Source organism: Nelumbo lutea, chromosome 8 (assembly GCF_056320005.1).
Source record: "Nelumbo lutea isolate HS-2025 chromosome 8, American lotus-T2T, whole genome shotgun sequence".
In the NCBI taxonomy this organism is placed as follows: Eukaryota; Viridiplantae; Streptophyta; class Magnoliopsida; order Proteales; family Nelumbonaceae; genus Nelumbo; species Nelumbo lutea.
In genome coordinates, this window is record NC_142691.1 from 25,276,296 (window position 1) to 25,348,384 (window position 72,089).

At 39.3% G+C, this 72,089-nt stretch overlaps 2 protein-coding genes and 1 pseudogene across 3 annotated transcripts; 2 read left to right on the top strand and 1 right to left on the bottom strand.

The window, feature by feature from the left end:
* Positions 1 to 10,884: 10,884 nt before the first annotated feature.
* On the top strand, positions 10,885 to 46,010 carry LOC148843468 (FAD/NAD(P)-binding oxidoreductase family protein). 2 transcript variants are annotated; one of them, XM_088957695.1, is made up of 10 exons: positions 10,885 to 11,151; positions 13,433 to 13,547; positions 16,922 to 17,018; positions 21,675 to 21,818; positions 34,321 to 34,379; positions 37,200 to 37,267; positions 37,357 to 37,408; positions 38,815 to 38,982; positions 39,197 to 39,799; positions 45,539 to 46,010. In XM_088957695.1, the coding sequence occupies exons 1-10, from the start codon at positions 11,144 to 11,146 to the stop codon at positions 45,752 to 45,754; spliced, it is 1,530 nt and encodes a 509-aa protein (XP_088813821.1). In that variant the 5' UTR covers positions 10,885 to 11,143; the 3' UTR covers positions 45,755 to 46,010. The 2 variants fall into 2 exon arrangements, with proteins under 2 accessions (XP_088813821.1, XP_088813822.1); XM_088957696.1 differs by having other exon boundaries at positions 10,886 to 11,151; positions 16,922 to 17,022.
* A 179-nt stretch (positions 46,011 to 46,189) lies between these two features.
* LOC148843469 (cytochrome P450 714C2-like) lies at positions 46,190 to 54,692 on the bottom strand. Its single transcript, XM_088957693.1, has 5 exons — positions 54,276 to 54,692; positions 52,487 to 52,713; positions 47,726 to 47,973; positions 46,822 to 47,185; positions 46,190 to 46,668 (listed from the first exon to the last, which is right to left on the bottom strand). Exons 1-5 carry the CDS (start codon positions 54,562 to 54,564, stop codon positions 46,243 to 46,245), a joined length of 1,554 nt encoding a protein of 517 aa, XP_088813819.1. The 5' UTR covers positions 54,565 to 54,692; the 3' UTR covers positions 46,190 to 46,242.
* Positions 54,693 to 62,365: 7,673 nt separating this feature from the next.
* LOC148843470 (protein ENDOPLASMIC RETICULUM-ARRESTED PEN3-like) overlaps positions 62,366 to 72,089 on the top strand; it is a 16,090-nt pseudogene continuing 6,366 nt past the window's right edge.

Sequence of the window (72,089 nt, forward strand, 5' to 3'; positions counted from 1 at the left end):
GTGAAACTCAGAATCAATGACTTCGAAATGAAGCGGATCCTAGTGGACTCGGGTAGCTTGGCAGATATCCTCTTTAAGAAGACCTTTGATAAGCTACAGTTACAATGGAGCGACCTGAAGCCAGCAGACACACCCTTAGTAGGGTTTAGCGGAGAAGAGGTCAAGCCCCTTGGTCGAGTCACAATATCAGTGGAGGTAGGCATGTGGCCGAATGTCGTACAATTCAAGCACACTTTTCTGGTGGTCGCGACTCCATCCCCTACAACGCATATATAGGTCGGCCTATCACACACGTTCTACATGCGATAGTGTCCACCTATTACTTAGTGATGAAGTTCCCAATTGATTATGGTGTGGGGGTCATGCGAGGTGACCTGCTCGAATCCCGTAAATGCTACATGGCTGCCCTGAAATGAAAGGCAAAGCTGGCGGAGGATGTCGAGCTCGAACAACTAGTGGAGCATACAGAGGAGCGAGATGCCCCAACAGAAGAAACATTCCACATACCGGTTTCTGAACCGAGCTAACCAAAACTCTTCAGATCGGTGCCTTGATCAACGAACTGCTCCAAACTTAACTTGTAATTTTCTTACTCAAAAATCTAGATATCTTTGCTTGGTTCGCGGTGGAGATGCTTGGAATCGACCCTAAAATAATAACTCACAAACTTAATGTGGATCCTTTAGTCAGGCCAGTAAGATAAAGAAAATGCAACCTTGCCATAGAGCGGTGGAGGGCAGTTGATGAGGAGGTCAGGAAGCTCCTCGCTGCAGACTTCATTACGGAAGTCCATTACCCAAGCTGGGTTGCCAACCTGGTGCTGGTAAAGAGGGCCAATGGAAAGTGGTGCATGTGCGTCGACTACACCGACCTGAACAAAGCTTTCTTGAAAGATTGCTTCCCACTGCCCAAAATTGACTGCCTAGTAGACGCAACCTCGGAGCACAAGTTGCTGAGTTTTCTAGATGCCTACTCCAGCTACAACTAGATTGTGATGGACCCGACTGACCAGGAGAAGACCGCGTTTGTAATCAAACTCGGGCTATACTATTATAAAGTTATGCTCTTTGGTTTGAAAAACGTTGGGGTAACGTTCCAACGACTTGTAAATAATGTTTTTGAGCCATTGATCGGCAATAAAGTGGAGTGTTATGTTGATGACATGGTCATGAAGACTCAATATTTGAACTCTTTATTAAATGATTTAAATCATGTTTTTCAACTTTTAAGAAAATATAATATGAAATTAAACCCGAACAAGTGCATCTTTGGGATCAGGTCGGGTAAATTCCTAGGTTATATAGTGAACCGATATGGCATCGAAGCCAACCTGGAAAAAATTAAAGTTATTTTAGATATGAGATAACCCCGAAAAATAAAGGAAGTCTAAAGGCTAACTGGTCGGGTAGCTGCCCAAGGCCGATTCAGTCTAAATCAGCGGGTCGATGCCTGCCTTTCTTCAAGGCAATAAAAAAGAACGAGTACTTCGAATGGACCAAGGAGTGTCAGCTCACGTTTGACAAGCTGAAAAGGTACCTAAGTATTGCATTGGTTCTAACCCGACCTGAAGAAGGAGATGAGTTAAAGTTGTATCTCGTCGCAAGTGACGAGGTAGTCAGCTCGGTACTGATCAGAGAAGTAGACTAGGTCTAATGACCCGTCTACTATGTTAGCAAAGTTTTGCAGGATGCCAAAACCAGGTACAACTCACTGGATGCCAAAACCTAGTGTACGCGCTAGTCATAGTAGCCCAGAAACTATGTTCATACTTCCAGGCCCACACTATCGTCGTCCTCACCAACAAGACTCTAAGGCAGATTTTGCTCAAGCCCGAGGTGTTTGGAAGATTAACAAAGTGGCCCATCGAACTGAGCGAATATGACATCTGGTTTGAGCCCCATCCAGTGATCAAAGCCCAAGTCTTGGTGGATTTCATGCAGAATGCACGCTCAGCATGCTGATCCCAGAACTAACTAAGCTCGCCAATATTGGATGAGGAGGCCTGGATCCTCCACGTAGATGGCTCATCAAATCTATGAGGAAGCGGTGTCGGACTGATACTGTACAGGCCAAGTGAGATGAAGCTAGAGTACGCTCTTTGGTTCGAATTCGAAGCATCGAACAATGAGGCACTAATCACCGAACTCAACTTAGTGAAGGAGATGGGAGCCAAACACCTCATTGTATGCAGCGATTCACAGTTGGTGGCCAACTAGGTTAATGGTGCTTACGAGGCTCGCAACTAGATCATGGCAGCATACCTAGCCAAGGTCAGAGAGATTCTGCCAAATTTTCACTCTTGCTTCCTCAGGCAGATACCGAGGTCCGAGAACGTTGAGGCCGATGCATTGTCTTGATTGGCCAGTACCAACGAGAACACGAAGCGGGTAGTATATATCGAAGACCTGCCTCACCCTAGCATTCTTAGGAGGGGGCAGAAGAGGTCGCTCCCATGTCAGTAACAGAACCGAATTAGATAAACCCGCTTGTCGATTATCTGCTCCACACGACCCTACCATCAGAATGTAATGCATCTTAGAGGGTAGAGCAATAGCCAGCTTGATATGTTCTGATTGATGGGCAACTGTATAGGAGATCCTTCACGCTCCCCTACCTACGTTTCTTATGACTTTTAGAAGAGGATCAAGTACTGCGCAACATCCACGAGGGACTCTGTGGAGGACACCTGGGGGGCAGGGCACTTGCCTAGAAGGCACTGAGGCAAGGATATTACTGGTCTACCATGAAGGCAGATGCCCTTGAGCTCGTCAAGAAGTGTAACAACTGCCAAAGGCATGCCAACATCCACCAGCTACCTGTTGCCAATCTGAAATACCTCACCATCCTATGACCTTTTGCTCAATGGGGGATAGACACTACTGCCACAACTAGGAACCTCCTCTACCTAGTTGCTGTGGGGAAAGGTCCGAGGATGTCTACCTACGTTGCTTACGACCTTCAGAAGAGGATCAAGTACTGCGTGACATCAACGAGGGACTCTGCGGAGGACACCTGGGGGGCAGGGCACTTGTCTAGAAGGCGCTGAGGCAAGGATATTACTGGCCTACCATGAAGGCAGATGCTCTTGAGCTCGTCAAGAAGTGTAACTATTGCCAAAGGCATGCCAACATCCACCGGCTACCTACTGCCAATTTGAAATACCTCACCATCCTATGACCTTTTGCTCAATGGGGGATAGACATCCTCGGACCTTTCCCCCTAGCAACTAGGTAGAGGAGGTTCGTGGTCGTGGCAGTAGATTACTTCACGAAGTGGGTAGAGGTTGAGCCCTTGGTAACTATTACAGCTCGCAACATACAAAACTTCTTCTGGAAAAACATAGTGTGCCGCTTTGGACTAACTCGGGTGCTAATATCCAATAACGGGAAGCAGTTTGAAGACATCAAGCTCTAGAACTGGTGTGCTAAGATGGGAATCCAACAAAATTTCACCTTGGTAGCACACCCACAAGCGAACGGATAAGCTAAAGTAACAAATAGGGCAGTTCTTCATGGACTGAAAGTTTGCTTGGCCCGAGCTAAGGGATTATGTGTGGATGAGTTGCCTAGTGTCCTTTGGGCATACCGAACCACCATCAAGACCACGATGGGTGAAACACCCTTCAACCTCACGTATGGTACAGAGGTAATGATCCCAGTAGAGATAAAAGCACCAACATTGCGACTCAAGGCTTACGACGGGGTAGTAAATGATGATGAGCTTCGTACCAACCTAGACCCGATATAAGAGGTACGGCAACCTAGACCCGATATAAGAGGTATGAGACTGAAGGGATGGGAGATCCATCATATGGATGGCCAAACCCTACAGGAAGGTTGGGTGAAATTTCAAAATTTTCTTTTCTCTCATCTGGGAATCGCATTTCCTAATTAAAAAAATTGCATTTTCAAGGTTCATTCTTGAATCCAAACCAGACCATATTTGAAACCAAAAGAGAGGAGAGGGATATACATGATACAAACTGCAGTAACTCCCAATGAAGGTGCTCATGCCCAAGGAGAAGACCAAAACCCGCTTCCACTGAAGATGACAAAGTGTGTGATGAAATAGGATCAATAAGATGGCTCTTTAGCAAGAACCAGGATTCTTCAGCAAGAATCAAATAGGGGTTGGTGAGCACGATTTCAGATTGTTTCTTCAACCAATCAAGAACTTTTCTTGATCAATTCTAGAAGAGGAGATCGAACTGCGTAGGGATGGCAAGAATATGAGAGAATTCTGCAAAACCACCATACTTATAGTCTTCTTTGGATCAGCCTCCTAATCTAATTAGGAGGGAATTTCTTGTTCCAAATCTGATATTTGGATCTGGACTCTTAAATGGATAAGAATTATCTTATCCTTCAACTAACCCTAATCAGTTTATAAATCAGATCTTGCCCCTTTTAATTAAATAAATTAAGCCCAGTTCGAATTGGGCTTTAAGCCCATTAAGCTTATGTGCTCACTTACTCCTTAACTTGCTACCCACTTGGCTCTCTTTGTATGGCATGGGACCCTTACATCGATTTACATATCAGCTACATGGGTTCAGCCCAGCCTTTGTTACAAGGCCTGAGCGAATTCACTGTAGGAGACAATGAACCCCTGATTCCATCACCATGGGCTCTTAATGGACCCAACATTTTCACTAAATGGTTCTTGGATCCAGTCACCTTATGAAAACCCAAGAACTATGCAAAATGCAAGATTAGCCCATCAGGTATTATCCTCAATGGTCTTACACTTAACCGCTCAGCCCATAATGATCAAACACTGCCCGATAAGAGAGGACCTCTCCATCGGTTGCAAGGTACAGTGTTGCACTCTCTACTCACATGGATCCCGAGATTTAAAACTTTTTGCAAACATTTTGAAACCATAATATATATATATATATATTTTTTTTTTCAAAAAACAAATTTCAAAGTTTGAAATCAACTGCCAGCAGTTTTAGGTTTCCATTAGAGAGGGTGCATTCCCCGATCATTCACTTTGTCTGACAAAGGGGCTGTTCCTGTCACTATGATCACCCACTCAGGTGAATTCTTGGGCTATCCCAACATACCCAGGTTTTGACCCCTCTAAGGATCTCATTGATTGGCATATCAAATATAGCCCAATCTGATACCTAGTGCAATACCAAAATCAAGTTTAGGGGTCAGGTGTAACATTCTAGTTTTGCCCATTTATCTCCAAGGTCCAAGGCAATACTGGAATTTGGTCTGGTTCAGGGTTTCAAGAAAACCCACACTACATGTACCTCAAGTCTCACCCTGGTAGCTGAGACAAGCCACCCCAACCAACTTGGCGGCACATCATTGTTAGCCTTGGTAGGATAAATCTCCCTAGATGTATACAATGATTGTGAAGATTCTAAACTAACACGAGTCTCATAAGTGTCCAATTTAAGGGTATTACACAAAAATACACCACAATGACATGAATCAATTATACACTTTATTCATTTACAATAAATGTCAAAAGATACATCAATCTTATTAGAGCTAGGGGCATAATTGTCTAATAGGGACTTGGCCTACATTCAGATAGCGGCTTAATAGTAGAGAGTAGCTTGGTACTATAGCACCCGAGTCACGAAACGACTATTCCGAGTTGGCAACCTAGTCCTTCGCAAGGTAATGGTACCCGAGCCCGGCATGGGTAAGCTCAGTCCAAATTGGGAAGGTTCTTACCAGGTGAGACAGGTGTTCAGAGAATGAACCTATGAGCTCGAGACCATGGAAGGGAAATAGGTACCTCGATCTTGGAACAGTGGCAATATAAATCTCAACGCAAGCAAAAAATGACTAAGTCCTAAGATCACCGAGCTGATCCTATGGACGACGAACTAGAAAGAGGACCTTAAGTCACTCTCAGAAGCCTAAGGGTTATATTGCCGAGTTGACAAAAGGCATCGGCACGATACAAGACCCAATCGCCTCTCTGGCATGGGCAGAGAAGTCCTAATCACCTCTTTGGCATAGGCTATTTAAGACCTGGTTGCCTTTTCGGCATGGGCTCAGTAAAAACCAATCGCTTTGGAATGGGTAGGGCAAAGTAGCCTGGGTATAGACAGGTCGGGCATATATACCCTATAGTGTTTGCCCACCCTGGCATACAATAACGATTGTTCCTATTTGAGTTTAGGAGTAACCTCGAATTCGAGAGTGATCTATACTTAGAAAAATTTTTGCTCCTATATGGTCTAGCTCACGAGTTCGGAAGAAATCTACACTTAGAAAAATTTTGTACACAAGGAGTTTTGCAAAATACTTGTATTCCATTGATAAAATGCTTTGAGTACATAGCAAAAACAAAAAGAAAGATCACAATTGTTTAGTCGAGCTCGGAGGCTCGGGAATCAAGTATTAACAAAAGGGGGGTCCAAGAAAAGAGGCATCAATCAGTTTAGGACTCCTCATCCCTAACAGAGGCTTCAACAGGAGGATCTATCTCCGTGTAGTCCTTGGCAACATCAGCCTCCTCTCTCTCTCCCGCCGTCTCGTCATCGAGTTGGTTGTCATCACTCTCCGCCTTAGAGTCCGGATCCTTGGCGGCTCCAACGGCTATCTCCTTGGTGATCTTGGACGTGGTGATAGCACTAAGGTTGAGATGGGGAAATTCACGTCGGGTCAACCACCTACTGAGCTTAAACCCCTTGTGGTAGCCTGCTGTCCCAACCTCGACCAACCTCTCTCGAAGCTTCGCCGAAGACTTATATTCCTCGACTGCCTTGACCTTGGCATCCTCCATCGCCTGAAGTAGGATTTTAGTTCGCTCCTTCACATGAGCCACAAGGTTCTCGTTCTCTCTCTTCAGTGCCACCTCGCACTCCTCGGGTTGCTTTTTCTCTGCCTTGAACTCCTCCTTCGCCATCAGTAGAGTCAATAGCTCCTTTTTAGCTCGTGCATTGTTTTTCAGTTGGTTGATCTCGTTGCGAGCTAAGTTGAGCTCAGAGTGGGCACTTCGAGAGGATTCTTCAGCTTCGAGAGCTCGCTTTAAATTAACCTCAGACTGGTAGGCCAAAGCGTGGATAGAGGAGTTCACATGTCAAAAGAAGAAAACAGGCATAAGTATGAAGCAATTTAAAGGCTAAATACGTACCACCATACAGTGCGTAGCCACTCGGGCCCTGAGTTAAGCAACTAGCAAGTCAGCCCAGTGAGCGACCTCCTCGGTGAGCACCGTGTCCTTGCTCTTGAGAAGGCCATACTTCAAAGTCAAAATACTCCAGACTGAGGTATCACTACCTGAAGAAATAGCGATTGTTGGTGCGGGTTGAACCTCTGAAGACGTGGTCTCCTTGGGCATGCGAGGTGAAGTGGCCTTGCTTGGGTCCTCCTCAACCAAGTCGATCACAGGAGGATGTTCGGCAACAGGTGGGTGTTCGAGGGCAAAGGTGGCGATGTTAGAGGTGGTGGTCTCGGTGTGGAAGCGAGCCTTCTTGGAGGTCCTCTTCTTCTTCTTTCCCTTCTACATGCTCCCGAAGTGTTCGTTGGTAGGGATGTCATCCTTGGCAACTACAACAAGTGATTAACTAAGTTAGATATGACACTGAAGTAAAATAAATAGGAAAAAGGTACAACAATTAGCGACCTATCAGGAGGGCTTAGACTAACTTGCATGAGCTTCTCATCGATCACGAAGTTTTTGAACTTCAGGTTGAGCTTCGCCCAAGATGGGACCTCCTCCCTTGTCTTTGGGTCCAGTCTGATGCTGGGGTCTTAGATGACATCCCTCTAGTGAGTTGTGAGAGGCCACCCCTTGGTGTTACGGACCACGAAGTAGCGCCTCTTCCAAGCCAGGACCTTGTTAGGAAGCTCATGCAACAACTTGTACCCAGGGCGAGGAGACATATAGTAACTCCACTTGTGCTCAGGTAGAACGCAGGAGGAGTTATTTTTGATGGAAATGATTGAAAAGAAGATGTCAAGGTCTATAGGTCGGTTGTAATCGTGAAGGGCAATGGTACCTACGATGTTACAGATGGAGTTTGGATGTAGCTGGTCTAGGGAAATGTTAAAAAACTTAATGATTTCGATTATAAAAAGATGGAGTGGAAGACGCATTCCGGCTACGAGCTACTCCTCAAAGACCACGATCTCATCATGACCATGATCCTAAGGAAAGTTGCCTAAGGGAATACTATAAACAAGATCATTGGAAAGCCTATACCGAGCTACTAGGGATAGGAGCCTGTCTGTTGTCATTATAGATGAACCAAACCTGTTTGGCAGGTGATCTCAATGTAAAGCGGAGGCCAACTTGCCAGAAGCCTCTTGCTCTGGTTTGTGTCGAGGTCCTCAACTTGGTCCCAGTGGACTCACCACTCCCATCTAGAACGCTATCTAAGCTAAGGCTAGACATTCTAATGGAAAGGACAAGTAAAGGAAGACGAACTCACCAAATGAAGACCGAAAAGAGCAAGACGACCTTAGACTTTGGATTTGCGATTTTATAGTGAAGAAAATGGGCCCTTCGACCCCTATTTATAACCAGTATATCCAGGAATCAACGGTCGAGATCTGCACAATCCAATGGCCTAGGAAAATTGGTTGCACACTTCCCGAGGTTGAAATTAGTTTAGTGCACGTTTTGACGTCCATGAAGACTATAATCAGCTTGACGTTTGCACGTACCTGATACACGATCTGGGTCATTTCCTGGTTGAGCCAAATGTTCAAATAGGTTCAACCAATGGTCAGCCCTCCATATCACCTAGACTTCGTGCCAAATCCATCTAGGCTCGTCATGAACTCCTTGCGCCAGGTCAAGACCCTTGGCACAAGGAGTGGGGGGCAATTGATGAAGGGTGATTTGGCACGATGTAGTAAGTAAAGGTTACGTGGATGCGATCTGCCTGAAGGATGACAACTCAGTGAAAAGAGCCTAGTCAACAGTATTTAGAATTTGAGTGTTTGGTCATCTCTGCACAAGCCATCTCGGCATAGACACCTCGGCTTAGAGGCACCTCGATACCTAATCCAGTTTGGGGCCCAAGAACCGAAGTAACACATAATTGACCCCAAAATCTTCACAACAGACTCCAAACCTAACGGGATCACGCTGCATAACTACTGCCCTTATCCTCTCCTCGCCCGAATCGAGCGAAGACGATAGACTTCATTAACTAACACGCTACTCCCCAACTAAAGCGGAAATGGATCTTATCCACTCAGGCCAAAGACCCCAAAACCATTTTCGTGAGGTCCATGGCAGCTCAACTTCATAAAGGCAATAACCTCTCCAGGGCCCAGGTACGCACAATTATTAGCTCACTAGTACACTTAACATTCAACTTTCAACTCGCAATACTAACTTAAGCATTAGAGTGACCTCCCCGAGTTCTCTAAGTTTCACGATTTTGCAGGCCGAGCCAGTTCGCCACGTAGCCAAGTTCCAGATCATCTTCCAGCTAAGAGCATCCAGATTGTGCTCTACCAATTATAAAATGTTAACAAATTACTGTAGTTACCGTTATAAAATTAAATAAATAGTTATTGCATGTTATTAGAAAATAATAATAATTATTATCAATTTATCTGAATATTACTGCTTATTACTTTGTTAATATTTATCTATATAATTATTCAATTACAAAATTTTTAACAAATTATAGATTTTATTATAAGTTAACATAAAGTTTCGAGTAACTATGAAAGTTATCATAAAATACCATTATTTCAACAAAATACTATAAATTACCAAAACTCATCATAAAACACATAATTTATTAGTGTACCAAAATCATGATAAATTACCACAAACTATCACATAATTTCCATAAATTATCATAAATTAGTATAATTTACTAAAAACTACTGAAGAAAATAATAAAAAATTATTTACCTATATTTCCACAAAAATAAATTAAAGAATCTATTAGTGAAGTTAATAGAGTACCATAAATTAGCACAAAATTATCAGTAATTTCCATACAATAATTAACCAGAAATCATGATAAATTACCACACATTATCATAAAATATTAAAAATGTCCAAAAATAACCACAAATTAGCACAAAATTACCAGTAATTGCCAATAAATTAAAACAAATTAGTAGAAATTAAATTGCCTGAATTTACCAAAGAATCTAACGAAAATAAATTACCATCATTTAGCACAAATTAACATAAATTACCAGTAATCACCAGAAAAAAACATATATAAAATAGTAAAAATGCCCAAAAAATTATCACTATTTGCATAAAATTTTCAGAAAATATGTTTATGATTTCTGGACATTTAGGGTCGGGGCTGGGAGTTACTTAGAAACTGGGTTCAGGGATGGGGTGTATGGACCCTGCCTCAAAACCAATCCACTGCCATTCCTCGACTTAGACAACTTTGACCCAATTAAGAATTTTATATGGCTACTTTTATTTCAGCTTCTCTTTAATAAAAACCCGTGCATTACACGATTCCGACTAGTATTTTAATTATTATTATTATTTTTTTCCATTCCCAATTCCCAAATTCCCAAGTGTCGAATCTGGAGCAAGGGCGACTTCTTATTTCAACGCTGACCCCTTATACCAAAAAAACCGTTAGGTATTATCCTATTTGAGTTTTCATTTTTTGTCATTTTTTGTTATTTTATTATTATTTTTTTTTGCATTTACTGTATTTTTGAACATTTCCACCGAAGAATTTTAGTTTTAAAATTTTATTTGTTTCACATTGTTTCACTTTTCCTGCATTTTTTTCTATTTATTTAATATTTTATTAATTTTCATATTTATAAATATTTTATACTTTTATTTATGATGTCACAAGTTGACCTATTTGACCGGTCGGTTTAACCGTTGATCCGGAACCGGAGAGAACAGCGGTTCCGTTTTCGGGTCGGTTTTTAAAACACAGGTTATTGGTTGAACAGTCCGAAATAGCCCGTCTAGTTCAGCTAATCTGGTTGTAACGCAGCTCTCTGTCGCAGATGAGATCGGATAGACGGCTGACTGATTGCTCTAAAAGGCTTTGATTTAATATTTCTCTCTATCTGAGAATTCGAAGCAGAGGACGAAGGGTGGTTAGTTCTGCCATTGAAGTACCGCTCTATTGTTGGTGATCTTGGTTTTTTCTCATCTGGAGTTTAGGTCTTGCAATTGTGGAAGAGAACCTGGTATTGGGAAGTCGAAGATGTACAGGTAATGCGCATTTATGATTTACCATTTCTGTTTTTCTGTTAGTTTGATGGCGTCGGACATTTCTATTTAAACTCTTGCTGTTCTAGATTACTCAAATGCCATTTCTCTAAACTTTGATACATGCGAGTTTATCTCAAGTATGTCTTTGCATTTCAGACTTATATTATATGGATAGGATGTGTTTCTGTGTTGGGTTTTGGAATTAGGCTTTGTAGTGGCATTTTAGTAATGTTGGAGACAGACCTGCTTATCATGTTCTTGTTATTTTGCCCTGAAAGCAAACAGTTAGTGGCTCTTGATAGAGTGGAATAGTGAAACAGACTTTTGTATTCAACTCCATGTAGTTGAGATATGCTTTGTGTGTTGCCTTGAATTATGTAGGACTAATCAAACAATGAATTAAACAAATAATTGATCCAAAAAAATTAAACAAATAGTTAATGTGTCATTGGTGCACTCTCCTTAAATCTCAACATGGTTTATAAGGTTAGGTATCTTTGAATAACACCTATTTCCTAGACGGTTCAGTCTTTAGGATGGTTTTGATTTTACCTTTACAAGTTTCTTGGTTCTTTTTTAATACCAGAAACTGTTTTCCTTTGAAAAATTCAAAACCATTCATCCAATGCCAGCCATTTTTTTCTTGCCGTCAGTCCAGTTTGTTCTCCAATGTTTTTTGCTAGTCAATTAGAAAGTTTCTAAATAAATGGAGGTAGTCTTTTATGATTGCATGGTTGTTATTTTTCCTTCCTCAATTATTGTAATTACAAATTATTGATAAAAAAATTGTAATTACAAATTAAATATAGGTATTGAAATAGGAGTTGAAAATTAAAACTTGTTTGCAGTTTCTCCTATTTATCTTAAAATGCAATAGGAGCACTTTTTGTTTCACTAGAAAAACGAAGTGCATATACTCATCTGTAAATTTCTTTCGAGTAACAAGTCATTGCATCTATGGGATAGACCTGTTCAAGGGCCAAGGTCGGGCTTGGAATAGCCTAGAAGCTATAGTCAACTGCTAGATCTGTCAGTGGGTTGGGTCTGGTTTGGGACAGGGTGTAGCCATTCTGTACTGATTATTAATCAGTTCTGTAAGATAGACCAATTATTAATCAGGATAAATTGGATCTGACCCGATTAGACTTGACTTCTATAATTAGTTATGATAATAACAGCTTAAAACTTCATTGTGATAATATAACCTTATAAAAATTGGAAATAAAATGATAAATTATTTATATGTTGATAAAACAAGTGATTTTAGCCAAAATTATCTCATATACTGTCTATGAAATTGCCCTTTTAAACACAAAATATAACAAAAATTACAAGAACCAGGAGACTATTATATATTATTAACTACGCAATTGGTTAGGAACAACAAGAACCAGATGACCCAATGATCAATTGGTACAAAACCACAACCAGAAGTGACATAATTGGTTCAGTCATTTTGGTTCTTCTGGGAAGACCCAGCCCATTGACAGCTCTATTAACTGCAGATATTTGCTCATTAATCATGGACTGGTTTGTGGTTGATATTGGATCATTGTAATGGGTTATGGGAGTAATTAATTACTTGGGGGGGGGGGAGGGGGAGTTGCTTTGCATTGATTATTGTTGAAGCCCATTGACAGCCTTGTTTGCTTGTTTGCTAGTAAGCCGTTTAAACCTCTTTATCTCCTCCCTTAAGTAGAGGTGTCAATTGGACCGGATTTGGTCCAGTCAAATCTGGTTCAATATGAGTCCATTACGGATGGACCAGGTCCAATCCAATGTGATGAATACTCTGGACCATTTTGGACTAGTCCAATTCTATGTCTGGACCATCCTATCTGTTCAAATTGGTTTTAATTTAGATTGGTTCCAACCCAAACCTGGTCCATTGACACCTGTATTCTTATCTTCTATAAATGGATCATTCCAAAAGTAAATATTTCTCCCCATTACCTGGTTTGAGTGAGATAAATTTGAAGAACAAGTCCCTATTCTGCATAGTTCCTTTACATAGACTTGTTCCATATGAATCACATCATTAGAGTTGTTTTTGTTATAGCTTATCTCACTTCTGGAGCTTGATGATTGTAATATTCTCTATTTGACACTTATCAATAAGATTTCATTTTAAGATGTGATTCATTTTGATTCCTTTTGTTATTGTTCACATTATTTAACTGGGTTGCATATCATTCTTTTTAGCTAATTGCCTATACTAAACAATATTTTCTTGATGTTTTTCTCTTATCTCTGTCTAATGCATTTTTTTTACTGGAAATAGGACAACTGTGAGAAAAATTGCATCTAATTACAACACCTTGAGGGTTCCGAAGAGGACTTTAAGAAACGATGCAGCTGCAGGAATATCTAGCACTAACTCAGCTAAACTCAATTCTGTAATAATTCGTATCACCTATAGATGGATATTTTTTGTTCATTCTTTCTAATCTTGATTTTCTTTATCTTGTTAAATTCTTTTACTCCTTATATGTCATTACTCCTAGCAATTTAAGTTTATTGCTCTAAGAAAGCTTTCTTGGTCCTTGATCCATTATTTGATACAATAGCAACTTGAGTCTGTTGTTTATTGAGGATGAAAGGGAGTGGAGTTTCTGTGGCATCATGTATTTATGATATCACATTCGGAAGTTCAATGTTGTTTGGTGAGGTTAGAAATTTCATTCTGCTGTCTCCCAGGATCAGCTAATTCATACTCAGGTAGCCAAGCTAGGGATGAAAATTTCACAATGTATCAGTAGGTCACTAATTCACAAAACTATGATCCTTTGGGGTTTCGACTCGTTTCAGGGGGTAGACTGACCCCTGAACAGGTTTTGATAAAAAGAAAAAAGCATAAGGTGCTTGGGGTCAAAACACCTGATATGCCCCATCTGGTGTATCGGAGTGTATCAATTTTGATCCTTGAGCCAAGCTAGAACAGTTCTGGATTAACCTTAGTTGTCCTTGAGCTTAGTTATGCTTCAGATGGACAAGGTTCTTAGTTTGTCTTTTGTGTTTATTATATTCTGCTGTCTCTTTGTCAAACAGGTTGCCTTTGCAAACTGCAAAAGGTGTGGGTTTGGGTCCTCATTTTAGAAGCTAACTATATTATTTGTTTGCTTTGTTGCTTTATTTAATAAAGTTTATCATTATTGAACAAAAAATGTACATTTGCATGATGTATCAACTGTTCAATGGCATTAGAACATAACAGAGAATGTCAAATACAACATTAATAAACAGCATCAGAATTCAAAAATGAAAAAAAAATTATTTACAGGTGTGCAAAGTAAGGAGAGGAATAATAGAGTATTTTCTGACAAGTAGCAACATTTTGAAATGCTGATAGATGTGATCACAATTAGAGTGCAATTGGATCCAAACCATAAAGGACTGGAAGTTAAGAGATGTGTCCATCTGATGATGTAGTTAGAGGATGATATCACATTTTTTTTGAAGAAGGTATAGTATCATTGAAATAGAGAACAAGTATGTATACAGGGATTTACAATCACTGTCCATGCAATCCTATACCCCCAAACCTAGCTTTACAAAAAGATTATCATAAACAAAAAAATGAATTATAATTTCTATCCTTAGAACAATTTTTTTACAGAAAGCCAAGAAAACATTTTGCCCAAAAATTTTCTCAAACACTGTTTGTAGTGCTACTTTTGTTCTTGAATATCCTTGAATTCCTCTCCTGCCAAATACACCAAAAAGCTGCTGTAGGAGCAACATTCCGTGCTAATTTTCCTCTCTTGGTGAGACCTTCGACTCTTCAGCCCTTCACAAAGTCCACCACCGATGGTATCACATAACAAAATCATTACCCCATAGACATGTTATCTCTCTCAGCTGATTTTAGTAGGGAATTTTTCAAGATCACTTTGATATGTGCTTTCTTTGGAACCAAAGTCTGCAAGGATGGGGGCTTTTAGACAGCAGCAAACAGAATTTTGCAATTATTTTAGTCTATTTTGGTTCCGTGGGCTGTGGTTCTCAAATCGTTCTTATTTCCATGTAAAAAATATTTTTGTTTGATTTCTTCTCTTTTCTTTTTCTTCTGTGGTTTCTTTCACGAATATGTATCTGGTAATTTCTTTGATGAATTCATTGTTTCTGACCTTAAGAATTATTAGATGACAGTAAGGATTTCTCAGAGTGTTCTGGTAAGGTTTCTTGGATTTTGGGGACTGTGATGCTCATTCCAGAAGGTGAATTCTCAGTCTACTGCTAGACATTTGACAAAATGCCTGGAGTTCTGATTACATTCAATCCAAAAATTTGTTTTCCTCAGGCTGCCTGCAAAGTGTCTGTTGAAATACTGATTTGTTGCATGCTTTCCATTGGCCAAATTTGGTTATTTGATCTGCTTCTTGGACCTCATGTTAGCACTCTGTTTCACTGTTTGTCAGTTCCATCTTTGATTTATTGTTTGGGAATTGCAGCTTTTTCATTAGTTGGGTCATCTGGTTAACTATTCTAACAGTCCTGGTTGGTTCCCTCTGTGGAACATTGGCCTTTTCTGATATGTTGCATGCTTTCCATTGGCCAAATTTGGTTATTTGATTGCTTCTTGGACCTCATGTTAGCACTCTGTTTCACTGTTTGTCAGTTCCATCTTTGATTTAATGTTTGGGAATTGCAGCTTTTTCATTAGTTGGGTCATCTGGTTAACTATTCTAACAGTCCTGGTTGGTTCCCTCTGTGGAACATTGGCCTTTTCTGATAACCACCTTGGGTATCTGGTTATGTAACTTCTGCAATATTTGTTCATGGTGTTTGATTGAGCTGAGCAGCTTCCTCCAGCACAGCCATGATGCAGTTCTACTTAACATTCTGCTTTGCAAACCCAAGATTTGTCACCATCTTATTTTTGGGAGGTGTACATATATATGTTCAGAAATATTTTTTGTACCTGGGTTTTTTCTAAGAGAGGGCGTTTGAGAGTAAGGTTCGACAGGTATATTGGGATATGGTAATCTAGGTATAGGTGTAGTGTAGGGCAGAAATACTATGCTTGTTGGGTATTGCTTCTGGATCTGTTATATGGGTTGTTTATGTACTGGGTTTTTTATGTAAGGTCTCTTTGTGCCTCTGTTGGGTGAGAGTCGATTGAGGGTTTCACTCTATCTTTATTGCATTTTTAGTGAAATAGTGAACCTTTGCAGCTCTCTCTCATGGATGTAGGCTACCAGAGCAAACCATATTAAAATATATTTTCTTCTTTTGGTTTATTGCCTCCTCCTTTATAGGTTATAATAAAGGCTTTACTGGGCCTGGCTATTCTTAAGTTTTTTATTGCTTTTGTCTACTTATGTTATCCTAGCTTATTGTTTGGATTTATATGTTTACCATCCAACTTGTACGATCCATTTATCTTATGTTTTTACTTTTTAATATCCACTATCTCTTATGATATAATCTCTTTATTTCATTGATTCAATTAGATTAATATTTTAAAAAATTGTGTTAACATTTTCTGTATCATTACCACTTGTTTCGTACTTTATGTGAGGTGACCCACTTTATTTGGGACAAGGGTTTGTTGAGTTGTGCTATACAGGGATATTTTTACAAATATTGTTCTAGAATCTTTGTATTTATTTATTCATTTAAAAAATTCTTGCATATTTTACGAGCAATTCTCAAATTGTTGTTTGCTTCTCAAGGAGTCTCACTTCTTTCATTATTTTTTGATAAATGAGTCTCACTTCAGTCATTTGAAGTGCATTCTTAGGCCTAACTGGCCTGTTCAACTTTCCAGGAGGATGAGAAGCTTGGGATGAGAAATATGATTGGCCAATATGACATTGCTATTGTTGGAGGTGGCATGGTTGGCATTGCCTTTGCTTGTGCTCTCTGTAGGTATTATTGCTTGTTTATAGCTTGATATAATAGGTATTATTGCTTTGTTATAGCTTAATATAACATCCCTATTTACCATGTCACACACATAATTGATTTTTACAAAGCTGAGTATATTGTTAAGTGTTGACGGACTTGATTAAAGTTTTAGTTTCTCATCACACAACACCTTGTCTTCTATGCTTTGAAATCAGCTAAGCTGCCATATATGTGTGTTTCTAATTGAGCTTGTTGTGACTTTGCCAATTGTTGAACCTTGAATAGGTATCTATTTTTGCAGAGGTGGTATCACTTGCTCTATTATGAGGATTGTGGAAAGAAAGAAACAAGGAATCTTTGAGGGGAAGTCTAGAGAAATATGTTGAATTTTTGCTAAATATTAGCTTCCTTCCTATAAAATGAACTCTAGTGCTTGAGGCATTAAATGGGTTCACTAGAGTTGGTTTTTGAGGAATTCAACATTGAGATGATTTTCATGTTCCATCTTATCTGTTTTATTTTTCTCCCTTTTTGTCTCACATGATTTAAAAGTAGAGTAAATAAAACAAAAAAAAATGGAATACATAATATATATATATATATATATTACTATTTAAAGTGTGAATGGGGTCTAGATTCTGGATTTTTTTTGACAAAAATACCCTTGCTCTTTGAACTTGGTCTCCTTATATTTATGAGGGCAAAAAACACAATTTGAACTACTATTATTAAATTCATTAAATTTCTCATCATCAAGTCCTATATTTAAGGTATTAAGTCTCATTTCCTTTCATTAAATCTTATACTTAAAGCACATTAAATAAATGAGCTTTGTGGACTTTTCTTAACTAAAACACCCCCTATTTATGAGCTTTATGGACTTTTCTTAACTAAAACACCCCTTATTTATGAGCTTTATGGACTCTCATTCTCTCTCCTTAGCAAGCTTGTAATTTTAGGCATGTTAGCTTCGATTTTAAGTGTGGTGAACCAGACTATAAATTTGTTGAATGCTCAAGGAGTGATAAAAGAAAAGGGGCTATGTTTGCAAAAAATGAGAGTGAACCCCAAATGGAAGCATTTGACTATTCAACCCCACCTGTGTTTGATGCTAATTGTGAAGAAACCTTAGAGGGTGAACTGGTGTATGGGGATGTGGGAGAGGCCTTGGTGATGTAGCGATCATTCCTAACTCCTAGGGATGAATCGTCAGATTGGCTAAGAAATAATATCTTCCACACCACGTGTACTATGGGTGGGAATACCAATTTTTTTCATGCTATGGCTAATGGGAGAAGAAGGAAAAATTTGATACTAAAGCTAGAGGTTGATGGTGTGGAGATAACCTCTCAAGAGGAGATTGCTAGTAGGATTGTGGATCATTTCAAATCAATCTTTTAGTGATCTTTAGAGAATCGGTTAATAGTGGGGGAGGAGAATTGGCCAACTTTGAGCCAAACAGATAGGGGATGGCTAGAAAGAATGATTGAGGAAGAGGAAATTAAAATAGCTGTCTTTTCTATGGATAGGGCTAAGGCACCGGGTCTAGACAGATTTACAATGGCTTTTTATCAAGATTGTTGGGACATTGTCAAAGAAGATTTAATTGGAGCCTTTAGAGAATTTGAGGACAAACATGTTGTGAGTCCTGGAGTCAATGCCACCTTTCTAGCCTAAAAAGACTGATGCCAAACACCCCAAAGATTTTCGGCCAATCAGCTTGGTGACAAGCATCTGTAAGATTCTGGCAAAAGTGCTCTCTAGGAGGATCAAAGTAGTTCTACCTTCTCTCATTAGCCAAGCACAAGTAGCCTTTATACAGGATAGACAAATTACGGATCAGATCCTTATTGCAAATGAGAGTGTGGAAGAGATGAGGAGATCGGGTAGAAAAGGATTTGTCTGCAAACTGGACTTGGAGAAGGCCTATGATTTAGTGGATTGGAGTTTCCTGTTGGAGATGTCAAGAAGACATGGATTTGGGGATAAATGGTGTAATTGGATAAGAGGATGTTTAAATTCTTGCCGTTATTCTGTTTTGATGAATGGGGTTGTTAAGTACTTCTTTCCAGCCAATAGAGGTTTAAGACAAGGTGATCCACTTTCCCCTTTCCTCTTTACTCTTGTTGCTCATGTCTTCAGTAGAATGATCTCCAAAGCAGATGAGGAGGGCCAAATAGAGGGATGGAGAATAGGGAACAGAGGCATTCCAGTAACTCACCTTCAGTTTGCTGATGAAATTGTTATTTTTTGTGAAGGGAATGAGTTAAGTAAGGTGGAGAACCTTAAGAATCTAATAAGAACCTTTGAGAGTGTCTCCAACTTGAGGGTAAACTTTGATAAAAGTTGTGTGGCTGGAGTAAATATGGAGAATAGGGAGATTGAATCCATTGCAGAGTGCTTAGGTTGCAACATTTCTTCTTGGCCTTTTACATACTTAGGGCTACCCCTAGGAGCTAACCCTAAAGAAAGTAGTTTCTGGGCCCCTATTGTGGAGAAATTTGATAAATACTTGGCGGCCTGGAAAAAGAATTACATCTCAATAGGGGGTAGGCTGACTTTAATTAAGGCTACACTTGCCAATCTTCCAACCTACTTCCTTTCAGTGTTTAGGATTCCTCCAAGGGAAGCTAAGAAACTGGAGAAGAGAATGAGGGACTTTTTGTGGGAACTAGGAGAGGTGAAAAAGGATCATTTGGTTAGATGGGAGATAGTTAACAAACCAAAGGAAGAAGGGGGTCTAGGGATAGGGAACATAGTGCTAAAGAATGTAGCCCTTTTAGGAAGTGGTTATGGAGATGGCCCCAAGAGAGAGAGAGAGACTATGGCATGAATTGGTGGAAGGCATACATGGCTGCTCTGGAAATGGTTGGGATTCCAGGATATCTCGTCGGGATACCCTCACGACACCTTGGAAGGCTATACATGGTATTCTCCCCCGCTTCCTCAGTATGATCAGGTATGATGTTGGTTCTGGTAATGCCATTCTATTCTGGGAGGATATTGGGTGGGTACTCAACCCCTCAAAGATCGTTTCCCCTCGCTCTATTCCCTCTCCCGTCACAAAAACGAGCCAATTGCAAACTTTCTCCTGAGCCTGTTAACCCCCTTGTCTTTAAACTGGGACTTTGGTTTTCGTAGAGGGTTAAGGGATGGTGAGTCGAGTTGTGTTGTTGAGCTAATTCATTTACTAGAATCTGTTTGCTTGGACCCTACTTCTTCTGATCAAAGAGTTTGGATTCCTCTTCCAAAAGGTACATTTACTTGTGCTTCCTTTCTAAAATCCCTCAGTTCTAACCCCATTTCCCAAGGTTTCCCTTTCAAAGAAGTTTGGGCGCGACCTGTTCCCCCAAAATTGCTGTATTCTGCTAGGAAGTCTACTATGGGAAAATCAATACTTTGGAAAACTTACAGAAAAAGAGACCCTCTCTTTGTCTTTCTCCAAATTGGTGTTCCTTGTGTAAGGCCAAGAATGATGACTATTTCCACTTTCTGATCTCCTGTTCATTTGCTACAGCTTTATGGAATTGGAACCTTTGTTTATTTGGAGGTAGGTGGTCTTTGCCTTCCGATTTAAGGTCGTTATTTAACCCATCTTTTTTTGTTTGGCACACTAGAAGAGGCAAAGTCATGTGGAAATGTGTCAGGGCAGCCACTTTGTGGACTCTTTGGGAGGAAAGGAATGGAAGAATTTTTTCAGAGAAGGAAAGAGGGTTAGATGAAGTGAAGGATTGCATCCTTACAAGAACAATCCATTGGCTGTAAACATTAGATATGTTTGATGATTTCTCCTTTGATGACTTGTGGAGGAATTGGTTAATAATAGCCAACACTTCAGCAAAGAAGAATAGAATCTTGTCAGAATGGGCTCTGCCTTTGGAAGGTGTCATCAAGTTGGATTTTGATGGAAGCAGCCAAGGTAACCCAGGGCCTTCAGGTATAGGGGGTGTCTTGAGAAATAAGGACAGCAGCATAATCTCCTCATTCTGAGGACCGGTGGGAGTAGGGGACTCCACAAGGGCAGAAATCCTTGCTGCAGTACAAGGAATTCAGGTTGCTAACCAGCTTGGGGTGGAGCATCTCCTAGTTGAAGGGGACTCTTAGGTGGTGACGGGATGGCTTCTAAACCCTGATACTACCACTTGGGGCTACAAAGATCTCATAAAAAAAGTAAAGTGGTTAACCAGCAATATGAGAGTTGAGGTAAAATGGGTTAGCAGGTCTGCTAATTCTATGGCTGATTCTTTAGCCAAACATGGGGTTTCCAGAGAAGACCTTTTTTGTGCTACTTTGTAAACTATTAGTAATCTGGAATTTGTACTTAACTAGCCCGGAGAGGTTGCAACTCATGCCTCTACTTGGGGACTTTTTACTATTGTCTATTGCTCATTAATAAACTTATTTCAATCATCAAAAAAAAAAAAAACCATTCAATCTTGGCTGACTTTTGTCTTATCTTTGTGGCTTGGGACCAGTGGATCTAAATTTGTTTCTTTTTTTTATGATTGATTGTTTCGAGTTCATTTTAACATTCCCTGGCCCATCCTAAGAAATAAAAGCGGAGAAAGAAACAAAACCTAAATGAAAACATATAAAACTGTGTTTTTTTTTCTTGTAATGATACATATTTTTAACATTTTCCCATTATTAATGTTAATATTGCATGTTTACAGCAATCATGCCACTGACAAAACAGTTGAAAGTTGCAATAATTGATAGCAATCCTGCCTTGGGAAGGAGAGATTGCATTGAGAAAACTGATCTCCCAGATCCAAGAGTCAGTACAGTCACTCCTGCAACTATTTCCTTCTTCAAAGGTATGAGGTTTCTGTTTCATTCTTAGCATGTTGAATGCAAGATCTAAGGTTTCTTTTTCTTTTTCTTTTTTTCTTTTTTTTTTTAAAGCTGGTAAACATCTAATCTTACTATCACTAATATGTGAAACTCTTCTGCTGACAGCCTAACACTACCAAGATAGGTTTTGAGAAATTTAATGTAAGCATCAAACATTATTGTTAGTTAAGATGCATGTTGTTAGTTAAATCATTCCTTACAAAGCCTGGTAGCTTTATCATGTCAAGATTTTTGTTTTATGATACTACCAGGTGTTTTACTTTTTCTTAAAAATATTACCAGGTATTTATTCAAATAGTTAGTTAAAGGCTAGTATCATTTTTTGATAACTGGTTAAAGGCCTATAGCATTAAAATACTAGACAGCAGAAATATTTAAACAAAGAGAGGACCATTCAGTCAGTTGAAGAGTTGAGTAATATACTATATGGTTGTTTATGGGGTCCAGACATTGGAGATCTTCATGGGCATCTTAGTGGAAATGATAATAAGGAAACTGGTCCCTATAGTGAGATCCACTGCCTAATTACTTGAGATTGAGGAGTTTTACTACAAGTGAAGTATGTGAATGCCCGCATACGTAATTTTGATTGGTGGTCATTGGGCAACTTGGTCCTTTTAGGCATTGGCAATTTATTTAGGGTTGGTGATGGTTTTATCATCCTTAACTACTCAAGGATAGTGGGATTGAGAAATTCCATTTTTTGTTTTTTTTTTTTTTTTTTGAGGTAACAATTGGGAGTTTTATTAATGTTCAGCAATATATACAATCATTACAAGCCTCCTTTAGAGAGATGCAAGATGCAACCTCTCACATAAAAAGTTAAAAACAAAGAAGAAAAACAAATTACAACTGACCCAATACAAATGGTCCCTGTTGACCCCTTGCTTGACTAGAGTGTCTGCCAATCCATTGGGTGATCTTCTAGCCCATTGTATTCTCAAAATCATGTTGCTGGTTAACCATTTAAACTTCTGTATTTCCTCTCTATAGGCTCAAGTGGTAGTCTCTGGCTTCGACAACCATCTCATCTCCAACTTGGAGCCCCCTTCCACAATCAACTTGTTATATCCCACCCTCTTGCTAATATCAATCCTTGATTTGCGGCAAGAAATTCAGCTCTAATTGAACTCCCTCTTCCATTGGACCTGAAAACAAAACCACGATATGGCCATCTTGATCTCTAAAAAAACCCCAATACTTAAGGTTGAGGGACCTGGATTACCATGACTGCTACCATCAAAGTTTAGTTTGGTAAAATCTTCAATAGGAGGCACCCAAATAGAGGTATCCGGTCTATTTCTTGATGAGCTATTAGCTACTGTTGCACGGTTTCTCCAAATATCACCAAAGGAACAAAGTGCAAAGATGCCCATAGTCTTTACCCAATGTATTACCCTATCACACATTCTTCACTGGTTCCACATTTTTTTTCTATTTCTAGAAAAATTCTTGCATTCCTTTCCTCCCAAATCGACCACACTAATGCTGCAGTAGTGCATCTTCACAAGATCCTGCCCCTCTTTCTAGGCCAGACAAAAGTATCCAGGTCAAACTAGCTGCTGATCTCCATTGGCAAGGTCCAACTGCACACAACTCCTTTGACCTCCACCTTAGCTTTCTCTCCTCATTTCTAGGACTCCCTTACCCTTCTCATCTAAACACTATTTGGGACAACAATTTCTAACATTTTTCTTCTAAAATATTCCCTATTCCACTCTTCGATATTTCCTTTTAGCCTTGGATTTTTTTTTGTGAATCTCACTCCCTTCCTTTGGATGAGTTCACCACATGTTCTCAAACCTAAATTAAATAAAAATCTATCCAAGTAGCTCATGAGAATCTATAAACTCACTGAACAGGTGAAATAGATTTGCAAGTAGGGGGCTCTTGAAAATTTGACCAAGTGAAATGGGTTTGCAACAATGGAATCTCCTTCAGCTCACAGGAATCTATAAACTCATTCCCATTAGAGAATTTTATTCCTCAATCTATAATTTTTAGGCCCATAAACATTAGGCAGTACCTAGGGAAATCTGTCCTCCAAGTTTTTGAATTTATAGAGACAAGAACACACCAATCAACTATTCCACTGGCTCCATTACGTCGGTCCTCCAAAGAGTAACAATTCACTTGATGCCCCCATATTGGGGCACCAGTCCAGCTAACTTCTTACCCATTTCTTATCCACTTCTGCTAACTTTGTTTCTTCTGTTTCTTGTAGCAGAACAATGTCGGTCTTCTCTCTCTTCAAAAAATCCTTGGTTACCCTTCTTTCTCTGGCATGATCAAGTCCTCTTACATTTCAAGTTATGATCTTCATTAGTTCAACTATAGGAGACCTTCCTCTAATCAACCCATGCTATTCTGGTCCTTTTCTCCGTTCCCTTCCTCAACTGAACTCTTTATCTCCCTCAATGTCAAGTTTCAGCCTTTCCTCCTCAGTCATCTTGTTACTCTTCCTTTTTCATCACTCTTTCTGGAATATACTACCATCTTTTCCTTACCCTTCACTTTTAATCCCATCTACTCTGTCACCTTGATTACTTGAGTTGTCTCATCATTTGAAACCCTTACCTCCCCCAAACCCTTCTTCTCTCCTTTATCTTGCCCCTCACCATGACATAAATCTTCCTTTTCTAATCCTTCCCTTTGTTTTAACTCTTCCAACATTTCACAGATCAGCTGCCAAATTCTCCCACCCTACTCCTTATCCAAACCTACCAGCTACCCTCCTCCTCATTTCTCCTAACTCCCCTTTCGTCCTTCCTTTATTATCCCTTTCTGGTAATGGTTTGAGTTCTGGTGTACAATTATGGGCACAGCTAAATCATTAGTAGCCAAAACTGGAAAGACAGTCATACCTGAAACAAGAAGTTCTGAGTGAGGGCATATTGAAGAGGGAAATGGGGACTGATTTGGTTCCTGATCAGACCCCAAAATATTAATCCTCTTCCCTAATAGGTTTTGTTGGGAAGTACCATGGCAACCAGCCTTTGCCTTCTGAGTCCCTATAGTCCTGTATACCCTTTTCTGGTTCCACAAAGCAATCTTGCACAAAGAGCTTTGTTCAACGTTCCATTCCCCCTGTGTTTGTAGAGAATTTGGGTCAGGTTCCAACTCAATGGGGTCTTTAAAGGCATCTCATTAAATGACCTTCAGAGTAACCTAGAAGAAGTCCTCTACACTTCCCTGAAATTGGCTTCACTCAAACATTTTGTCCTAGGGAGGAGAACCAGTTAGCTCTAAGCTTTGACGGTAGTGCTCAAGGATCCAGGGGTCAAGCAGGAGTAGGAGTAATCCGTGGGAGTGGAGGAAGCATCTTTTGGGCTTTCAGTGGTCCGATTGGGAGAGCTGATGCTACCAAGGCAGAGATCTTAGCTTCCCTCACAGGTCTCCGTTGCGTCAAAATGTTAGGCCTTTCCTTTTTATCAATTGAGGGTGATTCAGCTAATACAATAAACTGGTTAAGGCAGATGACTGGAGGTCCTTGGAGGCTTGCTCATCTGTTGACTGAAGCCAGAGATATTCTAAATACCCTGAATGCGAAGTTGGTTTGGATTCCTAGGGGATTAAACACTGTAGCTGACAGCTTAGCCAAATCTAGAGCCCATAGAACCAATATGTTTTCTGATGTTTCTCTGCCTGTGAAATTTTGTTCCTGCCTTCCAAGGCCTTGTACTCTGTTAACCTTTCTCTAAAAAAAAAAAAAAGGTTCCAACTCAATGGGGGGTGCATCCTGCTGCTCTTCATTGTTGTAAGCTTCCTTTAGTTATCACCATTTCTTGTATTTTCCCCACCTTCTGCTCTCCAATTACTTGGTAGCATCTAGCGTCTTGTTACTCCAGAAAGAGCAACTGAGTATTGAAGCTATCAGCCTGTTGTATATCCTCTTTACCCTTAACATGAACACTTCTATACTAGACATCTTGGTCGAGTCAGAGTCACTGTCATCATTGCTATTACTTCATTTAACTCCTTGATCCAACTCAAAGTCTTTGCTTTGCTGCCTATTGTACTTAGAGTTGCATCTTTCACGGGACGTGAATCCAATTCTCTTACAAGGAAACACTTGGAGTGAACACTTGGTCTTCTGCGAGCCAGTGGTATTGTCTGGTTTCTTAGGAAGGCATGAGGAAGATGATGATGGATGGAAATTACCATCCACCATCCACCCACTTATGAATCACGACTCTTTAATTGCTCATATGCCCCAATTTCAATTGAGTGAAAACCCCCATTTGAGCCCACAGTCTTTTCAATGGGCTTACTAATTGAACCAAAGTTTAAGTTCTTAGGTCCACACTGAAAGCTCCCTATGTGAGTTTTTAAGGTATCACATGCCTCATATTGGATCACTCAGCCCACCGGTTCAAGTAAGGGGCCTTACTCGCCTTGCTTCCTTCACCCCCTAGTTGAATCGACTTCCCTCCCTCTTTACCACTTTTCAAACTGCTCTGTTCACCCTTGTCACCACCTGAACATAGGACCTATTATCTTCCTATCACCCTTTTCCAAACCAACCCTACCTTCCATTTGCCCCAAAACTTTTGTTGCTTCCAGAGGTGGCCCTTCCATTTTGTATATCTTCTATACTCTAAAGCAGTAGCCAACCCCTGTTTGCCATGTAAGACAATCTCCTCTATCCTTTTGTCTTCCTCTCTTTGGCCCTCCTTCCAAAAGCAGGCTTTAGTGGAGGTCGTCAGTCATGCCAAAAAGAACATATTATCTTCAAAAGCCTCTTTCTTCCTTGGGATGTGGGATGTCTTAAGGTCTCATCCCATTCAACAAGATAGCAGCAGAGTGGAGATCAACCACAAAGACACTGTCAAGATGTCCTCCACAGTTGCAACAATAGACCTGAAAACTTGTGTCCACAAATGGAATGACAAGCCCAGGATGTGAACTATCTCTGTCTCCTCCACTGGAAAATTCTTCAAGTTGGAAAAAGAGCACCATTTGATATCATCAAATGAGCTTCCTTTGTCAGAATAGTCACCATTGTTAAATGTAACTTGTCCTCCACCAGATCAATGATCTTCCAATCTTGAACTTGTTCTTTTATCTTGTTAGAATGCTCGGTCAGGGGTATTTTGGTCATTCTGGTGTATCTTATTGAAAGTGAAATGTCTATTGTATCTGAGTTTAAGTTATGTGTCCAATCTTCTATGAGGGACAAAATTGTCTTTCTTGTAACTTAAGTTTTATGAATAAAAGTCGAGTGGGTCGGCTAGGAGAGTGACTTTTGAACATCCTCTCTTCTAGTTTGGCCGAATACTCTTCTCCTCATCTTGTTCTTCTTTCTCTTTTCTTTCTTCTTCTTTCTTCTCTACTTTAACCTAGAAACAACTAGGGTTTATTCACATGGTATCAGAGCATTAAGGTCTCGTGTTCTTTTTCTTGCTGCTGTCTTCTTCCTGGGTTCGACGCCAGCTCCACAGTAGGTTTCATCATCCTACAGCTGATCTGATTGAAGACTCGATAAAGGGCTGAAAAGGAGTTGTCGTTTTGAGGGCTTGGAGGTGAGAATGCCTCTGGCCGGTGCTGTGGTGGTCATTGAAGTGGTATACTAGACCCTCTATTCAGTATACGAAGAGGGCTGGACGTATACAGGTATGGGCACTGCTGTCGTGTGTTCAGAAATGGACTGTGAATGCTGATTTTTTTTGTGTGCTTCAAAAAAAAAAAAAGTTGTTGTGGTGCTGGGTGAAACTGATACACATATCAGTCATTTTTTTTTGTGTTTTCTTGCTCGCATGTGTGCTGAAAAAAGAGTAGTAGATTGCTGATGTCCACGACAGCAGTGGTGTGGTGTTGATTGTATTGTGGTGGCTGACATATCTATGATTCTAAGTGCTTAAAAGTGAACCCCTAGACCTTGTGTGTAATCAGTTTTGCAGTATGAATAACAAGTGTTCGATGAAATGACTGAGTAATTTCAGTAGTGGTGTGTTGGTGGTAAATGGTCCCGCAGTGTGCAGTCCACGTGCTTGATGTGTTGACTGAATGATTTCAGCTTTAAAGTGTAGTGTGTAATGTGCAGTTGAAGAAAATGGGTTGGTGGTATCATAAGTGAGATAAGTCTTGTGACAAGTGTGAGATTGTGGTGTATATTCAAAGGAGAAATAATTGAGATGGCTTCAACTGTAGTTGGGAATGACAACAAAACAGGCATCATGCTTTCTTCAGATTATCTAAGTGTTCAAATGACATCTATCAAGTTGAATGGTGAGAACTATGTACCATCGGAAAAATCTATGGAGGTGTTCTTGAAGGCCAAGAGGAAAGTAAAACATGTGAGGGAGGAGAAACCTTCATCTGATTCTCCTAGGTTTAGTGATTGGGAACAAGATGATGCACAGATAATGACAGGGCTTTGGAATAGCATGGAACCAAAGATTAGTGTGAACTTCATGTTCCTAGATACAGCCAAAGAGATCTGGGATCATGCTAAAAAGTTGTACTCTGGACAAGACAACACAATTAGGGTATATCAGTTATACCAAGAGTACTTCAATTTGAAGCGAGAAAGTCAAAGCTTAGAAGAGTATTATGCAAGTTTGAGGAACATCCGCAATGAGCTAAATGTGTATCACCCTCTAACATCAGATGTCCAGATCCAACAACAACAATGTGAACAACTTGATGTGACTAGGATTCTTGTGGGCTTGAAGGCTGAGTATGAGCGTGTCAGAGCACAGATATTGGGGGGATCGGCTCTCCCCTCACTTGAAGAAGTTTTTGCTCGTCTTAAGAGGACATCCATTGAGCCGATGGAACATTCTTCCTTCTCTGATAGGTCTAGTTTGGTAGTGACTAAAGGGAGTGGCCGTGGAAGTAGAAGTGGTGGTGGCAGCAGTGGTCCTCCAAGAAACCGTGGTGGACACATGTTTAACCGGGCTAGTGGCCGGACTGGAGGTCGTGAGTTAGAGGGAGGCTGTGGAAAAGGAAGGGGTAATGCTCAGAGAAAATGTACACATTGTGGCTTAGAGGGGCACACAGTTAATTTCTGCTATGATTTGCGTGGTCCACCCAACACTTGGGCTAACCATGTTACATCTAAGAGTAGTAGCATAATTATTGAAAGCCAACAAACTGCCCCAACCCTCTCCACACCCACTTGTGCTTCCGGGCAGGAAATGGTGAGTGTACCACGGGCAATATATGAGCAGTTCCTTCAAACATCTCAGCAGAACACAGCTACACTTGCCCATTCAGGTATGACTTGTTTAGCTTCCATAGCCTCACCCTGGATCATTGGTTCTGGAGCCTCGGACCATATGTCTGGGACTCTTGATGTATTTTCTTCCCTTTCTCGCACCTCCACATCTCAGACAGTTACACTTGCTAATGGTTCTACATCTCCTATTTGTGGTGTTGGTGATGTTGATCTCTCCTCATTGTCTTTAGCATCTGTTTTATTTGTTCCTAAGTTCCCTTTTAACCTTATGTCTGTTAGCAGATTAACCAAGTCCCTTAATTGTTCTGTAACCTTCTATCATTCTTCTTGTGTGTTTCAAGATCTCAAGACGGGGACGAAGATTGGTGGAGGGCATGAAGCCGGTGGTTTGTATTACCTTGATGGTGGTGGCCCTCTAGTGGCTTTTCAGTCATCTCTTACTCCTCTCCAATGGCACTGCAGACTGGGTCATCCCTCTCTCAAGGCTTTGAAGCTGCTAGTTCCTTCCTTGAGTCATCTTTCATCATTAGATTGTGAGTCATGTCAGTTGGGAAAACATCATAGAGTCTCATTTAGTCCAAGAATTGATAGTCGTGTCTCAAGTCCTTTTGCTTTAGTTCATTCTGATGTATGGGGTCCAATTAAAGTGGTGTCATACAATGGGTTTAAGTATTTTGTAATATTTGTTGATGACTTTTCAAGGATAACATGGATCTATCTTATGAAAGACCGTAGTGAATTGTTCTCTATTTTTCAGAAATTTCATGCTGAAATACACACTCAATTTGGTGTTTATATGAAAATACTTCGCTCCAATAATGCCAAAGAATACATCTCCTCGTCATTTCAGCAATACCTAGACTGTCATGTAATAATTCATCAAATTTCTTGTGCCTACACCCCACAACAAAACGGTGTAGCTGAATGGAAAAATAGACATCTTCTTGAAACTGCTCGGTCCTTGATGATCAATATGCATGTCCCAAAGCATTTTTGGAGTGATGCTGCTCTTACATCCTGTTTTTTGATAAATCGGATGCCCATGTTAATCATTGGAAGTCAATCCCCTTTCTCCGTGTTGTTCCCCACCTTGTCTCCCTTTCCTCTCACCCCAAGAGTCTTTGGCTGTGTTTGTTTTGTTCAACACTTGGGGCCTGGAGTAGACAAGCTAGATGCTCGAGCTACAAAGTGTATTTTTTTGGCTACTCAAGGACTCAGAAAGGGTACAAGTGTTATAACCCTAAGTTTCATAAATTGTTTGTGTGCCCTGATGTCACCTTCTTTGAATCAGTTCCTTTTTTCTCCGATGCTGGGGTCTCTTCTTCTCCCTCTGTGGTTCCTCTTCCTGTTCCGGTTGTGGACCCCCTTCCTGTAGCTCCCACTCCTACTGCAGATGCACATCATATGCCTGTTACTACAGAGAGGCCACCAATTACTCAAGTGTATACCCGCAGAAGTGCTTCGGATCCTCCTCCACTTCAGCACCCGTCGACAGATCCTGCTACTGCTTCTTCTCCCTCAGATCTTCATCTCCCTATTGCTTTGCGGAAAGGCAAACGTACTTGTACTTCTCATCCCATTTCAGACTATGTTTCCACTGCTCACCTTTCTGCTTCTCATTGCAAGTTAATATCATTACTCTCATCGGTTCCCATTCCCAAGACAGTACAGGAAGCCCTTACTTCTCCAGGGTGGCGGCACGCCATGGAAGAAGAACTCTCTGCCCTACAACATAATCACACGCGGGAACTCACCACCCTTCCTCCTGGTAAGCACACTGTTGGGTGTAAATGAGTCTATACAGTGAAGCATCGTCCTGATGGCAGTGTGGAACGATTGAAGGCACGGTTAGTGGCCAAGGGCTGTTCTCAGCTATATGGTGTGCACTATATGGAGACATTCTCTCCTGTGGCTAAAATTGGTTCAGTTCGGGTGTTGATCTCATTGGCTACTATGTATGATTGGCCTCTCTTACAACTTGACATCAAAAACACCTTCCTACATGGGGATCTTGTTGAGGAGGTGTATATGGAGCAACCACCAGGGTTTGTTGCTCAGGAGGAGGTTGGTAAGGTGTGTAGGCTCAAAAAGGCAATCTATGGACTGAAACAATCTCCTCGTGCATGGTTCAGTGAAGTGGTGAAGGCCTTTGGGATGAAACAGTGCCAGGTTGATCATTTTGTGTTTAGCTATAACTCAAAAGATGGAAAAATCTTGCTAGTCGTGTATGTGGATGATATTGCCATAACTGGAAGTGACAGCAATGGAATTGACAGGCTGAAAAAGTTCTTACAGGACCACTTCAATACGAAAGATTTGGGGAAGCTAAAGTATTTCTTAGGAGTAGAAGTTGCGAGGTCAAACAGGGGATCAACCTATGTCAGAGGAAATATGTTCTTGATCTACTTGAAGAAACAGGGTTGTTAGGTGCTAAACCAGCAGAGACTCCTATGGAACTCAATGCCAAGTTAAGTGTGGGTGCAGGTGAAGAGTTTGATGATCCTGGAAGATACAGAAGGTTGGTGGGAAAGTTGAACTACCTGACCATTACCCGACCAAATATATCATTTGTTGTGAGTTTGGTGAGTCAGTTTATGCAACATCCCCGGGTTCCTCACTGGGAAGCTGTTCTGAGAATTGTTAGGTACCTAAATGGTGCTCCAGGTCGTGGTTTGTTATACTAAAAGGAAGGAACTCTTGAGATAGTAGGGTACACAGATGCTGATTGGGCTGGCTCTATATTAGACAGGAGGTCAACCATAGGGTACTGTACCTTCCTGGGTGGCAATCTTGTAACTTGGAAGAGCAAGAAGCAAACAGTGGTGGCAAGAAGTAGTGCAGAAGCAGAGTACAGGGCTATGGCCCATACCACATGTGAACTAGTATGGCTGAAGAACCTACTACAGGAGATGAGTTTCTCAATTGACAAACCCATGAAACTATACTGTGATAACCAAGTTGCTGTTCACATCTCATCTAATCCTGTCTTCCATGAAAGAACTAAACATATTGAGGTGGATTGTCACTTTGTGAGAGAGAAAGTGATAAGTGGAGTAATAACTACATCTCATGTGAGCTCAGGAAATCAGTGGGCAGATCTCTTCACAAAAGGATTGTCTTGGGGAAGAATAGATTACATTTGTAACAAGCTGGGACTATATGATATATACTCTCTAGGAGTGTTAGAATGCTCGATCAGGGGTATTTTGGTCATTCTGGTGTATCTTATTGAAAGTGAAATGTCTATTGTATCTGAGTTTAAGTTGTGTCCCATCTTCTATGAGGGACAAAATTGTCTTTCTTGTAACTTAAGTTTTATGAATAAAAGTCAAGTGGGTCGGCTAGGAGAGTGACTTTTGAACATCCTCTCTTCTAGTCTGGCCGAATACTCTTCTCCTCTTCTTCTTCTTCTTTTTTCTCTTTTCTTTCTTCTTCTCTACTTTAACCTAGAAACAACTAGGGTTTATTCACATATCTCAATCACCTGGCTCTATTCCCAATCTTCTTTCCTTGTAGTGGTAGTGATTCTACTCTTTGCTGTTCTTTTTTGCCACTTTAAGGAAATCTTGTAAGTCCTAATCTACCCTCCTCTTCGTATGTACTTCTCTCCACTTCTATGTTTCCCAAAACTTTTTTCTTCTTGTCTTGAGTTGTAAAACACACCTGCTGCAATGATTCAAAAGAAAAAAAAAGAGGGAATAAAAGAAGAGAGTTCTGCTAAAGTTCGTGGAAGAAGATAAGAGAAGAGGAGAAGGGATGAAATATTTATAGCCACCCATACAAGGTAAGTGGCAAGGCCCCCACATATCAGAGTGAACAATATTAATTATGGTGCTAATTAGTGGACGGGAAAATTTTAATTCAAATTGTGCCATTGTATCAATTATATTGATGCATATCAGTCTGATACAATGCAATGCAATACAATACTTAGGGTGCTATATCGGCACACTATGAAAAGTTAGGAATATACCCAATTGTATTGTGCCATGTACCCATCATTATGGATATTGATACAATACACCCAATATTGATATTTTGAACCTTGGCTCTAAGTTCCACTAACTTGAGTGATAATAGAATGGCAAGAGGGAGAGAGAGAAGAAATGAATTGTATGTGGACCCTCATTGACCAAATTAGATGTTTCTTTTATCTGTGCAGCCCAGTGGATCCACTTTTAGGCTGAGGTTTCCTTTGGTTCTTTTTTATTACCCAGGACCTTTTAAATGCTATACTATGTTATCCTTAATTGTCCAATTTTATTTTTTGACCTTGGTGGCCAACATGAATTTTGATTAATGTTCTGTTGTAATTAAAAGATAAAAAGTGATCAAGGATTTTGTATGGGAGGTTAGGGATTCCAAGGTCATCTCATCTGTCTGGAATGGTCTATATGAAAGAATGGATCATGGGGATCTTGGATTGGTAGAGTGAGAGACAGAAGCACATTTGTTTCCTTAGAAGATGATTCTGGGAATTCCTGGCTCTTGACAAGTTCTGATCCTTAGCTCTCTACACGTTGGGTGGCTCAAATGTAATGTTATTTCTGTCTTTACCGCAATGGCTGAAACTTGGCCATCAGATCCCTTCCCAAACCAGAATCCCAAAAATGATGAGCCACTCTATTTCCATCAAAGAAACCAAGAACCTTTTTTGAATTATTTATAAAATAAAGAGACCTTTTTGAATTTTGGTATAAAAATTCCCTTATTTCTCTCCCTCCATAGTCCATATGCACTGCACCAACAATAAGAAAAGGTACAAGGTTCCACAAAGTCTTTACCTTCTTGCTAAATGCCCTTCTGGGCCACGTATAAATAAGAGAAGTAAGGTTGCTTGGTATGATCTATTGCCTACCACACAACTTAATAAAATGCTACCAAATATTACCACAAGAAATGAGCAGTGCATGAGTTGATGAGCAATTAATCTTCATGGGAGTCACAAAGAGAACAAAATTTTGAATATCCCTTCCATGGGAGATAAGATGGTCAGTGGTCAATAATGTCTTATTCCAAGTAATCAGGCCACATAAAGAAAAACATACATTGGATTCAATTAGACAAAGAAGTACTGTTTTACTGTCATAGATAACATTCAGAAAGTTATGCCAATCTTGCATGTGGTAGAATGATTCTTCTTTTTTCAAGAGCTTTAGTGGGATTACCTCTCTTTGTGCACTTTAGATGTGCATATCTTTCAATAAAAGCTTCATAAACAGATGGTAAATGTTCCTCTCACATTCATTTTTGTCCTTCAATAACACTATTGTTTTGCATTGCAGATGTTGGTGCTTGGGATTATGTTCAACAAAATCGCCATGCATTTTTTGATAAGATGCAGGTGCTTATTCTTATTTTCAATTTGATTTTTCCAGTTGTCTTTGTTTTCTGCTACATATTTATGCTTGGAATAATTATTTGAGGGTCCATTTTATATTATTGAAACCATTAATCTAATTTTCAGGCTGCATGCTATAAGATAAATATGATAAAGGTGACAATGGACCACCTTGCGTTCATTTTAAGTCAAAATTCATTCTCTTGAGGATGTAATCCAAAAATTTCCAGTTTATGTGGTCATAATTCATAAGCTTTCTCCATATCTATTTTGCAAAGCACTCTTGCTCCATTCCTACTTCTTGAATCTATTGATTTGCAATTAACACCTTGTCAAGGATCTGTTTACCTTCCACAAATGCTCTCTTAGCACTTTACAAAATGATTTTTTATACACTGCCTATTAAGCTTATAGGCAGAAGATCCTTGAGACCAGAAGCTCCTCCTTTGTTAGGAGCCAGGGTTAAAATAGGTAGAATTTAGGCTTGTCTTTAATCTACCTCTTAAATGAAATTCAAATACCTTTAGTAGATCATCTTTGATGGTCTCAAACAAACCTTTTAAAATGTTATCATGAAACTGTCCAGGCCTGGTTCCTTCTCCCTTTCCATTCCTTTTGTTGCTTCAAAAGTTTCCTCCTTTGTAAACTACTTTATAGCTCTGCCCAATCTGAAAGACTTTTAAATGATAGTTCATCCAGCTTTGGCAATTTCTCCCATTTCTCCTTGTAGAGATAAAAGGCCATTACCAATGTTGGTCCCAGCTATCTGGGGTCTTTTTTTACCGTAATGTAAAGTATTTCATTAAAACAAAAAGGCAACAAAGAACCCTGTACATTGAGAAACCTTTGGCCCTTTTTTTTGTTTTTTGAATTGGAGGAGCTTTTAGGAGTGAGAAAGGAGAGATTCGTGCAATGCTTTCAGGACTGGTAGGGGATTGAGACTCCATAAGGGCAAAGTTGATGGTGCTGATGGCAGTAATGAGTGGGGTGCAAATGGCTATGGAGTTGGGGGTGGAAAAGCTTGTCATTGAAGGGAATTCTAAGACTGATAAATTGGTTGCTGAAAACAGAAAAACTTTCATGGGAACTGAGAAACGAAATTAAAATGTTCGATTTTTTCACAAGAGACATGCATTTGAAGATACAGTTTATAGGTCATCAAACAACATGGCAGACCATCTTGCAAAACAAGGGGTGTACAGAGATCGCTGGGTCACTTTGTAAATTGCTTGGGGAAAGACCTGAGGGCTAAGGGCTAGTCTGAGTACCTGAACCCACAGTCTCACGCTTGCCAGCCCAAGATTTAACCATTAACCATTACACCAAGCAATGGCCCCTCCTTGTAGAGATCAGGCCCCATTGATTCATTTCTCCTCAATCAGTTCCCCATTAACTGGAATTCTTTTGATTATGTTATCTTTCTTCAAAGCATTCACAACCTTGTGGAAGAAACTGGTATTATAATCTTCCCCCCCTAGAAATTGTCTATTTCACTATCTGTTTACATATTCAACTTTACTTTGGATATATCACTAGTTTAATACTTACACCAATCAGGAAAAGGACATCAGTGGTTTCTCCTTGAACTTGAAAATAACAAGGGGTTCGAGCTCTGGCCAGCTGGTCCTTGTGACTAAGTATTTTCTTGGTTGAAAGATGGGTTCTTTAGGGCTGGTTTGTGCAATAAATGTAAGAGAATGCATAAAAGGCTGAAGGCACTAGTTAAAGCAAGCCGCAATAAGGAAAATTTGGAAGTTTCACTACAAGTTGAAGATTAAGTTCTTTTGCAGATGAAGGCTGATCATGTAAGAGTGCAATCAGGGTTGGAAAACTTAGCTCCTGTTGATGAAAGAAAGACTGGGATGGTGAAGATTCATAGGAAGTGGAGCATAGTTGTCAAGGCGACACCTAGGCGGACGCCCTAGGTGACAAGGCACCCTTTGAGGCTCGCCTCACCTAATCGCCTAGAATTTCTTTTTAGCTTTTTTTTTTTTTTTTGTAATTTTGCGCCTTTTTAAAAAGGCGAACGCCTCACCTTGCGCCTTGCGCCTCAGGCGCATATTGACCCTTGCACTTTTTTTGTGCCTTGTGCTTTTAAAACACTGATTTCACCATCCTAATATTATAGTAGAAAAAAATGTCACTAGTATTGGCAAACAGGTGGATTGATCTTGGTGATGGAGATGAGAAGCCTGCAATGAAGAATCACGATAACTTAGTTCCAAATCAACAAGTTGGGCACTATGCTAGTTGAGAAAACATGGGGAAAAAAAGGAAAACATACCTGGAATGATGGTTCTTGCCCTTTGGGTTCAATGTTGAAGAGCTCACTGCTGTTGAAGTGTTTACCTTGAAGCGATGAGAAAAGAAGAGAACGGTAGGATTTTCTTCCATATGGGGGCAGTATGGTCATATTGAAATGTTTAAATGGGCATTTTGGGGAAGAAAATTCTTGATAAATGTGCTTCTCAAAAATGCAGAAGCTAGAAGACATTTTTCTTTTGTTTTTCTTTTAAATGTGAGTTTGTGGCTTTTTGTGGGTGAAAAAGCCCCATATTTTCAGGTGCTTTTGGCTTCTAAAACGCAATAAGCCGTAGGAGCACTTATTAGAAGCCCCCTACTCCACCCAAAATGCAGCCTTAGGGTCAACACACTGGAGGGTGAAAGGGAAGGGACAGACTTTGATGGCTATTGTATTAGAATTCAAGAAGTTAAGGGCATCCATTTAGTACTTCATAATTCTTGTAAAAAACATGTGCATATTTAGTACTTGATTTTGATATTGTACTACCTATTTGGTCATCTCTAACAAGTCAGTTGTAGGTTTGGGACTACACTGGCTTAGGCTATACAAGGTACAATGCAAGAGATGTTGGCAAAGAAATACTAGGGTAAGCACCATGCACTCACAGAAATGCAAATTTTGTTGTTATCATGAAACTACCAGTCAGACACCACTTGGTTTGGGTTTTTGATTCAGGTGCGTGGTAGAGAATAAGGTTCTTCATGCTTCTTTACTGTCATGTTTGCAGGTACTTATCCCTTTCTAAGTTTTTTTTTCTCCATTTATTTTTGGTAGGAATTAGGAAAGTGATTAATTAATATGTCACATTTTATTTTCTGCTATATAGTTGTCCAAACAAGCTAAAAATTTTAAAAATTGCTTAGTGGACTTCCAATGCTTTGAAAACTAAGTTTTTGATCAGTTAATTAATGTCATTGTGAAGCTTCAAGAGGTATAACTGTGGTTTGTGGCCTAGAATTCTAGAGTCTCATTCATAAATGTAGCTGTTGGCAGCTTTTAATGCTTTGTAGAAGACTAGAAGTTATCCAGAAGGACAGGAACATGGTTATAAGAACCCCCCACAAAAAACTGCCTCAACTGAAAAGGAAAGGGAAAACCATCTTTGATGATTAAAATTTGATAGCATGTCCTAGCAAAAGGAAACAGATGATAATAATGGATGATTGCTACTATTACATAGAAGGTCTATTTACACTATAATTAGCAATGCAACTGGCTTGATTTGTTGGCACTGTAAGATTGCACATTTAGACACAAAAGAGGGGCTACTTCTGGTCTAGACAGTACAGTTTGCAAAATTAGCAGGCCTTAATGAACTATCTCTTGGAAGTCCATATTTCATTAATGGAGTCTACTTGTGTGCATAAAGTACTTGCATCTTATGGTCAAAATTTTGAAAATCTAAATACTTTTCTCTTCTCGTTTCTGTTATTTTTGGAATTTTGTATCTCTTGAAAACAATGTTCTTGTTACCTACATTGTTGGCTAGCCTCAAGCTGTACTAGAACATCCACAAAATATTTTCCCCACTTCTTATGCTTTGCTTTTATGTCTAGCTTATTTATTTCTGTATGATACAGATCCATATGTTAATTTCCTTTGGTAGGATGATATTAAAGTAATCAGTGACCTCTGTTGCATAACTGCAATTATTTTCTCATCTGTGGAGGTTTCTTTTCTGTTCCTGGGTTGGTAAAACACTAACTGTGACTTTTCATAGATAAAGTTGGACCGAGTTTTAGGCAATGGTGTTGATTGAGTTATTATTACCTTTAGTTCTGAATTTCTTGATTTCCAAATTACAGTGTGATTTGTTCTACATTGATGTCATTACTAACTGAAATTCTGTCTGTAACCTCTAGTAAAGTATTTGTGCTCTGGAGGATTGTAAGAACCATGATAATTTTGTAGACTTAGGTGCACTACTATTAATGGTTATATATTCTCTCTCTGTTTGCCTTGTATTATCAAGACATCAACTAATTGCCTATAATAAATTTACAATATTTCACTTTTGATGCAACATTTTTCATGTAATAATTTTCTTGTAACTATTCCAGGCAACACAATATAAACCATTTTCTTGCAATTCTTATCACCTTTATGAAACTTAATATATTTAGATTTTTGCAGAAGTCAGATTTCCATAAGACAATCTATCCTTCCAGGTTGACATCAATGACTTTGCAATCACACAGCAAAGAGGTGGAAAGCAAGTTACCTGGAGCAAAACTCTGTCATCATGGATCTTTTGTTAAATTGGATTTGAGCAATGGAGATGGTCTTTTTGCAAAGTTGGTGGTAATCATGATTTTCTTATACTTGAAGCTAAAATTAATTTTAAGTTAAGAAGGAAATAAGTGAAGATATCCATTGTCCTGGAATATAAGGGTATATAGGTTTCATATTACAACTTTCAGCCAGATGGATTGGTATTATGGTAATTGATGCAGCTACATGCTATAGGATACTTGTTTTTCATTTCATAATGTGTGGGTTGGGATCCTTTTTACAGGTTGGAGCTGATGGGGCCAAGTCTTATGTTAGGGAGTTTGCTGGACTCAAAACAACTGGATGGAATTATTCTCAGAATGCAATTATTTGTACTGTTGAACATAATGTTGAAAACCAGTGTGCATGGCAGCGGTTTTTGCCTACTGGTCCAATTGCACTTTTACCAATAGGTGACAGATTTAGTAATATTGTTTGGACAATGAGCCCAAAAGAATCTTCAGAACGGAAAACAATGAATGAGGATGATTTTGTGAAAGCTGTAAATCATGCACTAGATTATGGATATGGTCCTCATCCTCAGTCAAGCTCTGTTAGTAACTATGGGGATAGATTGTCTTGGCTTATTGCTGATATGACATCTTCATCTAAAGAATGCTTTGAAGTTCCACCTAAAGTAGTCAAGGTTGCCTCAGAGAGAATGGTGTTTCCTTTGTCATTACTGCACAGCAATGATTATGCATCAAACCGTGTAGTTCTTATTGGTGATGCAGCACACACTGTTCATCCTTTAGCTGGTCAAGGAGTTAATTTGGGTTTTGGAGATGCAACTGTTCTTTCAAAAGTTATTTCTGATGGCATTGCAATAGGCTCTGACATTGGGGAGGTATGTGAGATGAACTTTGGCAACTTTGAATGATGAGTTCATAAAGTATGTGTAGTTTTCACTTCATATTTTCAATTGGTTCTGTGGTTTTTGCTCTACCCGGAATTTGCTTATGACTAATTTTCTTTTGTTACATCACGTCTCTTAACTATATTTGTGTTGCAACATTTATCTGAATGAATGAATAAAGGTGATAAAATTTGTTGTCACATCTCAATCTCTGGGATGACTGATTTATTGTATTATATATTTCTTATATTAATAAAATTTGTTCTATTATTCAATAAAATGGATGAAGGTGATGAATGTTCTATATGGATGAGTACAATCCTTGTACATGAATTATACAAGGTTTAAAATGTCAGTGTTGGTGGAAATGTCAGCCGTCCTAATATGGGAAACATGTTGAAAATGTTAGAAATATCACATGGAGATGTTGTAAAAATTATGGATATGGTGGAAACATTATGAAGTATGCAAAAATATGGAATTATATTATATAAAGTGATAAAAAGAAGGGTAGGCACACCCTTCTAAATTGTTGTCTTGTTTCAAATCATTAAACAAAGCTAAGAAATTTAATTATAGACAAAATAATACATTGTGAACTTTTCCTATAACCTGAAGAGTCAAAGCTACAAGATAGAATGAATAGTGGTAATCATGCCCATTAGGTGGTCAATAACATTGCTACTCCGGACAAGGTTCAAAATACCGATATGCCCGATACGCTGGTAGTGGCGTATTGGATATCAATAGCTTTTTTTTTTTTTTTTTTTTTACTTTTTAGTTTTTTCGAATCTGGTTCAGAGTGGCTGGTTTAAGGTACATCACTCTCTGAACTGGTTGAGACCCCGAAACACCCCTTGTAGGGGTGTATCGAGAAGCCCCCGATATGATATGTATCGATACTTTGGACCTTGACTCCAGATATCTACAATATTGTCATACTTGTTGTTTTCTTGGTAAAAACACAGTAAAAATCCAGAACAGTGAGAGGAGAGGGGAGAGAAGAGAGGAAAAGATTTGGAGTCAAAATCTATGTCTGGCAGTGCCAGCCTTTTGGTATTTATATTAGGGCGACCCTCTCTGATAATAAAAGAGGAGAAAATTACATATGTGCCCCTGCAGCACTAAAATAAAGAAAACTGACAGATTCACCATTTGTGTTAGAATACTCTCTTGTACACAAAGTGTCAATAGTGTTCATTGGGGAACATGTTGATTCAAGTAAATTTTTTTTTGATCAGTAACAGAGTTGATTCAAGTAAATTTTGTGTCAGTTCCCTTGCAAATGGAAATATGTTGTGGAAATATTAGGAAATCTATGGACCATGGAATTTTATATGGATTATTATTTGATTGACTCCTGAACTGCAGAAATGTAAATTTGGTATACCAACCACCAACAAATTGGAGAAGATGAATAGTGAAATAGTGAAATAGTAAACTGCAAAAGGAAAGATGAGTACAACCCCTTCCTCAAGGAGGGAAAGGGAACCTTAGTTCATGGGCTGATAACCTGAACCTTCTGTCTCATAAGCTAATGCAAAAGTACCATATATCCCTACCAGCATGAGGATTCCATTACAGTGACTGTCTTTGGACTCCCTCTCTAGCCAGACTGTCTGCAAGGCATTAGCTGATCTTGGTATCTGCCTGAACAAGTAGTTCAACCCTCTATGATGACAGAGGATACAACAAATCAATTTCTAGAGAAATTTTAGCATCTCAACATTACTAAAACATATGAGAGATGGAACAAACAACAGATGCCCTAGATTTAGAAGAAGACAATAGATTCTATTTATAGCAGTCTTTTAAAAGCGCAAGGTGCAAAAAAGGCGGAGGGGTCAATTTGTGCCTGAGGCACAAGGCGCAAAGTGAGGTGCACACCTTTTTAAGCAAGGCACAAAAATTAAAAAAAAATGCTAAAAATAAAAAAATGACAAAAATTAAAAAAAATAAAAAAATTATTAAACATAATATTAATAAAAATATGAACTTAAATTTAAAATAAATGTTTTAAAAAACCTGTTATCTAAAATTAAAATACATAAGCATAACCTGTAAAGCATATTATGAGAATTTAAAAATAAAATCAAAATATAAAACGTTTTCAAGCATATAAACCCACAATATCTTTTTTTCTCAATTACATTACTTCAAGTAGCTAATGTGATATATTACATTCCTGATTCTACAAGCCGCTTTTGTGCCACGCCCCTCGAGGCAAGCCCAAACAAGTCCACATTAGGGTCTTAAATTCTTAGTTTTCACACAAAAAATAATGATTTTATAGTTTTAATTGCTTTTTAAGAAGATATTTTATTAGGATTAATGAATGAATAACATTACAAAATAGGGTGTTTGAGAAAGTAGATCCAAGTGCACCTGGTACAATCATTAATGAACAATACAAAATACTTGTACCCCAATCGAAAAACAATAGATGAAGTCCAAACATCACTATGTTCAGCTTTGTAAGTGAATGGCAAAATACGACTCTTACTCAAACAACAAGAAACACAAGATGTATCAAAAGTTTTCATAGAAGGAAATTTAGTTTCAATAAAACTAGACTCAAACAAAAAGTTTTTTAGAGTTTGGGTGACCCAAACATTTATGCCACAAATCCCAAACATAGTTTCTCTGACCTAAAACATGACTCAATGTCAAATAGCTCAAATAAGTAGAGGATAGTACTAATTGTGATTTCTCAAACTCCAATGCAAAAAAGCGGCCCAACCTACACCCCTTCCCTTTCACCTTCCCATTGTACTGGTCCTAGATTAAACAAGGGGTCAGAGGATAAAGTTAGAATATTACCTTCATCAACTAGTTGACCAATTGAAATAAGGTTAGTAGTAAGTTTAGGAACAAGGAAGGTCCTGGCAAGGGATAAGGAGTTTGAGGGTAAGAGTTTGAGACACAGATCATCACTCCCAATGATGTAAAGTTTCTCACCGTTAGTAGTGACAATATGTTTAGGTTGGCCTTAGGAAGTCTATTCGATGGTTTAATGTAGGCTCTAGTCATCTGATTTGTAGCACTAGAATCAATTATCCGAACTTGAGTGGGAGAAGAACAGTAACCAGAGAACTTACCAGATAGACCAATAGCACATAAGGTAGATGAGATAGCAAAGAATACCAGTTGTCGTATCTCTTCCTTATTCATGGAAGAAGAAAATTCTCCCTTGGCAGTAGAGGCATCAGACATCTGTCCCTTAGACACTTGATAAGCTCGTAGCTGATTCTTCTTCATGGGACCTTGGGTAGACAAATTGGACAGTCTGGAATGATATGTCCATGTTGTTTGCAATTGGTGACCTTGTAGCCGTACTTGTTGCTTGCTCTCTTCACTACTCACTGTAGAATATGCCCAAGCAAATGTTACTTCATCCTTGACCAGAATATTTTGTCTCGTAATATCAAATTCAGGGTTAAGTCTTGTAAGAAACTCAACCACCCTGTTCCTTTCCACAAATTTCCTGAAAGTCTTTACATCTTTGGTGCTTTTCCATACAACTGCTTCCATAACATCAATCTCCTACCATAGTGACTTCAACATCGAGTAGTAGACAGTTACACTCTTCTCCCCCCGTTTCAAAATTTTCAAATCATTCTTCAGTTTGTAGGCCCTTGCAACATTCGATTTTTGAGAATATGTTTCTGTAACACTACCCCAATTCTCCTTGGCTGAAGTCATCCAAAGATAGTGTTGACTTATGTGGGGCTGCATAGAATTTACCAACCATCCAATAACTATGTAATTATCCTGCATCCATTTCTCATATGCTGGATTAGTCTCTTTTGGTTTCGTCTTACTGCCTATGAGAACCCCTAGTTTACCTCTACTATAGACATGAATCTTTATAGATTGTGCCCAAGCTAAGTAATTTGTTCTGTCAAGTTTGATTGTAGCCATCCCTGTCAGAATGGAATCTACAGGACCAACCCCCGACACCGGGATTTGCTTCATCTCACTTCTAGATTCCTCCATCAATCAAACGAAAAAAAAAAAAACAATGTTTTCAACCTTTATAGACCTAAGGTTAGTCCAGTACTTAAAAATCCCAAAAGTAGGGTTTCACTATACCTGGCCGCTCAAAATAGAGCTTTCCAAACCACTTCCAACTGCAACCACCCATTTTTGGAGGTAAAAAGGAACGTTCCAAGCCTTGAGCGCCACACATAAACGGTCTCTTTAACCCGTATCTAGAAACTCTCTAGTCAGCTAGGGTTTTGGGTAAAAATTCAGCAGCCCCACCTTCTTGGCAATCTACAGCCAAATTCCAACTCTCCAAACCCTCTACCAACTAGGCATGAAAGTTCTCTAAATAATCAATAATTTATCTCTCCGTACACCTTTCGATTAGAAAAGTGTGTGGGAAAAGAAAAGAAAAAAGGATAAAAGAGAAGGGAGACCTGCTCTGATACCAAGATGTGATTCAGACCAATAAAAAATAGTAAAATAATTCAGATTATAGCAAAAGAAGTAGAGAAGAAGAAGACAACTAGAAGAAGGGAGAAAGAAGTTCAATAATCTCCTCTTTCTCCACTCTAATCTTTTATTAATCTTACTTAAGTTACATAATTTACAAGTTTGCCCTTAAGTGGGCGACCACCTCATCAGCATACTTAGAAAACATAAACAAGAATTAAAGACCCATAAAGAAAAGGCCCATTAAGAACAAATAATAAGAAAGAACTAATCAATAAGACAATAATGGGCTAGGGCCCATTTGGCCCAGTCTCTCTACATGGGAAGAGAGAAATAACAGGATTTTCCAAGGCCAAGAAAAATCACTACTTCAAGTTATAGAAGGCATCACCATCAAGGTGATACATTGGCTGAAAACTATGGACCTCTTCAAAGATTTTTCTGCAGATGACTTGCTTAGAGGTTGGAACATAGTGGCAGGCTCTTCCATCCCTCCTACAGTCCTACTATTGTTAATGAGGAGTGGACCCCACCCTCACATTTTTCTGTGAAACTGAACTTTGATGGCAGTTCTATGGGAAAACCTGGTCCTTCTGGAATCAGGGGTGTGATTAGAGATACGGAAGGAAGAGTTTTGGCCCTTTTCTCTGGCCCTTAAGGGTGGGTGACTCACTAAGAGCAGAAGTAATGGCGTTCCTTCAAGGGCTCAGATTGGCTAAACAGTTGGGCCTCCAACAGTTAGAAGTGGAAGGGGATTCAAGATTAGTCATAGGCTGGATGCAAACAAGGAATTTGAATTTCACATGGAAAATAATGAATTTGACATGAGAGTTAGGAGCACAGTTTAACTGGGTTAGGAGAACAGCAAATGGGTTGAATGGGTTGGCTGATGTTTTAGCAAAACAAGGGGTCAATAGGGAGACTTTATTTTGGGCATGCTTATAATTTGCTTATCCTATGAGGGGTCACCTTTTTGAAGGTGACAGTTGTAATTCTATAATTCTCATAATTAATGAAAGTTGCCATTTCCTATAAAAAAAAATGTCAACTTGTCCCATTGCCTAGTCATTTTGATTACCAAAGATTTTGAAGTGAAGTCTTTACCATCTATTATTATCATCTTAAAATGCACCATCAAACCATTTTGGAACTGATATGGCTACTTATCAAAGAAAAAAAAAAAAACTGATATGGATACTGATTTCCTAGTAGGAACTAGGAAGCATTTGATTGTGTACTATATTATATGCTGCTTTATCTGTATATACTTAATTGACTTGTCTATACTTGCAGATTTCTTTGTTAAGGAAATTTGAGGCAGAGAGGAAGCCGGCAAATATTATGATGATGGCACTCCTTGATGGCTTTCAGAAGGCTTACACTGTTGATTTTGGACCTCTCAATGTATTACGAGCTGCTGCATTCCATGCAGCACAATTTGTCACACCACTGAAAAAGAGCATAATCTCATATGCTACTGGCGAGCAAAAATGGCCATTGTTCTCTTAAGATCCAGATAATAATCCTGAATGATAAACAGGTTTGGCCGACCAGATATTTTATATTTTGCTTATTTGTAAATATGAGAACTCTTTCTATCATGGAGAGAGAACAATGCAAGAATCACTTGGAGCTAGAACAGACATGTTACGAAGGTGGAAGAAACCCAACCATCCAGTTGATTGTAAGAATTCAGGCTTAAGAGAAATGTAAAAGAAAATAAAGAAGAAGTCTGATTGGGAATCTTTTAACTTTTAAGGTTTTATATTAATGTTCTCGTAAGCTTTTGGATTAAAAAGGAAAAAAAAAAAGAAGTCTGACACCCACTACTAGGCCTGACTCATGCTCTGTCTGACCAAAATCACCATTTTTCTGTCTTCTTGAGCAGGTCTATATTTCTTTCACTTGAAAGCAAATCTGAGCTAAACATTGTAAACTGAGAAATGGCTACAAAAGACCTTTATAATACTTATTCTCTATTTAGTCATTTTGTATAATCATGCCCCTTTTATAAGGAGATTAATTCCATATTCTGGTTGTATAACCAATTTGAATGCTGGGGAATGGATATAGTTAGGAGATAGGGAAAAAGAGAACTTAGAAACGATAAGAGAGAGAATAATCTTCAACTCAACCATGGCAAATTTCTGGCCTAAGCATGTCCGAGGCCCAAGTCCAAATGGCATGTACATCTGAGGAAGTTTGCACGCACCAGAGATGCCATGAGCAAATCTCTCTGGCTTAAACTCATCTGAATCGGGCCCCCAAATTTCAGGGAGACGATGTAGTGTAGCTATTGGAATCCACAGGTTGACACCTTTCGGAATGCATAGTTCGTGGATGTGCTTCTCTTTGAAGGCCTCCCTTGCAATGAAAGATGATGGAGGATACAGCCTCAGTGTCTCTTGAATCACCATTGTTAGCTGCAAACAGATTAGGTACATATAATAAGCCACAGTTCAAAAGTTGGTTGGGCTGAGACAGAGATCTATTGGGCCCATGAATGTAACCCAAGCCCAGCCCAAAAAATGAAAGTTTTGCTGAGATTTCCATTTGATAAAGAAGCAAACACATACCGTTTTCATCTTGTGCAGCATATCAGCATTTGGCAGGCCATCACCCAAGACCTCGGTGACCTCGGTGCGGATACGAGACTGCCATTCTGGATGTGAAGCAAGCAACATCAAGGCCCATGTAACAGCAGAAGAGACAGTCTCATGTCCTGCAACATATATGTTCTTGCAGTTGTCTAAAACTAAACGATTAGCAGTCTTTTGCTCAAGCTTATCAGCATTTGCAGCTTCAAGGATCATCTGTAAGAGGTCTTTCTCGGTTGATGCCACATTTTGTTCTCTACGTTTTGTCACAGATTCTGAAATCCATTTCTCAATCTCTTGCTCCAACCTCCAAGCTTCTCTATTACTTTTGGTTGGGAGATACCTGGAAAAAGCACAAACAGATGCTTTTGTAACTCTTAAAAGATTAACAATTAACTTGGAATTTTCGCTCCATTGCAAAGTCCATTACGGGCTCAGTCTTGGTCAGCCCACTTCATTCCCTTATCTAGAGGGTTTTGATCATTGCAAATAATCCATGTTTTTGAAATGAGTGGATTTGAATGTGTGATAGATGCTACTGGAATATGTAAGGTGGTGTTTGATTACAGTGGTTGGTTGAAGCGGCAACGTTTGTACTTGAGTCTAATTTTGGAAATCAGGAAAGTGGTCAAATTTTGTATACCCCCCTTGGAGCTAGAAAGAAGTTACAACAGATTCTATTTGAATCATCCCAACCAAAGAAGATTTTGGTAAGGTAAAGTCAAAACACCTACATGGCACTGATGTGGTGGCATTTCTTCAGAAAATGATCACATTGCCAAAAATATGCTAAATGAAAAGGACAGAGATCGGATCGGATCCATAGCAGACCTGAGCTGTTTCAAACCCTAGCTAGAGCTGGAACTGGAAGCAGTTTTTATACCTCAAATAAGGAATTCTAATAAATATGGTTGCACCAGACATGGTACTTTGAAGTTTTTTAAACAGAGAAAATATCTCTTTTCCATCTGAATAAGTACTCCCAAAGCAAGCTCTTGAGATCACATCTGCTGATAAGTTTATCAGGTCCTCATCAACTCTGATGTCTGCAAGCCCTCCCCCACCTTCAACCTGATCTTCCCACAGTTTCAATAGTGGGAGTGTCGTCTCGACCATCAGGCCAACCATTCCCTACAAATAAAAGCATCAGAAATTATGTAAAATCTTTAGTTGTTTTTTTTTAGTGAAAAGCTTGCAAGTTAACTCATTATTAGAAAGGGTTAGAATCAATGAACTGGTTCTACCCATCAAACAAGTCAATTAATGTTACCTAATGAACAAAAGTTGAAGTTCTACCAAGCAATTTTTAACCCATTTTCTCAATGTCATGGCAATTATATAACTAAAAGATTTTTGGGTCATCAAAAGTAGTGTATCTTGGATTCAGGCAATTCTATCTAGGGACTAGGGGTGATCTTTCTAGCCCAGCCTGGACGAGTCCACAAACTTCTGAGCTTGGGCTAGGTTTTATGATCAGGCTCATCCTGGGCCTGGGCTGCCTGGCCCACAACATGTATGTGTTGTTTTAATTTAATGTCATGGGCCTGAAATCCCGGCCTGTCCTGGCCAAGGTCCAGGATGGTCTAGGCTTGGGCCCAGATTATAGCCCTTATTATACGTCCTAAGCGAAGCCCACCCCAGCCCATCATTACCCCTTCCATCCACAATATCATAATCCTTTCTGTCATAAACGGTATCTGAAATAAATCCACCCGAATTAGAGTTTCACAAAACCTTACTACCCTAATTTAATCCCCTTCCATCCCCAAAACCTTATATTTTGTATTATTTTGCATGTATTTGTACTGTATATATTTGCATTTGTATTCTTTTCAAACTGAGCCTCAGAATCAAGAGTATTGAATCACCCGAAACATTTTAATCTTTTCATGCAACTTCTCAGATTGGCATACTTTTTATTTTAGTAGAACTTTAGGTCCAACATGTTGGTTGGAGGGAGTGGGATATGCTCACAACAAAAACTGTATCAACATGATCTGTGAGAATACAGATCATGTTGGAACATTTTTTTATTGTGAGTAGATCTGGCCTTTAGCTGGAGTGAATACATCAGTAGGCCCAACACTTGGAATGGAAGCTTTGGTTTGTAATAATTAATATGGAAAATTCCCGATTAGTACCATGTACCTTGGGTCTAGTACCACTTTGATCCCCAAACTTTAAACATAACAATTCAGTACTTGAACTTTCAAAACATGTCAATTTAGTACCCACCGTTAACCAGCCGTTAAGTGGCATTTGAAAAGACATAAATGCTCTTCGAGTGTAATCTAATTTTCTTTATCAACCATCCAAACGTTGACAAAAATTGAACAGTTCCAAATTCTTGACTTTTCTATACAAGAAAGTTGGGGTCACCAAAATGCCCACTGAGACGTGACCCCAACTTTCTTGAATAGAAGAGAAAAGGTTTTAAGACTATTCATTTTTTATCAACGTTTGGATGATTAATAAAAAAAAAATAGATGACACGTAAAGGGCATTTGTGTCTTTTCAAATGTCATTTAACGGCTATTTAACACCAGTTATTGGGTTTAACATTTTTAAAAGTTCAAATACTAAATTATCACATTTTTAGGTTCCAAGACGAAAGTGGCACTAGACATAAAGTACATGCTACTAATAGGGGACTTCAAGAATGAAAGGAAGACGGTATACTATGAGATGGGCCAAAATTTTTCAACATCAAAAGAGAAAGGAAATCCCTAGGCTCCATTCGTTTCACTGCAAAAGCCGACAGAAAACTTCTGAATCTGCACGATAATTGCGGTTACATTTCTGTCTCTTTTGTGGCCGAAACTTTGTTTTCTGCCCCTTCTACATGAAACCAAACACAGTCTATAAAGTCATGGAGATCTGAAGATAACTTTTCAAGTTGATGAACCTGTTGAAAGAAATCTCAGTGAATGGTGAGGAGGCTATAATTACCTCGAGACACACTTATCGAACTCGATAGGAAGAGCTGAAAGTTGGTCCTGACAAGACTCCACTGTAGAGTGTAGAAAACCAGCTTTCTTTTAAACTATCAACCAAATATATGTGTTTTTCACCCTCTTTTCTTCTCTTTGTTAGCCCAATGGATCATATTTTCCGGAACATAGGCTCGGCTTTATAGGCCCACTTTTCATCATGGATTCATGGGGCCATGTGGGGCCCCTAAGGCCTAGTATTCTACTACAAAAGTAATTTGAAAGTATCTATTTTTCCCTGTTTTGGGAGGTGGGTGGGTACTGGGTAGGGTGTGGTTTCAAGGAAAAGTCCCTTTCTACCATTCTAGTTATATCTAAGACATCTTACTGTATGATCATATTAATTATTTTTATTAGACTAATGCTGGGGCCATGGAATCAGGTCTCCATCACATAACTCCATGTGATGTCATATGAGGCAATGCTACCATTACTGGAATGTTCAAATCAAAGAAGAAAACCCTAAACAGGGTTTTTTTTGCAAAGGCAAAATGTAAAACCACATGACTCCATGGATTTGCAAAAGAACCCCTGTTTAGGGTTTTCTTCTTTGATTTGAACATTCCAGTAATGGTAGCATTGCCTCATATGAGCTTGTTTCTTTAATTCCTTCTTACTGTTTTCTTTGGAAAACTTGGGTTAGAGGATGGCAACATCAGACCCAAAGGTCATGTCTAATATGGCTCTAGAGTGAAGGTAGAGAATGATCCTAGGTCAGTAGGAACCACATTCACTGGTTTTATCAGCTGAGCTAGCTGGCACCATAATCTTCCATATCCCTGCATGGAACTTTGCTATTTTTGGGAAATGGCCCGATTACACACAAGCTAATAAGCTAACCATATAGGCTGATCAAATTTGTCAATCAAGCACAGTTTTAAACATGAAATTTCATAGAAGTTTGGAATATTAGAAAATAATAAAAGTCAATAAATAAATATAAAAAAGAACATTGGAAAAACCAAGGGAAATTTCCTTACAAACTAAAAGATATTAATAAAATATTTAAATTTTAATAAAGATTGTCCAATATTCCAAAATTCCAAAATTCTTTTCATAGACCAATGGTCTAGAATGGCCAAATTTCTGAAATTCGAAATCTTGAAATTAAGTTGAAGTTGGATTACGTTAGGTCCATTAAGTTTCTCAGGAAATGAAGACCATTTTTCTAAGTCTCTATGATGCATAAGGATACCCATTACAACTTACATTGTTCAATCTCTCTTACCCTGACTCAAAATAAGGCTTTCAATCAGGTTTTCTGGCTTAATATATTGGATTAGACTTTGCCTAAAAGTCCAAATTCGACAGTTTGTTTGAATAAGTTTGTTGTTTGGTTTATTGGATAGGATACCTAGTCCTGAAAGTTCTTTTGTTGCTTAACAAAACAGTAGGAGAAAAACTTCATCTTCTTCTTCTATAACATTGTATCTCAAGCCAAACGCTACCTAGTGTTGGGTATCCCTCGTAATGGGTGGAACCCACTTTCCTTGATGGGCAATAATGAAGAAAAATGGACAGCCCAACAAGATGAATCAACCAGTCTTGTTTCAAGCTAGTGGATATTGAGGTCTATTCTCCACTATCTCTTTACCCTTTCTCAGAAGCCTTCTACACATGGGAGAGGGAGGGGTTTTTGATATCCCATTGTTCACTTTGGAATTTCTTTTTGCTTGGGAAAGAGAAGAAAGTAGAGAAAGTCATACCTTATCGGTGAAAGAGGGGAAAGAGTTTTTCATTCTCTTGGGGGGAAAAAACGAAGAAAGTAGTACTCAGTTCACTTTATTTGGTTATTTTTATAAGTTCTTCCATTTGATTCCTTAGTATATATGGTTTCAAGTTTCTCCATAAATGTTTTTTGATGGATTTCTTAGCTTTTCACTGGCTAGTTTGTAGTCCACAAATATTGGTAAATTTTTTTCCTTTGGTTCGTTGAATCAAATATACTTTATTTGGTGATTATCTCATACATCCAAGAGAGTGATTTGCTCTTGACGTTGAAATCTTCTAGTTATTCATATCGAAATAATACATGTTTGGTTAGATTAGGTACTGTAATTTTTGCCTCCATATTAGAGGGTTTTTCACGTAAAAAGCTTCATTTTTCCTGTTTCTCGAATTTGTTACATTTAACTATCTTCTTTATTCTGTTTCAGTTGTTATTTATCTATCTGCCCCACTTTCTCTATTAGATTAATTCATGGATGGGGATAAGCCAGACTCCCAAAAGGTCCATTAATTCATCCTCAGTTGTGCTTAGTAGGAGAATCAGCACCTCATGTGAGTCAGCTCAAGTTTATGGTCAGGTCCATTAATGTTCATTGAACACACTTAGGGTTAGGCCCTTGGTTTAGACCTAAATAATCCCACCCAACACGGGCAAGTTGCATTTCTAATCAAGTGACAACCTTCATGGTCTTTTGTATGCCACCAAAGAATTTCGAGAGATTTCTGATCATTATATTGCATATTAAGAATTCAAATCATATGCATTTTATTGGTCAGTCCAGGATTAGATCTAATCCCACCCAACACGCGCAAGTTGCACTTCTAATCAATGAACACCTCCATGACCCTATACTTGTCACCAACAGAGAATTTTAACGAGGGTTCTCATTGCATATTGAATGAAGAGATGAAGAGGTCAAATTTACCTTTACTTTATCAATGAAGAATTCTGGTGCTATTAGCTTTCTCTGGTGAGCCCACACATGCCCATTTGACATCGTAACGCCGTGGCCGAGCAAAGCCCCAAGTTGCTCAATCACATATGAAGGTTTGCCTAAATCCCAAGATTTATGTAGGCTTATCTCCTTAACCAGATTGGGGTCGGTGATGTATATATGTTGAACATTGCCAGTTGCATACGTAAATATTGGACCTACAAAAGATAAACCCCACTTCAACTGAGAAACACAGAGAGAGCTGGTGGCTTGAGATTTAATGCTGTTAGGTCCTAAAGATGAATCCTACAACTTATGACAGCAAAAGTGGTAAGAGAGGTTTTACTAGAAGAGAATCAATATAAAAATTATACATCATTGATCATTCATTCAAGGAAAATATCACAGAAAAATTAGTTTTATTGGGACCAATTCATCTTCATTGATTAGAGCACTATCTAGAATGTCTCTAGTCTATTGATCTATATTTCCTTTCTTTTTAATTTTTTTGTTAGTTCTTTTGTTAGGCACAACCCAATTATAAGCAAGGACAAACTTAATTATAGGTGGAAAAAATACCTTTTTTAAAAAGGTGGTTAGACCTAAGTTTTGCGTAAACTTGAGAGACCTCCCATGTGGCTTAGCATGCAGTAGGGCAGATCTGTATCATTTTATGCATTTAGTTATATATTCTACATGCACCACATGCTTTTGTCCCTTCAAAATTGACTCTGATAGATCAAACACCTATTCTATGGACTGTCAATAAGGCTTGATCGATGGTTTAATTAGTCTAAGGTGGATAGATGCATATGGAGATTGATCCTCTTCCATTTTTTTATCAATTGCTTCTGAAATAGAAATGAACCCTAGAGATACTGAATTCCACTCAAAACAAGGACCCCAATATGACTGAACCCCTCCTAAGGATTTCAAATTTGAACAAAGTGTGTAATCTCCAAATGCTACATCTGGGGCATAGGGTGGGTCCCGTTTCTTGGAACGTGGTAAGGTGGCAAGTAGTGGAGGTTCTAGCTAGACCCGTGCACGGCTCCTGCATTTCAGACCCAGAAAAAGAATTAAAGAACCACTTCTAGACAATTAACCACACTTCCCAAGGTTTTCAAATTGGTGGAGATGGTCCCTTTGGGCATCTTGCACCATCTTGCACTCTAGGAAGATAATCGTTTCCTTTAGGCATGGCCTGTGTAGAAATGGGACTTTGGACTGAAAGTGCAGTACAGTGCAGGCACTTGATGTTTTTTCGTATTTTCATCTGTAGAAGATTAATTTGTGCTTGGTTTTTTTTTTTTTTCCTTCATCCACCAGTTGGATACAGTAAATAACAAAACAAGTCTTATAATCATTCGTTGGCTTAGAAAGTTCAGAAAACAAAGAAACTGCAAGCTTTTCTAGTTTCTTGACAATGGCTGACAGACACAGTAGGGTTAACACTTTGAGAATGTTCTCAGTTTCTCATCTGATCACCAACAATCATCCACACCCAAACCCTCTTTACAGGAGACAAGTTGTGAGACATGGGGCCCCCAATGATCAGTTGGCTTATAATTCTGACAAAAAGTAAGATATTATGGGACTACTCCTTGGGCACAATATTCTCCTCTTTGATGCAATCAAATAGTGAATGAACAAACTACTACTGTAAGATGATAAAGAGATGAAGAACATAAAAATTAAAACAGAAAGAAAAGGAAGATTAGTAGATCATAATTAATAAAAAAGTTAGAACAAAATAAAGAGGTTAGGAGTTTGATCATACCATATTCCTTCCTCCACAACTCCAAATAAGGGAAGAGAACAGGTGTATAGTCACTGGTCAGACTACCATCTTTCTCCATTAAAGGAGACATGCCCACCATAGAAGACTTGATTCTCTTCATGTCCAAAAAGTTCCCATAAGGAAAAAAAGGTGGTGGACCTCTGATACCTTGCTGCCTCAGCTTCTTTCTGAGCCTTTCAGCTCTCAACCAAAGAACCTCATACAGAAAAGCACAGAAACCACTGAAACACAGAAGAACCAGACTCACAAAGATCTGGGTGCCCTCCATTGATGATTCCTTTTCTTTTCTTCTCTTCTCTTCTCTTCTCTTCCTTCTTCCCTCCTCTCCTTGACTTGCTTTCTTATCCTTCTAACCTTAGAAAAGCCATTTATAACTGAAAAAGTAGTCAAACAAGCAAACAACAATATTAATTATATATATTTTGTAAAGAAAAAAATGGTAGCGTGGCGTCTCACATTACATGTATGGCTTTGTGCTCGTGATGCAATACGTCACGTATCTCAGCCCATTGACTCTCTCCTCTTCCATCAATTTTGATCCCCATCGAATGGCCGGGATTCATGGGCATGCATCCCATATATTATGTACATACCACCATATATCTGGATGCATGGTAGACCATAGAAAAAAGTAAACTTTGCAACAAAAACAGCTCAGAATCACTAAAGTATTGAAATCCAACCATTCCTAATAAACAAAATATGGTAATGTCCGGTCCCAGTAAGTTCAACAAGAAAATGATTCCATTTCAAACACGTGCATGTATGCCATTTTTAATGCATTTATCCTCTTCTTCTGACTCTGGCTGAAATATTTTTATTTCAGAATTTTCGTTTTGTTTTTTAACTCTTAAGTCCATGAGTCCATCTCAATTTGCGTCACTAGCTAGCTATCAAGAGATTGAAGCATTATATATACTAATTCAAGGGTTTACTTGTGGTTTCAAATGCTTAACCATAAGCTTGTCTGGTTTTAGTCCGGCCCAAGTCTGGTTAGATGGTTGTTAATAGTTTCCCTTGTCTCTACTTTATGTATATTGATTCTGTTTGTAATCGATTTCCATCTAGGTATAACATGATCATACAGTGCTATATATCAGAATAAGACTGAACTTAAACCGTTTTGATGAACCATCCAGTTTGACCTCTGAACTTGCTTAATTAAATAAAAAAAAAGTATAAAAAGAAAACAAAACACCAAAAATAAATAATTAATATTGGTTTTACCTATCTATCTATCTATTTAGAAAGGTTGATATAGTAAATGTTACCCAAGCACATGTGCTAGGAGTGTTATATATATATATATATATATATATATATATATATTGGGTAACATTTACTAAATCAACCTTTCTAAGAACCAAGGGGCAAAATTAATTATGTAAGCCATCCAAATGGGGTGGCCTGTGCAATCAACATCAATATATTTATGAGTTTGTTTGGACAAATAGGTTGGAAAGTTCTAACTGATAATGATAATCTTTTCGTTGGATTGGTTAGAGTAATATCGTTTTAGTAAAGTTAAAACCTAAGAGTTATAAATCCCTTTGTTGGAAAGGAATTTTAAAAGTTAGAGATCTTTTAAATAAAGGAATTTGTTGGTCGACTGGTAATGGCCAACCAGTTCACCAGTTTTGGGTTGATACTGGACTAAGCATGGCCCTTTGATTAATTAAATAAATAACTAATCTCATCTTAGGGTTAATTTAAACATGAAAGTCTATGAAGTTTTCTCTAATAATATGAGGGTTTGGGAGAGGGATATACTCCAACATTTTCTCCCTCCTAATTTGGTTAACAATAAAATCTGTAACATTTATTTTCCGAACTTAGATCACCTGGTGATGAATTTACAATTAACTAGGCTACTTGGTTGGATAGGAATTTCTCTTCCCCAACCAGAAATTAAAATGCTCCATTGATTTCTTTGTATGGGAAAAGTTCATATTAGACGTAAATTTGGAATTTGATGGAAATTTGTTCTTCTTCCATTTGGTTCAATCATGGTTCAAAATCGGACCGGATCGGACGGTCGGACTAGGAATTGAGATTCCGTTTTTCCCCAAAATCATTGATTTTGGTCAGCAAACTGTTGAACCAGCATGTTAACCATTCGAACAGTTTTGACCGTTTTTCAATTTTTTAAAATTTTTAATTTTTTTTTATTTTTTTATCAAAATGGTCCCAATAACTGGACCCCTGACCAGTTCGGTCACTAGATTGGTTTTAAAAACCATGGGTTCTGATGGAGGGTGATTTTGCCCGACCTCATAGTAAGGGGACACGTGGACATGACTCGATAGAAGTGACATCTCGGCATAGCAAGTTCGGTACAACTCAGCGTAACGAAGCTCGCTGACAGTCTGACAGCCCGCCTAAAGTGGCAGCTCGCTACAAGATGATGCTCCGTTGCCCTGAAGTAGGAAGCACCCTGAGCTAAGATTCTCCAAGTAGGGAGAATCTCGAACTGAAGACACTTCGGGTTAAGCTCGTTAGCTACCTAGCATAAGCTCGCTCTTGCCTAAGGCTACCTTAGGGACCCGCCTTGGTGAAGCACCTCGGTGCATCACCAGTAGCTCGGTGTAAGGTAGCTCGCTACAGAGTAGTTCGGTGTATCGTAGAAGATTTTATGCTTGACATCCGTACCTGCCAAACCTAGAGACTGCACCCACGTCTCTCGCCTAACGGCGTCGTGCCTACCAACCCTGGAAGTTGGCAGGACCGTACTCTGTAGCGATCACCTTTGCCTGCCAACTCAGCTCAGACAAATAATGGCCAGCCACTTCGAGTCGTTATCTCACAGCAGATCGCCGCAACAGAGATTCAAAGGCGGTTGCACCTGACAGGATACTAGTATATAAGGACCCCAACCCCTAGGGTTAAAGGTATTGCGTGATTAACACTCTTAGCTCTTTAATTTCTCTACAACTCTCCTTTGCTCTCCCAACTTACTAACTTGATCGTTGGAGTGTTCCCACTGAGTGAACTCCCCCAGGATCCTTCATCTTCTTCCTCTCAGGTGCCTCTCGTCTGTCGCCAACTAGGAGCAAAGCCACTTCCAGCTAGGATTGACCAAATCGCACACCATCAATTGGTGCCGTCTGTGGGAAACGCTTCGAGAAGCCTTCTTCCACCAAATCTTCCAAGTTCAGTTTCCATGGCTTCCTCTAGCAACACCAGACACAGTGTGGACATGAATGCCTTCGGGGAGCAACCTCAGATCTTGACGGTGTGCATTGGTCAATTCACCCTACCACTCTCCATGGACGGAGTTCCTACTCTGAACGTGCCCCAGATCATGGCACCTGTGAACTCTCCACTCCCTTCCATGGCGGGTGCAACCTTCACCGAACCATCTGTTGTTCCCCCGGTGACCGGACAAAACCAACTTGAAGGCCCGGTACACTACATGCGAGCTACGCAAGCTCAAATGCAACAGGTCCAACAATTCCAACTATATTAGCAGCAAGTGCTACACCAGGTTTATCGGCAGCAGTATCAGCAACAGTTTCTACCGCTACCTCAAAACCAACAGCTGGTTCCACCCCGGTATCGGGCCACACAACAAGCTAAGCCTCGCCGTCAACGCCCTCTTCGCCGGGGAGAGACCTCCCAAACCTAGAATCCCCCTAAGAGCCAAGTCTCATCCCGCGACAAGAGGGAGAGACCAGTCACTCCCACCTCGCCGCGCGTGGTCAGGTCAGGAGATTCTTAGCCTAACAGACCCGCATCACCTCGGCTTTCAGAGTTCGAGATCCCACTCATAGAAAACCGGTTTGAGGTTCTATCCGCAGACTCTAGACAAGGCCCCTCAATCCATAGCCATCGCCAGCAGTCCAAGCCACTCCTCGCGAGAACTATGCCTGACAACACTGAGGCCAGCAGTACCAATGCGGAGCCGACCAAGAAGCAACGGAGACGCCACAGAGCTCGCCAAGCTACAACACAGAACTTGCCCGAACTGCCACCACTCCTCAAAGGAAAGGAAGAAGCGATACCAAAAGACTTCAAGGTACCTCCTTTGGATAAATATGGTGGATCATTCGATCCGAATGATCACGCAGATTCTTTTCAATCACAGATGCACTTAGCTGGAGCATGTGAGTCTTGCATGTGCGTGGCTTTCTCGCACATGGTATAGAAACCTCGCACCTGAGACAATCAAGAGTTGGGCGCAATTCGTGCAAATCTTCACCTCGCACTTCATCACCAGCAAGAGGTGTCTGAGGTCCCAAGAAAGCCTTCTCAGCATAGTCCAGAGGGAGGGGGAATCTATCCGCAGCTACATCAAGAGTTTCAATGATGCATGTCTGCAAATACCTGATCAAGTGGCATGTGGTTGCCAACAAGCCCAAGGACGTAACTGAATTCTTCAAGCTCACGGACCAGTTCATCAGAACAGAGGAGGAGATGAACCAAAAGAATGAGAACCCGCTGGAGAAGAGGAAAATAGAAGGTGAGACCTCAACCAATGGGGACAGTAAGAGGAAGAAAGAACCAGCTCGGGGAGGAAAGCCAGACCAATCTTTTCGAGCTCCTCCAGTTGAAAGGACGAACTACACGCCCTTGAATGCGAAGCGAGCAGAAATCCTCATGGCGATCAAGGATGCGTCTTATGTGAAGTGACCACCTCGGGTGAGAGGAGACCCGAATACTAGGAATAAAAATTTATAGTCATTTTCATAGAGATCACGATCATAGCACCGAAAATTGTAAAAACCTCTACGATGAGATAGAAGAATTCATCTGTCGTGGGTATTTAAGAAATTTTGTACAAAGTGATAATAAAACAGGACAATAGGGGGAGCAAGGTAGAGACGCTCCCGAGTCCAGCAACAGGCATAATGAGCAGCCATAGAGGCAACCACCCAAAGAAAGGTCAGTTCGGAGAACCATCCAAATGATCATCGGCGGATCGATCATTGCGGGCTGCACCTCAACCACAGCAAGGACCTCGGCTTGCGAGATTGAAAGAGGAGAGAGGAATCCCCTGAAGCAGCCAAGGGTAGAGGAACCAATTTTCTTCACTGAAGATGACGCGTGCGGAGTCCAGTACACCCACGATGATGCGCTCGTTGTAAAAATGAGAATCAATGATTTTAAGGTAAGGCACATCCTTGTCAACTCCGGCAGTTCGGCGGATATACTCTTCAAGCAATTTTCTTCACTGAAGATGACGCGCGCGGAGTCCAGTACACCCACAATGATGCGCTCGTTGTAAAAATGAGAATCAATGATTTTGAGGTAAGGCGCATCCTTGTCAACTCCGGAAGTTCGGCGGATATACTCTTCAAGGCCGCGTTTGACAAACTTCAGCTTCGGGAAAGTGACCTCAAGCCCGCAAACACTCCCTTGGTGGGCTTCAGCGGAGAGGAAGTTAGGCCCCTGGGGAGAGTTACAGTACTTGTGGAGGTCGGCACATGGCCTAGTATTGTGAGATTCGACTCCCTTCCTGTACAATGCCATAATAGGTCGGCCGATCACCCATGCTTTACGCGTAGTGGTGTCCACCTATTACTTGGCTATGAAGTTCCCAACGGACATCAGAGTAGGGGTAGTGCAGGGCGACCAGCTCAAGTCTCGCAAATGCTACGTCGCCGCCCTAAAAGGGAAAGCTAAGGTGGCCGACGACCTCAAGTTGGAGCGACCTACGAGCAACATGAAGAGTGTGCTACGCCCATAGAAGAGACGATCGCAACACCTACTTCGAAAGACGATCCAACTCCGACTCTCCAAATCGATGCTTCAATTGAAGAGCCTCTACGATCTCAACTGGTAAGTTTTCTACTTAAAAATTCAGATGTTTTTGCATGGTCCACGGCAGAGATGCTCGACATAGACCCCGAAGTCATTACTCACAAACTGAACACAAATCTTGTAGTTAGGCCCGTTAGACAGAAGAAACACAACCTAGCCCCAAAGCGTTGGAGTGCAGACAACGAGGAGGTCGGAAAGCTCCTTGCAGCCGATTTCATCAGGAAGGTCCTTTACCCGAATTGGGTAGCCAACCCCGTTCTGGTAAAAAATGCTAACGGTAAGGTGTATGTGCGTTGATTATACCGACCTAAATCGAGCTTGCCCGAAGGACTGCTTCACACTTCCCAAGATAGACCGTTTGGTGTACGCGACCTCAGGGCATGAGTTGTTGAGCTTGTTGGATGCTTACTCAGGCTACAATCATATTAGAATGGACCCTGCAAATGAGGAAAAAATGACCTTTATAACAAAGCTCGGCCTGTACTATTACAAGGTCATGCCCTTTGGGCTGAAAAATGTCGAGCCTACTTTTCAAAGACTTGTAAACCGATTGTTTGAGCCGTTGATCGAAAAAAAAAGTAGTGTCATATATACGACATGGTCATCAAAACTCGGTGTCACCTCGGGTAAATTCTTAGGTTACATTGTCAACCGACGTGGCATTGAGGCCAACCCTGATAAAATTAAGGCCATCTTAGATATGAGACCACCCCAGAAATTGAAGGAGGTTCAGAGGTTGAACGGTCGTATAGCCGCTCTGAGCCACTTCATGTCTAAATCGATAGATCGTTGCATGCCTTTCTTTAAGGCAATTAAAAGAAGCAAGGACTTCGAGTGGACTGAAGAGTGCCAGCTCGCATTTGACAAGCTCAAAAGGTACCTCGCTAGCATCCCAGTGTTAACCCAACCCGAGGAGGGAGATATTTTGGAGTTGTACCTATCCGCGAGTGGCGAGGTAGTCAGCTCGGTACTGATAAAAGAAGTACATCGGGTCCAGCGACCCATCTATTATGTTAGTGAAGTGTTGTACGAAGCAGATATGAGGTATCTAGAGATCGAAAAGTTGGCGTATGCGCTAGTTGTTGTAGCTCGGAGACTTCGACCGCACTTCCAAGCTCATACGATCGTCGTCCTCACCAATAAGCCTCTAAGACAAGTCTTGCTCAAGACTGAGGTCTCCGATAGGTTGACGAAATAGGCCATCGAACTTAGCGACTACGACATCCTGTACAAGCCGCGAACTGCTATTAAGGCCCAAGCCTTAGCCGACTTTGTCGCAGAATGCACTTTCAGCACTGAAGTCCCTAGATCGGATGAGCCCGAGCACAACAAGGAAGCCTCAACTAGCGTGGTCTCTCTCCTGGTCAGGCCGAACCCGACCTGGATTGGAATCATTCTGTACGGGCCAAGCGGTGTGAAATTGGAGTATGTGATACACTTTGAATTCGCCGCTTCCAACAATGAAGCAGAGTATGAGGTGTTGATAGCCGGGCTAGCCCTAGCGAATAAAGTGAAAGCTAAGCACATTGTCATCTGTAGCGACTCCCAGCTCGTGGTCAACCAGGTCACCGGTGAATATGAAGCTCAAGAGCCAACCATGGTCGCCTACTTAGCCAAAGTCAGAGAGGCTCTGCTCAACTTCCAGTCCTACTTCATCAAGAAGATCCCGAGATCCGAGAACGTTGAGGCCGATGCTCTGTCCCGATTAACCAGCACAAGGCATAACACCATGAGAACCGTGTACATTGAGAAAGTGTAATCCCTTGCCCCAGTTGGAGACCTCCTTGGAACACACATCCCCTTTGCTCTTGTGAAGGCTGTATTGCGAGTTCAGAATACTTCGGGCTAATCCCTTGCTCCCCGAAGTAGTAACAACTATCTCAGGAGTGGGTCCCGTGGTTGTCTCGGGCTCCTGAAGTCGGACCTTCTCCGGTTCCTCTAAATCAATCACCGAAGCACCAAAAGGCTGTTCAGGCTTGGGAGTAGGAGGCCATGGAGATTTGATGCGAGCTCTTTTGACAACCCACTTCTTCTTTCCCTTCATTTTTCCGAAGAGCTTGTCTGCGCTGAGTTGCTCCATAGGGCCTGCAACAAAGCTCGACATTAGCAAACACTATCAAAAGAGATAACTATCAAGGTAAGATACTAACTCTAGACCAGAACGACCTACCAGGGCTCAAGCCAGCTTGTATGAGCTTATCCTTAGTGATATAGTCCTTGTAGTCGAACCCGAGCTCCGCCCAAGATTGGAGCATCTCTCTTATTTTTAGGTCCAGCCTAATACCGGAGTCCTGAATAGCCGCCCTCTAATGAGTAGGAAAGGGCCATCCCGCGGAATTGCGGACTACGGAATAATCCTGTTTCCAGGCTGGGATTTTACTGGGAAGCTTGTGCAACAACTTATAGCCCGGGCGAGGGGACAGGTAATAGGTCTGCCTATGCTCGGAGAGAACACTAGAGGCATTCTTCTTTATGGATAAGAAGGAGGAGAAAGTGTCGAGATCAAAGGGCAGGGCATAGTCGAAGCAGAGAGAAATTGTCCCGACCACATTCCGAATGGAGTTCGGGTGAAGTTGGTCTATGGTGACATTAAAAAACTTCAAGACCTCTATGATTAGGGGGTGCAGAGGAAGACGGAGTCCAGCCGTGAGCTGTTCTCCGAAAATTACGATCTCGTCATGACCGTGTTCCCAAGGGAAGTTGCTCATGGGAAGGTTATAGGTATACTCCCTCGGAAGGTTATATTGACGTATCAGGGCCCTAAGTCTCTCTACAGTCATAGTTGAGGGGCCGAACTTGTTCGGTACCCAAACTCGACGAGAGGTGGACGATAGGTTATCTGAGGCCTCCCGTGCCTCATAGGTTGACAGTGCCTCAGAGACACCTACTTGAGCCGAGGTACCCACCTCGGTCTCATCTAGAAGATTGTCGAAGCTAGGGTTTTACATGACTACGAACTAAAACAAACTTAAAAGAAAAGGGAAGGAGCTAGGGAAACTCACCAAGGGAAAATGACCGAATTAGGAAGCTGGCGAACTGGACGATCCAATGGTTAGTGAACTTATGGCGGAGAAAATGACTCGGGTCCCCCCTATTTATAGCCGCTATATCCTAGAATCAATGGTCAAGATCAGGACCCCTGGCCCGGGGAGTGGGGGGCAATTGATGGAGGGTGATTTGGCCCGACCTCATAATAAGGGGACACATGGACTTGACTCGACAGAAGTGATAGCTCAACATAGCGAGTTCGGTACAACTCAGCATAACGAAGATCGCTGATAGTCTGATAGCCCGCGTAAGGTGGCAGCTCGCTACAAGATGATACTCTGTTGTCCCAAAGTAGGAAGCACCCCGAGCTAAGATTCTCTAAGTAGGGAGAATCCCGAACTGAAGACACTTCGGGTTAAGCTCATCAGCTCCCTAGCATAAGCTCGCTCCTACCTAAAGCTACCTCAGGGACTCGCCTCGGAGAAGCACCTCGGCGCATCGCCAGTAGCTCAGTGTAAGGTAGCTCGCTGTAGAGCAGTTTGGTGTATAGTAGAAGATTTTCTGCCTAACATCCGTACCTGCCAAACCTAGAGACTGCACCCACGTCTCTCGCCTGACGGCGTCATGCCTGCCAATCCTGGAAGTTGGCAGGACCATACCCTGTAGCGATCACCTTTGCCCGCCAGCTCATCTCAGACAAATAACCGCCAGCCACTTTGAATCGTTATTTGACAGCAGATGCGATTGCACCTGACAGGATACTAGTATATAAGGACCCCGACCCCAAGGGGAAAAGGTATTGCGTGATCAACACTCTTAGCTTTTTAATTTCTCTGTAACTCTCCTTTGCTCTCCCAGCTTACTAACTTGATCGTCGAGTGTTCTGGTCGGGTGAACCCCTCCAGGATCCTTCATCTTCTTCCTCTCAGGTGCCTCTCGTCTGTCGCCAGTTAGGAGCAGAACCAGTTCCAGCTAGGAGTGACCAAATCGCGCACCATCAAGTTCAATCACATTTTCAGATAAACTAACAAGCTGATGGATGTACTAGCAAGCATTGTCCTTTATTCTGGGTTTTTTTGTATTTTCTGTGGTTGAAACTTGAAAGATATTTGAGGCTGCATTTCTCCTCGGGCCTCTAGCACTCTTTTAAATGAACTAGGTCCGCAGTTGAACCCAATTCATAAATGGTCGTAAATCAATGTGCCTTAATTAATCTTATTAAAATCAGGTGCAATCATAATGATGATAGGATACTTTTGATAACAACCTCTCCAATGATCCAATCCACTGAGGAGACTGAGGGGTCGTTTGGTAACAACTGAAATTACTGAACTGAAAGACTGCTTGATTTTTTTTTTTTAATGGAACGTGAGGAGACTGATTGCTTGAGAGTAGGGTTAACAATTGGGAGCAGTTATCCGGATTACAAGTGTCTAGCACTATAAACAAGGGTCCAATTTTACACCCCATAATTGGAGTTGGGATTTTCTATCCACACAACATCACAGTCATACATAGAAACATCTCATCCGCTTTCATATTATTATGCATGGAGAGATGTTTTTAATACACGGAGGTAGTGTTTTGTGGGTAAAAGATCTAGAGTCTTTATTAGCTACCTGAAGAATTTACATCTGCACCCCACATAGAGTGCCCTATGGGCACCTCACACCACATCCCAATTATGTATTGGAAATATCTCCCAATAACAACTATGAGAGATATTCCCAATGCACGCTGAGATGCATGTGGGGCACCTGAGAGGCGTGCTCTATGGTCGCCAATGTGAACTCACCCGATAAACATTAGGTATATTATGTTTGGTTTTTATGGTTTTTCACATGGTTGAGGCAAGAAAATATATTATGTTTGGTTTGATAGAAAATAAGGCTCCACTTGGGAGTACTTCTCCAATTGGCTTTTTGTGTTTTTAAGGTTGGACAGACGAAAAGCCAGTAAAAAAAATGGTGAAAAGCTATAATTAATTAGACTTTTTGCATAAAAAATACCCATTTGAAAAAGCAGGAAAAATCTCTATTTAATTTTTCACATTCACAATAAGCTATTTTGAGCAAAAAGTAGGTGATCAGCCAAATACTAAATTAAAAAAGCATTTTTCAACTAACCCATTTCAAAAAGTGGGGTTTTAGAAGCCCATTTAGGCTAAAAATGACTCCCAAACGCAGCCTAAGAGAGAAACAAAAAGTTCAGGAAAAGTTCTTAACTTGTGCAAAATCACAGCTTAAGTATCTGCCCATGTCATCACCCCTATAAATTTTTCAAACCAAAAAACTTTAGCCATATCAGCAAAATCATACTATTTTAATTGATGTTGCAGTTATTTTTATTTTTTTTTTTTTTTTGTTTTTGGCAAACTTTAGCCGCGTTTGTAAAACCCCCCTTAATTTTGTCAAGTGCCTTTTACTTTTTTCTGTTTCATATAATATTATCATTGACAACTTATAGATATTGAACGAAAAAATAAAAGTTTATGAATCTTGTCCTCCGAAAAAAAAAAGTATATGAAGAGTGAATTTTAGGATATTTGTTTAATTGAAAGAAAAGCTCTTTGTCATATGCTTCTACAGGTAATTAAACCATTAGACCTGAAAATTTACATCTAATGATATGATTCTTGCTAGTCTTCTAAGAGGAGTAATGGAAATTTGAGGAAAGGAAAAGCATATATATACCCATTGTTAGGGGTTCTTGAGGGTGATTTTTTGGACCGAACCGATTTATTCGGTTTTTACATTTAACTGAAGTGATATTGAACCGATGCAATCGGTTAACCGATGGACTGGTTAACTGTGGTTCGATTTTTTGGTTTTTTTTAATACTTTCAAAATTAGAAGAAAAGGAAACTGCGAGACAGGGAGAGTGGGAGTATGAGAGAATGTCGCTGAAGCAGGAGGAATCACCTCCGACATCAGAGGGCAGAGCATCAAAGGCCATCAGCATTGGTCCGTTGGGGAAGAACGAAGAGAGTTGGGAGAGTGGGAATCTAAGAGAGTGAGAATCTGAAAGAGAGAGAGCTGGCTGTTGTGGAAGGAGGAAGGATCACCATTCGCCAGTGTCGCCGAAGGAGGGATCGCTGGAGGTCGTTGATGACTTGATCGGAGCACTGAAGGCCATCACCCATCAGTTCGTTGGGGAAGAACTGAGACTAGGAGAGACCAGAGAGTGGGAGTCCGAGAGAGACAGAGAGTGAGAGTCGAGAGAGCGTAGAGAGAGAGGGAGGGAAAGATTAAGAAAGGAAATTGATGTTTGGCTTTGCAAGTCTGGCTGCCAGTCTACCACTACCAGACTGGCAAACTGAAAAATCTTAGTTCGCATTTATTAGATTTTCAAAAATAAAACAAAATATAATATATAGTATTAATATAATGTATATAATACTATATAATATATATTATTGTATATATCGGTTGGTCTAGTTAACCGTCAGTTTTCTTAAATGGTTAACCGAAACCAAACTAACCAGTTCGATTAACCGATTTTTTGGTTTTTTTTTTGCTCACCCCTACCCATTGTGCCATGAATCTCCATGACTTGCTGGTTACATTATATTGAACTCGAACACATCTGCTACAACTCATTGTTGCTTAAAGATTTATTGGATTGTATAAATTTAAGCAAAAATGGGGCATCCTTAGGCATGCTTGGGAGTGCTTAAAAACAAGTGCTTATTTGGATTAGCACTTATTTGCATTTGGAATCCAATTTTTTCAAGTGCTTATTATAAAATGTAAGCACTTATTTCATATTGGGTGTTTGGTAGTCTTTTTCTCCAATAAGCACTTACATAAGAATTTGTGACTATTTTGTCCTTCATTTTCTTTCAAATTTTACAAAAGCACTTTTATAGAAGTACTTTTATGAAAGTACTTTAATAAGAGCACTTTTATGAAAGCAATTTTATAAAAGTACTTTAACAATAAGTAATTTAATAAAAGCATTTTTATGAAAGTACTTTTATAAAAATACTTTTGCAAAAGTGCTTTTATTGAAGTGTTTTCATAAAAGTACTTTTAAGAAAGCACTTTCATGAAAGTGATTTTATAAAATTCAATTAGGGATAATTTTATAAGTCATATTTTAAAATTCAATTAGGGGTAATTTTGGAAGAAAAAATTGAATAAGTGCTTATTGTATAAGCACTTAAAAAAACTGGAAAATTGGGCTTAAAAATAAGCCCTTATTTTTAAAATAAGCACTTATTTCGGACTAATTTCCCAAACACCAATAAGTGTTTAATGGCCCAAATAAGCACTTATTTTTAAGCACTCCCAAGCATGGCCTTAACCATTGACCTTTTTGTTTTGAAAGAGGAGATAAGATGCTCCTATGAGACTAAATTCAACATTGCTTAGGAAGAAAAGGTTTTTAAGTTGATATGTAAAATCACATTCTATACATTAGTAATACTAGATCTAAGGTTGAAAATAACAAGAAATGCATACTCTTATCTTTACTAATAATGCATCAACCAATAGTCCAAGACATGTACTATAAATATTTCTTTTCAAATTATTACATGTGTGAAACCACTAATATGCTATTATTCATTTAAATAATTAATGAAATTACTAATTAATAATTATAGAAATATGCAATTAATCTAAAGAATATATTAGATTCATGAAAATATAGAAGATCTTAGACACACATCATATGCAACTATTATATTTAAATTACTAATCAATTATTTTCTATTTTACATTTTAAATTTTATATATTAAAAAAAAAGTCAACTTAATCTTAAATTCTTAAATATTTTGTATATAATATTTTTATTTACATCAATAATAAAGAAATTGTTATTTATTGTAAAAATTAAAATATTAATTATTAATTAATAAAAATATATAATCTTAATTAAAAAATACATCAAATTCATTAGAATTTTTAAGATGCATGTCATATACAAATTTATAAAATTTTAAGTACTTAAAATTGTCTTATCTTCACTTTCATAATTTTTATGGAAACAAAAAGGCAAGATTGAGGTAGAGAGTGATAACAAGACTTTAGTTGAGATTTTGATTCAAAAGGCAAAATATCACCTAATTTTCAGAAACATCAAGGATATGTGTAATTCCATGAGGATTAAATCCTCTCATACCCTTAGAGAAGGAAACAGATTTGCAGACTTCCTAATGAACATGGGCATTATTGAAAAAAATATTTAAGGTTTTTAAATCAACTCAAGATATTTCTCAAGAACTTAGAAATCTGTTAAGGAAAGATTATATGAACATTCTTGTTTTATGAATTGGTTGATGCATTTTTTTTGTTTTTGTTACCTTCATGCTTGTGGGCTAGGTTGAGAGAATAAGGAAGTATTCTCATTTGCTAGGTTTTGGACAAGGTGGGTTACATCCTTCCCTGTATTATTATACATTCCTTGATGTTGGTTTATTAATAAAATTCTAATTAATGTGGTCGCTTCCTCCACCTGGAGTAAATTTTAGGGGATTAAAAAAGCAATAAAATAATTATTCTATTTTTAGTATTTTTGTTTCCTTAAATTACCAAAATTTTAAAGTGACTTTTTATATAATAATGGAATAAAGAGTTTGATAGATCATTCATTTCATTAGTATTTATAACGTATTGATTTTGATAATCATTTTTTTATTTTTTTGTAAATTATAGATTAATTATCCTATACTTTAGGATTAGTGACAATTAACCCCCTTAACTTTTTGTTTCTAACAAAGACCTCTCTCTTAAGTTGAGTTATGGAAGTTCATTTACCATATCTGCCCAAGGAACTATAAAATGGAAACTGCTAAAAAAAAAAAAAAAAACTTATATGAAAATATGGAATTGCAACAAACACAACATACAATTAATATAAACTAAACTTGTAATAAATGAAAATCGAAGAAAAAAGAAAAAATACTAAGCTGAACCCTTACACTTATTTTAGAAAATCATTGAAAAAATGATAGTTTCGAGATTTAGCAAAGTTTAAATAGTCACATGAGAATCTTTTTCAAATTCAACTGATAAGATGCTAATGGAGGGGGTCTTTTTTGGTTAACCATTATTCATATATGACAATATTTGTTTGGATTACATGTAGCCCCCAAGTTAAAAAAAAAAAAGAAGCCTTCTATATTTAGTAAGGAAAGAATAAATGGAAAGATTTAAAAATGCACAATTAATGACAAGACATTAGTGGTGGGAATTAATGAGATTACTTGGACATTTAAAAGGATCCCAATAATGGGGTATAAACATTTGCTGTTTTTGTTTATGGATAGGGCGTTTATTTGTACTTTTTCACTTTAAACATTTTTTGTTTTTGCTGTTTTGTTGAACTTCACTTTAAATATTTTTTACTCTCTACCTCATATTAATACCCATGAAAGTGTGCCACATCAGCATTTGGTTTCAAAAAATGTTGGGGTGTTGAGGGAAAGAAGAAATTGATATTTCCCCAAATGCCCCATGCACAAAAGTCAAAGCATTTCAGTTTTCTATCATTTATTTGATAAACGTTGAAATCAAACAATTGTTTCATTTTGTTTTATCTACAATAAACGCCAACACCTATGTGGCACTGATGTGGTAGCATTTTTTCAATAAACGCCAATGAAATTGATAGTGCGCGATCTTAATGCTTCTAGCTGTAGGGCAGTTCGGATATCTATTGCCAAGTAGATCACTCGAACTGCAAAGAAAAAGGGGATCAGAGAACCCGGGGTAGCTAACCCAGCAATGTTGCTCCAATTCTTAAGTCAGTAACTGTAATATGTGAGCTAAGAGCTTAAGAAATGAGAGCTAGAATGCACTTAATCGTGCGTACCTGGGTCTTGGGGGTCGATGCCCTTATATAGTTGACTTGTCATGGGTCTCACAAAATGGCTTTGGGATCCTCGGCCCGTGTAGTTGGGATTTGTTCTGCTTTGGAAGGAGAGTAACATATCAGTCAATGAAGTTTATCATTACCTTCCGATCTAGGCAAAGAGAGGATAAAGCCTGCTGTTACGTGGCGTGATCCCAAAAAGTTCGAAATTCGCTGAGAAGCTTCTAAAGTCAATTGCATGTTATTTCGGTACTTGGGTACCAAAGTAGCTTTAGTACTAAGATGCCCGAACACCTGAACTCCCGAACTACTGACAAGGCTCTCCTCAGTGAGTTATTCATCCTGCAACACTCTAACAGATCCGTATCCATATATCCTCTACTTACTAAATCGAGCCAAATCACCCCTCATCAAAAACTAAACATCTCCATAATTAATCGGTACCAACCGATACAAATAACACATATTGCGCACAAGAGGGATGATGTTAATAACAAATTATTACACCCATGCAATGTGTGGGTCTCAATGGATATCATATATTATCGATACCATGAACCTTACATAATCATTAAGTGGGCACATGCATAGGCGTGTGTGCAACCATGGAGGAAAATGTTTAGGCACTCAAGATGCATTTTGCATTTGTCTAATTGGTTAGTTGCATTTAGGATTCAGAAAATTGGTTTGTATTGGTCGATATATTAGTTTTGAAACATATCGACACATGGCATGGTTCATTTGTATCAATTGATATTGTGACCATAACTACTATAACCAGCCAGGATAATGTTGTCATTGTATCTTCTCAACTTCTTTTTTAACTTTTGGAATTCAAATTCAAATTTAAAAGTTACTACCATGCATCCTATTTCATATCATTAATTTTTATTAATCTCTCCATTAATAGGGGTACAAATTGGGCGGGCCTAGCCCGAGCCTGAATTGGTTCAATCCAAAATTTTATATGGATTGTGCTTAGATTTTTGGTCTTGGGCTGGGCTTGGGCCCAAGAAGTCAGGCTTTTTATTTTTTCAGGCTAGGTTCGGGCCTAGTCCTTAGGTAGTCCAAACTTGGCCTAAGCCCGGCCTAATTATATACATTCATATATATATATATACGTGTGTGTATAAATATTGCATACATATATTTACATATATACATACATATTTGTATAGATATTTTGTATACATATTTACATATATGTATAAATGTATGTATATATTTGCATAAATACACACACACACACACACACACACATATATATATATATATATATATATATATATATATATATATTATATATATATATATATATATATATATATATATATATATATATATATAATTTTAGAGTGAGTTCATTGACCAACCTGAATTTGACCCTGGCCCGAGCCCAACTTAAATATATCAAATTACAAGACAGACGGGGCTTAGATTGGAAAAATCAAACTTGACCTCGGGTTCAGACCAAGCTCGAGCCTTAAGCCCAAGTTTTAGGGCCGGGCCTGGGTTGACCATAAACCCAGCCCAACCCGCCCGACTTGCACAGTTGCACCCTATCCATTAGCGCCCTCTCTCTACTATTAACTCCTATAATCTCTCATTAACACGTCATCAACTCCCTTTCCTTATTTTATTCTCTCTCGTTAATGAACTCTCTTCTACATTCTCTCTCCTCTCATTAACTCACCATTGACTTTTATGTTACAAAAAACCTTCAAACAGGGGCCGATTAGATTTGAATCCAAGCAACAAAGTTTTGAGGCATTAAATATAGCTACCACATATCCATGCTTCAATTGCTTGTTATAATTATGTTAATTCTAGATTTTAACTTATACTTTTTTGTTCTTGATTCATGTTTATTTACAAGTTTTAAAAAACAATTGATTATTTATTTATATATTTATTAAATGTTAACAATAATTATATTGATTTTCTAAGAATTAAGATATAACATGCCAACCATGTTGTGTACCGGGTGTCTATTGGTAGTTCCATATTTATTTATGAACATCTAAATCTAGAATTCTAGATTTACTATTATTTTTTGGGAGGGGAGAGGGATTTATTTGAGTTTTAATAGCATATATATATGCATATCGTAGGGCTCAGTTTGGAAAGAGTATAAATACATAGAAAATAATACAAAAGACAAGATTTGTATTCCTTCCAAACTGAGCTAAATTTTTTATTGTATCCAAGCATATTCAAGGCAATACATA

What these genes read in the sequence shown, in the direction of transcription:
- LOC148843468 (XM_088957695.1), top strand. An exon ending in CATTTTTTGATAAGATGCAG is followed by an intron (nt 34,380 to 37,199) that starts GTGCTTATTCTT and finishes AGTCAGTTGTAG; the next exon opens with GTTTGGGACTACACTGGCTT. An exon ending in CTTTACTGTCATGTTTGCAG is followed by an intron (nt 37,409 to 38,814) that starts GTACTTATCCCT and finishes AGATTTTTGCAG; the next exon opens with AAGTCAGATTTCCATAAGAC.
- LOC148843469 (XM_088957693.1), bottom strand. Translation starts at nt 54,564, where the DNA reads ATGGAGGGCACCCAGATCTTTGTGAGTCTGGTTCTTCTGTGTTTCAGT. An exon ending in TCTTCATTGATAAAGTAAAG is followed by an intron (nt 47,974 to 52,486) that starts GTAAATTTGACC and finishes TTTTATTTGTAG; the next exon opens with GGAATGGTTGGCCTGATGGT. An exon ending in ATTAGAATTCCTTATTTGAG is followed by an intron (nt 47,186 to 47,725) that starts GTATAAAAACTG and finishes TGCTTTTTCCAG; the next exon opens with GTATCTCCCAACCAAAAGTA.